Raw genomic sequence first — 72,089 nt, 5'->3', positions numbered from 1 at the left:
CATTGAGCGAATTCTGCCCCATCTGTCTTTACTATGTATCCATTGCGAGACTCATATCGTATTTGAGGTTGCAGTCCTCATGAAACAGGTGTCCACAATGCGTATGCCTGGCCCTTCAATCTTGTGATGTTTCTGAAATAAGTAGACACTAATGCTGAAAGACAGTAAATCCATAACGTTTCGCGAAAGTCGACAAATGGAACCTACATTTGTTTGGTGCGTAAATTATGAAACAGAGCTGATTGAGCAACTCGGCCGGGTTCTAAACATGCTTTGAACATGTCAAATCGGATAATGACAGAACTCCCGCTATTCTTTGCTGAAGGACAACCGGTAATGATGGTCAAGGGGCAGAGGCCCCATTCGTTTTTGATATCCCCACGTCTCCAATAGAGAGGAAGAAATAGGGCACTGTCCCTCATCGGTAAATTTAAGAAACTAAGCAAAAAAAATAACACTAGAGTTCAGTTTGTTTTCCTCTGCAAAATATTGACTGAATAGTGATTACCTAGAAACGATACAAGAGGCAGTCAGCGACAAGTGCTATAAATTCTGTGGCTGAGTAAAGTGGAGATAATGTTTCATAAATTTTGTGAAATGTCCGCTATAGTAGATACCATGCACTGCGGGATAAACCACCCGCACAGAACATGGCCTGTATTCCGAGTTTGCGTCGTTATCAAAAGTATCGTTATCTCCCTAACCTTGAGCCATCTGATTGGTTGAACGCCGGGACTGAATGTTTCCACTACGGAACAGGAAGTAGTGTCAACATCCTGTTCCGGTGTTTGCACCAATCAGATGACTAGAGTCAGGGAGATAGCGACACTCGCGAAAACGACGCAAACTCGGAATACGGGCCCATGTAACCACCTTGCGCACTCTGTCCCTTTCACTGCTTATAATATCCCAAGCATATAGTTTCTCATTTTTTTAACTTTGTTATGCACCACTACTCGGGTCTCTGTAGAATGCAACGGGCTATAAAGAAGAAATCGTTATCTGATACCTTAATCAGCGAAATGTTTGACATTTTGTTTCTCATAGACTTCGGGGTTTTCAGCGCATTTTTTACCACCGCCTCACTGCAGAGACACTATCGAACTGTGCTATTTCAAGCTATCGACGCGACTGCGCTAAAAAAAGCCGTATAAAAGGCCACAGCCGATCCAGCCGATCTTTCTGTGGACCTACAAGCAGCACCTGCCGCAGTGAAACTATGTACGCCTGTGAAATCAAGCACTATTTTCAACGATGCTCATGTTGTGAATGTCATTTTCGCTGTCAACAGGCATATGCTGCTCAATGATGTGAGATGAGCAGCCGCAAGAGCAAGACCACGTATCTCTGCGGTAGTGCGAGGTGTACGTGTGTGGTGATGGCAAAAGTGTCTGTTTCTGTTTTATAATGCAGAGTAACACAGCATCTAGCCTTTTGTATTCAAACCTCCATATGTTCAGCAGCAAACTGTGAATGCTGAATAAAAAACTACACAACTTTGAACCTCCGCCTCCGGAGCTCGGGTGCATTATGTTCACTGTAGTGGACATTCTCTATCTTATGGAATAAATAGTTTGAAAGCACAATTTTTTTGTTGCTGTTTACTGGATGTACAAAAATAGAAAACAAAAAATATCGCAGTTTGCACATGTAATTTTTTTATTATACAATACAGGGCTAAAATCACTGGAAGAACTTTAATTTCAAACATGTTTTTAGTTGCGTGCTACAAGAATTTGTGAACTTCGGTTGTTGTCCAACGATAATATAATATTGCTAAATGCTGCTTTGTCATTTTCTGTCAGTGCTGGTCTTCAAGTGGACTTAAGTGTAGTGGAAAATTTAAATTTTGTGTTATTTTTGGATTCCCGGCGAGAAAAAAAAAACATAACTCGGGGTAAAAAATTGCAACCATTAAACCAACCCTTTGTAAATAATATTTGTATCAAGTGCAGTAACAGAAAGGCAGCATATAGTCTGCGAAAAGCTCCGAATCGCTTATAAGTATGTGATCCAGAGCGGCCAAGTTTGCTTTTACTCTGGGAATGATAGTTCCAAGGAATAATTTTCAGTTAGAGTGGCTTGTTGGGTGCATTGACTGAACATTATGTTAACATAACGTTAACACAGACAGTTAGAATGTGTGTTTATCTCTTTCTATCTGTCCGTGTTCTAGCACTGTTTAAACGTAGTTTTCAGCCACTCGGTACTAAAAGAATGTTGGTGGCAAAGAATGAGACAGACATGAGACTCCTTCCATTCGTACATCACGCCGCCTGTTAATTTTCAATAGCGTCCAAAGACTTCGTGGTTCCACTAATACTCTTATTAAGTCTTTCTTCCCGACCGCAATTGAAGAATGAAACCTGCTGCCGGAACCAATCCCTAATGAGATTGACGCGACTAGGTTTAGAACAATGTTGTTAAATTACCTTCTGGACTGACATGTTTTTTTTTGCTTCAATTCATGTACATGTAAATTTTTTTTTCTTATACTGACCTTTTCTGTTACCCATTGTGTTATCACGCTGCTGCCCGGACCTCTCACCAACGAATGTGATGCTTTTGGTACTAAGGCGATGTTTATAGCCCTTGTTCATAACTAGCGCGTTCTTTGATTCTTTTTATGTTTTTTGTTCCTTGCTTGTTTTTATGCTTTGTGTTATCTTGTTGTATTTCTATTCACCTTTGCTCTGTACCTATTTTTGTTTGCTCTCCCCCCTTATGTAATACCCCAACAGGGGCCCTTAAGGGTTATTAAATGATGATGAATGATACATTCACGAGAGGATGGCTGTGTAGTTTAGGTTCCAATGAATGTACCTTACTCTGCTCCAAATAGGCCGAGTCCAGATGGCTACCAAGTTTTTTCCGTGCGTATCAGTGATCTGCTGTCTAGATTTGTGTAACGTATGTCCGGTTGCATAAGAATAGGAAATAAATAAATAAATATGCTCACCCAGCGTAAGACAATGTATTAAGCAAGCTATCATAATGTTCTCAGATGTCCACCCGGCAAGGCAATATTAACATTCGTGAAACAACCAGTGCAGGAAGGTGATTTTCTATTTACCTGAAAGAACTTAATGCAGGTTTCGTTTCGATTGATGGCCTACTAAGCAAATTATTTTCGTTTAACTTGCCCACGTCGAAAAACTAAACGAACAGCAGGTAGATTGAAGAGGCTGAACCCGAGCAAAGCCTGACTGGTACCCTAGTCTCTTATTTTGCGTTATATTGACAGCCTATTGTCACGTAGTGGTGACAAGGCCGATGACACAAATGATGTCTGGGAGTGCACTGAAAAAACTCTTTATTGGCCTTACTTGCGCCCGCAAAAGAACTAAGTGATTCGGCGGTGGTGATAGCCACAATAGTGCTTGGCGGTTGTTGAACGAAGAATGCAGTTTCACTCGTCAGCGCTCCATTTAAAGGCGTCGAAGAAAGTTCTTGATAAAACTGCGTACGGAGACTAGCATACCGTGGAACATTGTAGAAGCACACGTGTGTGGCTGGAATCTTTGTACAAACATCTAGAATGATCTGCCGCCACAAAGGAAATATAAAGCTGCGTGTTTCGACAGCGAACATGAACAAGCAAAGAATACAGAATTGGTGCGTTTCTTTCGAATCAGAATGATAAGGCCGCATGCCGGCGCCTGCCAAAATAGAACAAATAACATTAATCATCTGTTGCTAGTGGCAGTTCCTTCCGGTATTAATATTCTGCATTGAAGCAGTCAAAATGTATTAAAAAAAATGGCAGCATCTGTTATGCGAGGACTGTTCAAATATATGCAAGCTTGCAATATGAAGAGAAAAAATCTTAGTATGCGGCTCACACGCTCCAAACATTCAAAGCGCCTTTTTGCCGCAAATAAAAGTTGATAAAAATCAATTATTTAAAACGCCGAATGCGAAAAAAAAAAGACTCCTTTTTAAACTCGCTCTTGCTGCGTTATTGCCAAGGGCATCGTGACAGCTGTAACATGACAAGCTATCAGTGATATCCAAAAATTTAATTGTCGGACATCAATTGTCAAGAAACAGCAGGAGAATGTACGATTAAAGTATCTCAAAATAAATCTTTCATCACCAGTCAGCTAGTGCATGCAAAATAGAAGAGAATTGGCGTTCGTGTGGGAATAGCGCGCTTTGCATATATCGTCGACCTTAACAAACTGATGCTCTTTAAGTACTTGGCAATCCTTCAGTCTGCATATCTACCTCTACTGGAGCTCAGGCGCTGAAAGCTTTGCCCGATTTCTAGCACAAAATATTTGTGATGAATATGTGAGCTTCGCAAAGTCCTTATTCTAGTTGATAGCATAACACCTTGAGTAATTGGCACAGCTTAAATTTATGATCACAGAGATGTAAGCTTTGCAGGAAACGAGAAATATTTTGACATCGTTGAGGTGGTACTTGGTGCAACTCTGCTGGTAAAAGAGTACAGAAAACTGCGGACGGATGGATAGGTGGACGGAGAGCATTAGTGTACCGATAGTGGCTGAGTTTGGGCGAGTTGGTTAGACGTGTTAAAGCGCTCGTGTGTCCGTCTTTTGCTGTCGTTCATGTGTTTTTATGCGCTTTCCGTAGTTTAATGTATAGACACGGTTGCCGTTAAATATATTCATATATATTCAACTTTAGAAATTAGGCTTTAACTTCTGGTCGCTTTGAAAGGAGCTTCCCATTTCCGGTAGATCAGTACCCCTTGCTAGAGCAACTAGCGTCCGCGCATTTTTTTCAGTAGCAAAAAAACAGCCTCTTATATATCCCAATTGGCGCAGAGGCTAGATGATGGTAATTCATTGACCCTCCTCAGTAGATCGAAATAATCGCTTTTATCTTCGCATTTCATGTTCCCAAATATTGGATGTGTGTCGTATTATGAAGCAAATATGACCTAAAAGCAGCGCTGTCAGAAACATAAGAGCGACACGTAAACTCCGGACCGGGTGAAGATGTTAGTAGGCCACGTGGCACGACTCAGCAGTGTTGCCAAATCAACAGTACAAAACTTGCAACAAGAAGTCCCAAAACCCGCTGAAAGACCACTAAATTCACTACTTGCAACAAAACCACGTTGTATACACATTATATTCTTATTTCGTATCTACACTGTTTAACCAATCTTATGAATATATTGAAGTAGGATGGACAGTTGGGCGAGTTGGTACAATTGCGCCGGGAATATATTGGAAAAGATTGTACCTTTTTGGCTAGAAATATCGCACCATAAATAATTTCATTCTCAGTAATGCGCGCCAGCCTTCTGCAAGTTTAACTTAGAGATAGTAAAGCACTTCATACTTTCTTGAGTAGACGTTGCCGGCTGTAGGCGCATTCTTTCGCAAAAAGACGTCGTCTGCTTTGACTAACTTTGCATGTATCCCTGCGAGCGATTGGCTGCTCGCACTTCCATTTATAGGCATGGTTCCAGCACAGCTGCAAACACGCACCTTCATATTGTGCCGGTCGTCTGGATTAAAAGTGCAGGATGGTCAAAATTTAAAGCGCCCAAGCGTCGAATTTGCCAGCGTTTTCCCAAATGCAGAAATTACAATGCTTTTTTAGATTTTATATGTCAGATGTGAAATATGAAAATGCACTTTGCGAGTTTATCAGTAAACATGGCCCTCTTTTGTGTAAAGTTACCCACGTTTGTTTTGCTGTGCGATAAAAGCATAGTGCTATGGCATAAGGTTTCACTTAAATGAGGTTGGTGCGCCTCTCTGATGAGATCTACATTACGACGTCTTTCCTGATTACGTGTATGCAGACGATGCCCTAATCTTGTTTTACGTTAATTACTGAAGAAAACCTATCAGCAGGTGGCCTATTAAAGCAAACCAGCCAACTCACACGCTCCTTGAAGCTTCGCAGATCTGCTCCCCCCCCCCCCCCCCCAAAAAAAAAAAAAAAAAGAAATTGCCTGATCAGACTTTCTATACTTATGGCACCCTCGTAGCGTGCAGCTATCTTCCCTGCCATTCGCAACGCTCACAAAACCAAATCAAAACTATGCGAAAAAGCATGTCAAACATACCGACGGGCCAGCGTAGAATAAAGTCTATGATGATTCTATTTCCACACATCTTCTGCTCCATGCTGAGTAGTGGCAACCCGGAAGAGATTTTACATGAAAGAACAAATACGGGATCGAACGTCCTCTTTTCTCGGCCTACCCTGCCGCCAGTTTACAATAACGTTTCCTGGCTAAAATTATCTCTTTGCGAGCGCCGGGAATGGGCCGTGGTGTCACGAATAAATTATCAACTCGATAGGTCTTCTCTTGGTATTTCTTTTCTTCCCTTCCATGCGTTCGGCTGTGAACACGCCTATGTTATTGTTTGGCGTCGGCATCCTTTTGGTGCAAGGCGAGGCTCCGCTAGCGCACGCCTCTCCTTCTTCAGATTCGATTTGGACGAGCGGGTCGGCTCCCAACTGCTCCGTCGCTGCCACTCCAAACAACGAGCTTCTTTTCTCTATAGTGGCCGGGAATGGCGGCCTGCGTTTCGGAAAGAGCAGTAGTAGAGTGTGCGGCCTCGTTCATGCGTAGCTTTCCCTTGAAGGAAGCCGCCTAAGCTTGTGAAGCCCTTACCGCCAATCCCTCTCTGCCCCTCTTACTTTCCCCCGCCATCGGAGAACCGCACCATTGACTTCACGCCCGCCTTGGACGTCGCGCTCAGGCGTCTTATTTCCCCTGCCTCGGAACAAGCTGGCGGAGAAAATAATCCAGTTGACGTTCCAGTTTCCCGAGCACGTGAGTTTAGAACCGCCAGTTGTGAAAGCAAAGAACATATTTCGAGTGCATTACAACAATAACGCAATATTGCGATCTTGATCTCAACTGTTGTCATGAGTAAAAGAAGACTTAAGTGCTAAGCCTGAAGAAGGGATTTGCTGCGGTCTATGTTTTTATTCATATTGGTCCTGCCTAATTTCTTATCATTTCGGTCTTTCTATATTTTTCTGTCTTTTACTCCTTCCTTATCCTGGCTCCCTTCCTTCGTTCCAGCTTTTTGTTCTGTTCTCTTTATTGCTTCTTTCATCTATCATTTCTTTTTACTCGTCTCCTTGCATCATTGATTATTTCCGTCTTATATCATCCAGTTTTGTCTTGTCGATTCTGCTTCTTTTCCTTTCATTAAAAAAGCTATTACAAAGCAGTGGGTATAACTTTTAAATAAAAAATATACTTGCTACCATGACAAAGCACTGAATGCAAAAATTTCCTCAGTTCAGTTCAGTCGTTCAGTAGTGTCCGACTCTTCGTGACCCTATGGGCCTTATCACGCCACACTTTCCGGTCTCTCACTATATTCCTAACATCACATAACTTCATCTGCAGCGCCTCGAGGATGCCATCAAACCATCGAATTCGCGGCCTACCCCTTCTCCGGTGACCCTCAACCTTTCCCAACATCAAATCTTTCTCCAGCGACTCCTCTCTTCTCATCCGATGACCAAAATAGCTGAACTTTAACTTTACAATTAGACCCTTCAATGAGCAGTCAGGGTTTATGGTCGACAATATCGACTGATATGATCTTCTGGCCGTCCAAGGAGCTCTCAAGAGTCTCCGCCAGCACCACAATTCAAACGCGTCAATTCTTCGGCGGTCAGCCTTTTTCACAGTCCAACTCTCGCATCCATACATCACAACTGGAAAGACCATAGCACTAGTTATACGGATCTTGGTTGGCAGACTAGTGTCTCTGCTCTTTACTAGGCGGTCAAGGCTAACCATTGCTCTCTTTCCCACAAGCAGGCGTCTCCTAATTTCATGGCTGCAGTCTCCTTCCGAGGTAATCTTGGAGCCCAAGACGAGAAAATCTGTCACAGCTTCCACTTCTTGTCCCTTGATGCTCCAAGACTTGATAGGGCAAGCTGCCATGATCTTTGTCTTTTTAACGTTCAGTTTAAGTCCAAACTTCTCACTCTCTTCTTGTACACGCATCACAAGTCTCTTGAGTTCCACTTCACTTTCTGCCATTAAAGTGGTATCGTCCGCATATCTGAGGTTGTTGATACGTTTTCCAGCAATCTTCACTCCAGCTGAAGACTCGTCCAGACCGGCCTTCCTCATGATGCACTCAGCATATAGGTTAAATAGGCAGGGCGACAGTATGCAGCCTTGTCTCACTCCTTTCTCAATCGGAAACCAATCAGTAAGACCATGCCCAGTTCTGACTGTGGCCTCTTGCCCTTCATACAGGTTCCTGAGGAGACAGATTAGGTGAATTGGAACTCCCATCTCTTGGAGAGTTTGCCGCAATCTGCTGTGATCTGCGCAGTCAAACGCTTTTGCATACTCAATAAAGCAGATGTAGATGGGTTTCTGGAACTCTCTTACATTTTCCATGATCCAGCGAAGGTTTGCAATCTGGTCTCTAGTTCCTCTGCCCTTGCGAAGCCCAGCTTGCACGTCCGGAAGCTCCCGATCCACATACTGCTGCAGCCTGCCTTAGAGGATTTTCAACATCTCCTTGCTAGCATGCGAAATAAGCGCGATCGTGCGGTAATTGGAACAATCTTTGGCACTGCCTTTCTTTGGAATGGGGATGTAAACTGACCTCCTCCAATTCTGTGGCCACTGCAGGGTTGTCGAAATCTGCTGACATAAGTTAATCAGAACGATAAGAGAGTCATCGTTAAGGTTTTGAAGCAACGCAGCTGGAATGCCATCAGTTCTGCTAGCTTTGTTCTTAGCAAAGCTGGCTAAGGCCCATACAACTTCACTCTTCAGGATGCCCGGCTCGAGATCAGTACTCACAACCATCTCATGTTGGGTTTGCACATCCGGGTCCTCCATGTACAGTTCTTCTGTGTATTCCTGCCACCTCTTCTTTATTTCTGAGACTTCAGTGAGGTCCCTGCCTCATTTGTCCTTTATCACGCCCATCTTAGCGCAGAAGCGTCCTTTGATATCTTTGATTGTCTTATACAGAGCTCTTGTGTTCCTCAATTGGCTGTTGTCCTCAACTGTTTGGCACTGTATGTTCAGGAAGTCATTCTTATCTCATCTTGCTATTTTCTGAAAATCCGCACTGAGAACCTTGTATCTTTCTCTTTCCCCCATAACTTTTACCATCCTCCTTTCATCAGCTATTTGCACAGCCTCTTCAGATAACCAGTTTGCTTTCTTGCATTTCGTTTGCTTTGGAACTACCTTAGTAGCAACTTCTTGTATTATATCACGAACATATATCAGTCCACATCTCTTCAGGCTCTCTGGCTCCTAGATCCAATTCCTGAAATCGATTCCTCACTTCCACTGCATAATCTGACGGAATTTGATCCAGATCGTACCTGAAAGGCCTTCTAGTTTTCTGCATTTTCCTCAATCGAAGCCTAAATTTGGCAACAAGAAGCTGATGATCGGTGCCACAATCGGCCCCAGGCCTTGTTTTTACTGCTTGTATAGCGCTTCTCTATCTCTGCCGGCAAAAAATATAATCAATCTGATTCCTCTGCAGACCGTCCGTGAAGTCCATATGTACAGGCGTCTCTTGTGCTGTTGAAAATGAGTATTCACTATGGTCAGGTTGTTTTCTTGACAAAACTCTACTAGCCCCTCCCAGATTCATTTGGCTCACGAAGACCGAATTTGCCTGTAATTCCAGATATTTCTTCACTCCCCACCTTAGCATTCCAATCTCCTATGAGAAAAAGGACGTCTGATGATGGAGTGCGGTCTAAAAGGCATTGCAGGTCAGCATAAAATCTCTCAACGTCAGCTTCTTCAGAAGTAGTGGTTGGTGCTTAGACTTCGATAACTGTTATGTTGAAAGGGTGACCTTGGATCTGAAGTGAAATCATTCGGTCGTTTTCGGGGTTGTACCCTAGCACTGATTTTCCCATTCTTCTGTTTACTATGAGAGCGACCCCGTTCCTTCCCCTGGATTCCTGCCCACAATAAAAGACATAATGGTCGCCGGAAATAAATTCTCCCATTCCGGTCCACTTGAGCTCGCTGATACCCAAGATATCGATGTTCAATGTGCCCATTTCTCGCTTGACGACATCCAGTTTACCTTGAGTCATAGATCTTGCATTCCATGTTCCTATGTGATATATCTCCTTGCAACATCGGACTTTCCGGTCGCTTCCCGACACATCCACTACCGAGCGTCCTTTTGGCTTTAGCTCAGCCGCTTCATTCGTCCTGGAGCTACTAGGAATCGCCCTTTGTTCATCCCCAGTAACATGTGGGACGCCTTTCAACCTGGGGGGCTCATCTTCCGGCGCCATATCATTAATGCTATTGTGACTGATTATAGGGTTTTCTTGGTAAAAAAATACTGGAGCGGGTTGTCCTACACAGCAGAGCTCACGACTTCATCGAGCTTCGCAAGCCCCTCCTCCACGACAAGGCAGTGATCCATGAAGGGGACAATCTCCTACATTTTTGCAAATTTTGGGGGAAAACATGCAAGAAACAATGCATTGTTTCTTCGCAAAAAGATCAGTTCAAGACCCATGTGGATCATGCAGTCCAAATATTCGTGCATGACGCATCGTCAGTTGAACTCAGCTGAAAAGCCTGAAACTATCTTCCTCATCTCGCGTGTAATCCAGCGTAATTCACATGGCTTGATGTGTGGCCACAGCGGGAATATTGGAATGCAGTTGTCGCAGTTGTTAGGGAAACTGGAAGATTTTATATTTCGCTAAGCAAATTTTCCAGAGTAAATGTAATAACTAGATATTCGCTGCACTTAAGTAACGTTTTCTACCACAGCATCAGATGCCTTTGAAAATCTGGCTCGTAATGATGACAAATAGTTTAAAATTTTTATGATGCAACGCCTTCCGAGAATATATTGTACATATGGTAGCGCCAAGTCATGAACAGCAATCGAGGAGACTTGTGGTTCACTGAAATTACCTTTTTATCGGGCTGACTATGCGCCCAATAAGAACTGAGAAGGAAGCCTCATGAGGTTGGCAACCTCCTGTGCAGAGTGCGAAATTTTTACCTGGGAGCATTACAGATTCTTTCGGAGCTTGGTGGTACTTTTTCATTGCCTCTCAGGCATTTCTCTGAGTTTATTCTCCTAGGAATTAAAAACAACCACACGTAATATGTATTTGCTACCGCCACGAAAATGGCTGAAAATGCACTTAGAAGATAGGTCAAAAGAGGATATCTTTTCAAGAGTGGCCAACGAAGGGGCTAATGAAGTAGCCGCGTCGTGCAATACAGAAGCCTCGCGGGCACGACCAACATAAACCGCTAGTCTTTTATGCGCGCATAAACACGTCGCTGCCGTGCGCTTGCTTCTATTGGTATCCGGGAATGTTGTGAGTCATAGTACAACATCACTGGGCAACTGTTGCAGTGCTTGCTGCCTGGGCTAACTAGCCAGACAGCACAGCCGCGTAGTACCTGCACCCTGCATAGGTCTTGTGACTATAGGAAGAGCCAGCGCGGGCACTCTGTAAAAGGAAAGTAATATTTTTGTTTGCTTTCCTAGTTGGGACACGCGGGAACAACCGTCAGCTGGTCGCATCCTTCGTTACTAGCTTTATTAATTTCTATTTATTTGCGTTGAAAAACGTTTCATGCACACACTCTGATCTAAAATGTTTTTATATTTGTTTTGATGTCAGGAAGGTCTAAAAGAAGTTGCGTACTCCTTGGAAAGAAAGCTTCAATTTTTACCCTCACTTTTAAATTCGATATTTCTCTTTGTAGCCGCTCATCTTGAAAGTGTCAAGACAACTTTGAATATGCTCGAAGCAACTTCCCTGCGTCTTCTAGTTTGTGTACGACACCATGCTGCGCACGATGGAACCCCGCAGGAGCGCCAGAAGGAGCGTGTTCCCGTAGAGTGATGGATGAGGGCTGCGGGCCGCTGCAGCGCATATCACAGGCGTGGCCAAGAAGGCAAGCCAGATGAGCTCGCTAGCCGAGCCCGGCTGTAAGTGAAACTCCGTCATTTCCAGGGGTGCGCGGCTGTCCAGGAGGATGGCTCTAGCCATGAGACCATCAAACATGTGATCGAGCGATGCACGCGGTGCGATAGGCTTTGAGCAGAAGCTAGGAAAGAAGCGACAGAGAAAACGATCGACTGAGACTGAGTGACATAGTCAGCGCCCAAGTGACAAGGCCGCTGCTTGATCTGCTGCTGCAGCTCCTTCGACGAGAAGAGCCAAAAATATCATCAATTTTTCTTGTTGAGCATAAAATGGACCACAGACGGCTCGATGCGGCACGAAATGATGCGATGGTGGTGCCAGTCCCCTCGAATGGGATCCGCTTTTTTTAGGGTGCATGGGTATGGCATATTTTTAATGTCGGCTACTTTCGTCACGTGTTTAGTTGTTTTGAAGGCATCTCTCTTTCATGCAACACCAAAAAGAAGCAATCGTCAGTAATAAAGTTTCACAAGCGATCACCGCTATCGAAACTTGGCTCTCAAGCTGATGTGCCGTGTTATCGCGTTTTCTAAGCATGATTAACAGCTATCTGGAGTGTTTGGCAACTTGCAATCTGTTTGTACACAAAAAGTGTTCCCTTTAAATATTTTGTGGCTGAAAACTACTAACAGCTCTAGCCAGTGGTGACACAAAGCATAAATATATTTTTGTTTTATTGTTCCTGTAATACAAAGAGCTAAGCAAACACTATTTTATTCAACTTGAGCGCATATTGTCTCATTTCCCAAAAGAGTTGCGCGGAGGAAGCGTGCACCTACTCTCGGTTATCTTGATTTTTAGCACAAAATATTAAGAAATTTTTTGCTAATCTGATTTGTTGTAAACAGAAACTTCCGTTTTTAATACAGGAATCGTTGAATGCTCGTCCGTCCAAAGGCATCGCCGTCGCCGTAATTTAGAATTGACAAAAAATTAGTCGGAAAAAATACGCACGTGATTTTTGGATCGAAACTGCGACGCAACCGTTTGCTTTGTAGCCTGCAGGATAGTGTCATACCATTTTAGTCGCCACTTAAGATTCATTCATATTTGTGGGGCAGCCCAACGAAAGCTTGGATTCCTACGGCGAAAGTTAAGAGATGCGCCACCGGCTGTCAAACTAAAAGCTTATAAATCATTGGTAAGGCCAAGTCTGGAATACGCGAGCATATTTTGGGATCCAAACCAGAAATATCTCATAGATAAGCTTGAACGGATTCAGAGATTAGCAGTGAGGTTCGTGTTTTCTCGCTATCGAAGAACACAGTCCGCAACCGAACTTATTTCACTTGCTGAGCTACAAACCTTGGCGATTCGTAGAAAAATTGCTAGGCTCAAGTTCCTTTATCAACTTTATAACAATAAACTCAATTTGGATTCCGGCTTGTGCTTGCGGTCGCCCGGGAGACTGTCATCTCGCACTAATCATTCCTTTGCAGTATGTCGCATGTGCCAAGAGTTGATGTATTTAAATTTTCGTTTCTGCCTAAAACAATCATTGAATGGAACAACATTGACCGAAGCGTATTTGAAAAAACTTGTTCTTTAGAAACTTTTGAGAAAGAGTTGGAAATTTGTTGTGCCGCTTGAATGTACATTGCCCACCCTGTAACAGCGCGGAAGGGCTAACAGTACTTGCAAATAAATAAAATAAATAAATAAAATCGGCAACTCAACCTGTAGGCTGCTTTGCGATAGTTAATCTAATCGACCACATATGTACGTATCTCCAATCGCATGCTGCTTAGTGTGTGTGGATGACCACCGCGAAGGAAGGTAGTTCGTGCACCTCCACTTCTTTTAAAAAGAACACGAAGTAAAGACAAGTCTTCGCTAAACTTTGTGCCGCGGTCTGAATGCCCAAAATTGGGGGATTGAAAAAACAGTTTTAATGCGCTATCGCATCTACTAATAAAGCGACATTTAACCCCTTCCTAAATGTTTCCCTTGTTTTGTGCCATGGGTTCCTCTAGAAGGTACTGGGACATTATTTCGTGGGATTTGTAGGGCCATTTCGAGAAAAATATACGTAAACACGTATGACATATAATTTAGCTGAGAAACACTATGCGCGGCGGGCTGCCGTAAATAGGCTTGTATGAAATTATCTTAAAGTGGCGACCACGGCCCGTGGTGGGGACATATTCCTCCGGGAAACTTTCAGCAAAAAAAGACAAGTTCTCATTAGAAAATAGAGATGTAGTACCTGTGATACTAAATGACCGACGTTTGCATATTAATGCAATATATTTCGTATAATAAATAAATTGCTGCGGTCGGTCAACGTAAAAGAGATAAGTAGGACAAAAAAGAAACCTGAACCTGGCTCAGGGTAGGGTTATTATTGGAGATCAGGGGCAATGTCATATCAAGGCAAAGAACGTGCTAGGAAGAAGCATACTGACGGTTGCAGTCCCACGTGTTGCCTAAATTCATTCCCTTATTATTCACTGTTGTTTCTTTTTCAACATGTTTAAATCGTATTATGCACAATGTGCATTTATACAATGGCGGCGATTGGTTGGCTGGTTAGCGGGGTTTAACGTGCCAAAGCGATTCAGGCTATGAGAGGCGCCGTTGTCGAGGACTCCGGAAATCTTGACCACCTAGGGTTCTTTAACTTTCATTGACATCGCACAGCATGCGGGCGCCTTGCTTTTCGCCTCCATCGAAAAGCGGCCGCCGAGGCCGGGATTCAATACCGCTTCCTTGGGAACCGTCACCACTGCCGTAACCACTGCGCCACTCCGGCGGGGATTGTTTCGGGCACTGGGATGCTGTAAAGGCTCACACGCCTCTTAATGTTAAAACATATTACAGTCTGATCTTCATTATAAGCACTTGTCTCTTCGCTAGAAGCTATGCGGGCGTAATAATTTAGTAAACCATCGCAAACAACACATGTCCGTAGAGTACCCACGGTACCTGTAGCTGCGCGAAAACTCGGCAGGGTTCCACTTTGTGCGAGCCCCTGCATTTCTTTCTCGTTTGTTTTCGAAAAGTGTAAATAGAGCGTAGGGTCACTAACACTAGTTTTCTTTCGGTGCCTCTGTTCGCAAATTGTGCCTTCTTGATCGACACTGCAGCCCTTTAGCATTTATAGTCACGGTACGATGATAGCGTTCGAGCACACGAATGTGTTCACGCTGTAGACACTCCCGCGGACGTAAACCAGCAAAGCACTGATCTCGAGAATTCACCACATTCCTTCGCCCCCTAATCATTAAGAGGACGCATTTTTTCGTAATCCTCCCGCTGAATTCGCGCTCCTTGTCGAGAGCGTTGCTAAGATTATTCCAACCACGCGAATAATCCGCACTTTCTTCAGCGCTACGTATCATGTCAAGATAATGATACCTTGTGCCCACTGGAGCCAATAAGTGACTGCGAGAAGTAAAAATAATATTCGCTGAATGTTGATACATTAGCAAATAATAAAAAACGGGGCAAAGCAAAAATGCTTTGCATTTGATTCGCTTTCTATAAGCCCAATTTTTATATCATCCTTAGTACGAAACCTGTGCACGAAGAGAAGCGCGGTCTATCAACCATTCCTAATTTCTGGATAATCAAGTAAGTCTTTACTTCAGGCTTACGAGGACCTGTCCATCACGAAAGGCATGTTTTCAGATGGGCACTCAAGTATTTGAGGCCACCATAATTAAATGCCTACATTTGACACTCATAGCTCTGGGCTCCTTTTCTAACAAAAAAAAAAGGCATGTTCGCCCTAAAAATAAATGATATATTTAAATTATTGTTAGCTGACTATTTTATACTTGTATTTAATGTAATATTGTGACGAAGAAGAATTGAGCGATCGGACTGAACGACGACGACGTTGAAGTGTGTGTGCGTTTAACTGGGCGCTACTGTGCTAACTATGCTGTGCTGCATTAACTGGCCATACCAATGCCCTTGCAACAACTTGGTGGAGGCTGAAGTTCGATTCCCGTGCCACACGCTGGACCTCCGCAGCCGCCTCACACGGCACCCAACAACATGTCCACTGCCGCCAAACCAACAGCTACCACCTCCTCATTAAAGGCCCCGCAAGCCGTAATCATGGTCCAGCCCCGCCACCCTGGCCCATTTTGTGGCACTGACGACAACGTCGACATAGACAACTGGCTCGACCTGTATGAGCACGTAGCGCGAATAGTATGCCACTCTAATGTTAGCCAACTTTGTGTTCTATTTTACCGGTACAGCGCGCAAGTGGTACGTCACACATGAGCCAGAAGTAACTTCATGGCAAGTTTGCAAGCAAAAGATGCATGATCTGTTTAGAAGTTCTATTGGGAATCTGCTCACCTCCAAGAAAGGCCAAGCGTCACGCGTACAAACGGTCACGGAACCGTACGTTGCGTACGTACAAGACGTTCTCGCTGTGTGCCGAAACATTGAAAAGAACATCACTTGAGAGGACAATGTCGGCCATATCCTCAAAGGTATTGGCGACTATGTCTTCAGTCGTTTAGTTTGCAAAGGCTGTGCAACCGTTGATGCCGTTTTACAGACCTGTCGCAGATTTGAACAAGCTAAACTTCGTCGGATATCGCGTCGTTTTCGCGCCTGCCAAACACCGCTGCTAGTTCCACCTGCACTGATTGAGCGACTTTAAGGCAGCCATCTCTACACAAGAAAACTGTACCCGGATCGTGCGCCGAGAGTAAGAGGCCCTGGCACCTGTGGTTCCCAGTGGTCCTAGGTAACCTTCTAACTACTCTGCTAGAGTTTTCTTCATATAAGAATTCGTCCGCCGGGAGGTTTCGAACGGGGATCTCCACAGGCCGCACCATGGGCGAACATCACTCTCTTCCAGAACCCCCTGTTATTGCCGCTACAACTCCTCGGACTGGTTTCCGCCCCCGGTACGGCTATCGAAATGACGCGGAATGGTGCACTCCTGACGATCGTCCCATATGCTTTGCATGTCATCGTGTGGAACATATCGCCCGCCGCTGCCGTACCGCAAGCCGTTGGTACACAACACCCCGCTTCTTCAATTATCGGTACAACTATTACCCACCGCCCCATATCCATCGCATTTTACGCCTCAAGCACCCTACCAAGTTCCTCCCGCACTGACCCGAAGCCGCTCACCGTCCCCGACATCCCGTCGCTCCTACTCTGCTGTTCCCCGCCGCAGCTCATCGCCTTCCTACACCGGACACTTCGCGGAAAACTAGGAAATGCAGCTCCCGTAGGTAACGCTGCATTCTCGACCCGGACTGCAAATACTCTGCTGATCTCTGCTCTACCAAGAAACTTGATATTATTTCTGTGGATGGTGTTTCAGTTCCTGCCCTTATTGATACTGGTGCCCAAATATCTGTTATGAGCTCCTCTTTTCGCCGTTGCCTAAAGAAAGGGGATGTCCCGGCTGCAGCCGGGACATCCACAGCCGCGTAGCCGGCGGCAGTTGTGCTGCTGTAGCCGGCATGTGTACTGCTCGCGTCAGTGTTGGCAATCACCATACTTCTGTTCTTTTCACTGTTCTGCATGGCTGTCCCCACGACGTTATTCTTGGGCTCGGCTTTTTATCTGCTCATTCCGCCCTCATTGACTGTTTGCTAGTCTTCTGCGCCTCGACATGCCTATCTACTCTGAAGACCTATCAAGCACACCTCGCCTGCGCTCCGCCATTTACGGTCACCCACCACCGGAAGCTGCCGTCTATGTCCCTTTAGTACCATATCCATTCGTTCCTAACGGGGGCTATATTTCCTGCCCAGTTACTGATGTTCTGCAGTGTAATGTTGCACTCCCTCATCTTATCGTCCATATCCGTAAAAATCAAGCCACTCTGCAGGTCCTCGAGTTCAGTTTATGATCACAGTTTCTTCCCGAAGGCATTGCACTTGCTGAACTGTCCTCGCTAAGCGAACGCATCCCGTCTCTGTTCTCACGCACGAGTCTCCGTCGGAAGCTCCTAGTGCCCCCGCCCGGCTCAAGTTCTGGTATTTCTGAGATGATTGCGGCACATCTACCACACGATCTCTCACAAGATCGGCACAAGCTTCTGCCAACGTACTACGACATATTCGATATTGGTCGCTGTCCACTGAGTCGGACAACAGCCGTTACTCATCTCATAGATATCGGTTACGCTAGTCCTGCCCACCAGCGCCCATACCGTGTGTCGCATTCAGAACGTCGGGTAATACAAAGATAGGTTGATAAGATGCTGGCCAATGACATCATCGAGCCTTCGACTAGACCATGGGCATCTCCTGTGGTTCTCGTCAAAAAGAAAGACAACACATAGCGTTTTTGTGTTAATTACCGCTGTCTCAACAAGATAACAAAGAAATATGCCTATCCTCTTCCTCAAATAAACGACGACCTTGAGTGCTTACACAGAGCTAAATACTTTTCATCGATTGACCTACGTTCAGACTACTGGTAGATTACCGTCGACGAACGCGACCAAGAGAAAACAGCGTTCATCTCACCTGATAGTCTCTACCATTTCAAGATGATGCCGTTCGGCCTTTGTAATGCTGCCGCGACCTTCGAGCGGATGATGGACTCGTTGCTCCGGTGTTTTACATGGACAATCTCTCTTTGTTACATGAGGTTATTGTTTTTTCGTCAACTTTCGAAGGTCATCTGAACCGTCTTTCTACAATTCTTGCAATTTTCCGCCAAGCCGGCCTTCAGCTCAACGTCAAGAAATGCCTCTTCGGCCACCGCAAAATTAGGATTCCTGGCCACCTGGTTAATGCTGACGGCGGCCAGCCCGATCCGAACACACACCGCGCCGTCAGTTCCTTCCCAGCTCCTATTTCGGCGCTTGACGTCCGAAGTTTCATCGGATTATGCTCATATTTCAGTTGGTTTGTGCACAACTCAGCCATCATCGCCCGTCCTCTCACGAACCTGTTGAAGAAGGACATGTCCTTCTGCAGGGACCCGGACCAGGCGGACGCTTTTTTAGCACTTATTGCCGCACTCACCACACCAGCAGTCTTAGCCCATTTCTGCCCGTCAGCTCCGACAGAACTTCGCATCGACTTGAGTGGCCGTGGCATTGGAGCAATCATTGCTCAGCGACAGAGTAGTCACTACCAAGTTATCGCTAATGCAAGTCGTCTTCTATCCGATCCGGAACGAAATTATTCAATAACTGAGCGTGAATGTCTTGCTCTCGTGTGGGCCGTTGCCAAATTTCTTCCTTACTTATATGGCCGACACTTCACCGTTGTTACAGACTACCATTCTCTTTGCTGGCTTTCTTCTCCTAAAGACCCTGCTGGCCGTCTTGGACGCTGAGCTTTACGAATTCAGGAGTACAGCTTCTCGATAAATTATTTATCCGGTCGACATCATCGTGATGCAGACTGTTTGTCCTGCTACCCAGTTGATTACCCTCTTTCATCTGAGTGCGGATTTGACAACTGTGTCCTCTTTATTTCCGGTTTTTCTAATATCGCCAATAAACAGCACTCAAATGTCTCCCTTGGCAGAATAATCCATCTTATCACCAACAACCCCATGCATCCTTCTGTCGCCCAGTTTGTGCTTCAACGGGATATTCTGTACCGCCGCAATCTGTGCTCGGACGGCTCAGAGTTCTTGTTTGTTGTACCTCACCACCTTTTTACTGCCGTTCTCCAACAGCTGCATGATCCACCCACAGCTGGCCACCTGGGTGTTACCCGTACCTACGACAACATACGTTGACGTTCCTTCTCGCCTGGGCTGTACCGAGCTGTGAGCCGCTATATGGCAGCTTGCGAGCTGTGTCAACGTAGGAAGAAGCCTTCCGTGCTTCCCTCCGGAACTTTTCAACAAATTCCCATCCCGTCCACTCAAATTTACGTGCGTTAAAGTTGACCTGCTCAGACCGTTTCCAATTTCCGTATCAGGAAACAAATGAATTGCAGTTGCGGTGGAATATACGACGCGTTACGCCATCACCCGAATCATACCAACAAGCTGTGCCACAGCCGTTGCTGACTTCCTGCTGAATAATGTAATCCAGCACAACAGCGATCCCCGACAAAAGATAACCGACCGCAGTGCTCGTTTCCTGGCACGAGTGGTGAACGAAATTCTTCATTTATGCTCTGGTCGCCTAAATTTAGTGCAGTTTACTACCCCCAGATTTATTGTATCACAAAATGCTTCAACCGCACGCTCACGGAAATGCTTTCTCTGTACGTCTCAAATGATCACCTGGATTGGGCTGAGAGCCTACCTTTTGTGAACTTCGCATATAACTCCTACTGTCATGACAAGGCTGAATACACTCCTTTCTGTTTTCTTTTTGGAGGAGATTCTGTGCTTCCCTTCGACACGGTCTTTCCTGTTTCCGGTGCCGTCAGCAGTTACATCCAAGACACGATTGTCCGAGCTGACGCCGCCCGTCAAATTGCCCGCAGCCGACTTTCTGCCTCTCAGGAAGCTCAGAAAAGCCGTATGACAACCACCATCTTGACATCCAATATTCAACTGGCTGTCTTGTTTTACTGTGGCTCCTGTCCCGTCGTGTCGACCTAAGTGCCAAGCTCTTACCGCGGTACAAAGAACCTTACCGCGTTGTTCCCCTAGCGACAGATGTTGCTTACGAGATCTAGCCCATGGTAACCAATTCTTTGCCACCCGCACCACTGTCTGAGATCGTCCATTTGTCTCGTATTAACCCTTATCAGCCGCCTTTTTCGTTCCCACCGTAGCAAGCACCGGGACTGTGCTCGCAAGGAAGGGGGGGGGGGGGGGGGGGGCTTCATGTGACGAAGAAGAATTGAGCGATTCTGCTGGAGGACGACGAAGATTAATGTGTGTGCGGGCAAGCTCACCGGTGTCTTGCCTGTGCTTCTCCGCTCTGAGATTCTGCGACTGTTTTCCTCTTGCACATAAATTAGTATTGTAATCTGTTTAGGGAAAAGGTAAACACTCTCAAGGTTCATAAACAGGCAACATAATACCCAAGAAAGTAGCAAGTGGGACAGCGGCCGATGTAGCTATGTTGGAAGAGCACCGGACGCGATATTCGGAGGTCGTGGGTTTGGTTCCCACCATCGGCACGTTCTTTTTCCTTCTACTTTGTGTTTATCTTTCCTCTAAACAGATTACATTACTAATGTATGTGATTACCGATGTAAAAATAAAAAGAAAAAGACAAAGTACAATCCCCAATGCTTTCCTCGGCCTCGCCGACTGTTGGCTTCTTTTCTTTATCTATTGTAACGAGCACCCTCCTTTCCCCTTCATTTATCTGTTTGTAGCTTACGGGGGTCTCTGTTCTGGCAGTCTTAAAGGTCCACGGAAACGGCCCCCAAGAAGACACTGATAAACGCGTTCAATGTGTAGAACGAATTATTTTGAGCATTAAACCAAAGTATAACTCCTTAGAACAAACCCAGTGATTTATTATTAATTTTTAAAAACAGCGTTTTTTGAACTTCGCGGGCACAGAGGATGTCGTTTGGCGTTGTCGCATGGAACTATTTCCCAGGACCGTGACGTCACGGGCATGTTGACTGGCAAGCAAGCCAGAAGCTGCCATTCGCTGCGGCCACTGCAGCCATAACGTCACGGACACACTTCCGGTAGCTGCGAAAGTCGTCTGCTCATGCGCTGCTCGAACTCTGTGCGGGCTGTTACAGCTCGCCGCCCTTATCGGTTTGGTGGCCATTGCCCATTAAGTGCAACCGAAGCGACGCAGGGATCGGCAGAACGAAGCTTCATTTACAAATATCTTATTTATATAACGTGGTTTCAGGAGTATCGGAGTGTCGTCCGACGAGGCGTCAACAGCACGGTCAAGCACCGCACGATGGCAGCACCTCCTTGACCGCCGTAAACGCCGCCGCTGTGGCCCCTCCTCCCGCATACCGTTCGCGACCGACACGGCGGATCGTTAGCACCGATGTCCGAAATAAAGCGTGCTAAAATTTGTTGGCGTCTGGAATATTGAGCCGAATATCAAGTATGAAGCCCTCGTGAGGATCGCTGACCAGCAGCAAATTGCTAGTAAGAGCGATAGCCGTGATACAAGCTAGTTTCTGCTCAAGCCAGCTGCCGCTGGTGCATTTCGGCTGATCCGATCTGCTCGTACTAGCTCTGCAATTAATGTGTCGGCAGAGTTAATCCTATAATTATTTTACTATGGCAGGATAGGAATCACTATAAGGCAGTTTCATAAGTAGAAGATTTACGACAGCGTTGATCATGTTCCAAAGCGTCGACCGCCGCGGCTTCGAAGCGAAACAATAGGCCTAGCGACGACTAGGGACGGTCACGCACGGCGCCGGCGTTCGCCGCGCTCGCACGTTCCACCCCCGCGGTAATTGTGTAACGTACCTCAGCCTGCTCGCGGCATCCCGTGCTGCAAGCGTTGCAAACTCGTGTACTTTCATAGCTAAGGCCGCGTATTTTTTGGCGTTCTGCTCAGCAACAAGCCGTTCAAACGAGGCACGCAAGGCTTCAGTACGCAGTCGCTGCGCTGTCGGCCGTAATCGAAGACGTCGGGCGGCACCATAATCTATACATCGATCTTTAAACGTGATACAGTGGGCAAATGAATAACTTTGTGAAGCAGACCCGCTCGTACGTTTCGCGCACTCGGGCGCCGACGAGTAGCTTCCGTCAACAGACGCCGTCATAACCTCAGTTAACGACGCAAACCGAGGTCGTCAAGCTCGGTTTGCGGTAACCGCGGTTAGTGGTGCAACCATGGTTTGGTCCGCCGTGTAACATAGGATAACCACGGGTTCGCGGTTACACTAACCGTCGCTGCGCGAACTGGCGAACTCCTCAGGCGTGTGCAAGCGAGGACGGGTTGGCGCGAGTACGCCACCAGCGAGCGGGCGCGCGGCAACCGGAAGTTCGTCGAAGTGACGTATGTCTGGGCGGAGCTTTGAACTTGCTTGTATTCTTTGTTTTTTTATGGCTCCCTTCGGCGTACGAGTTGAGAGGGAAAATTGGAAGGGTCATTTTTAATCGCCGATATCTCTGGTGTTGCAGAAGCTAGATCGAAAATTTTTGCGGGAGAATGATGGGTGGTTCAATAACTATCAGTGTTATGGCGTTGTTTATCCTTCTTTGTGACCCCTTTCAGTGGACCTTTAAGCCATAGGTAGCGTAAGAGGGTTCTAGCACGGCTTTCGCCCTCGCTCTTGATCACGTTCTACGTGACGCTGGCGGTAACACAGGACGTTCCACATCCACCGCTATGGTTAAGAGTGGCGCTGGTGAACACTCTCAAGGTTCGTATACAGGCAAAATTAATACCCAAGACAGTAGCGGGTGGGACAGCAGCCGATGTAGCTCAGTTAGAAGAGCACCGGACGCGATATTCGGAGGTCGTGGGTTCGGTTCCCACCATCGGCACGTTGTTTTTCCTTCTACTTTGTTTATCTTTCCCTTAAACGTATTACATTACTAATTTATGTGATTACCGATGTAAAAATTAAAAAAAGACAAAGTACAATCCCTAATGCATTCCTTGGCCTCGCCGACTGTTTGCTTCTTTCCTTTATGTATTATAAGGAGCACCCTCAGATCCCCTTCATTTATCTGTTTATTTTAAACATGTGTTACACCAAGATAGGCATACGGGCTTTTATACTGCAATCTTTGCTGAAACTGTAAGTCGAGAAGTTCTTTCCTTGCTTACTCCGTGCACACCGTTTACTCTCTCATTCTTTTGCGTCTTGCACCCCGTTTGCTCTTTCACCCTTTTGCGTCCTTTGCATCTCTCACTTGTTTGCGTCAATGTTTCAAGCTTCGTTTCGCTGACGCCGTGTGGGCGCGTCCGTAAATTGGGGATTTACAACGGGCGTTATTTAAAGACCGTGCGCCCAGACTTCCATGATGGCGCTGTGCACACCGTTACTAGGAAAGACTTGGCATCATAAAAAATGAAATTAATAAAAGTAAGCACAGGGAAGACGAAATGCAGGAAAAATGGGAAGTGTATAGGAATTAGTTGACTTTTTTTATTATGCGAACAGTAAAGAAAGAATTGACTGCGGCCTTCAGGATTGAATGAGTAAAGCCAGCTGGACTGTAATGCCGATTCGGCGTTCATGTCGTAATTGTTTTTAGCTCAAATTCGACGTCTAGCCTTCGTGCGCACCCCCTATAATTGGAGCACTACTGTGGAATGTTGTAAAGTGTTGCTGTAAACTTATTGCAAGAATGATCTCATTCAGTCACGTATGAAGATTACCAAGATACTTTGTTGGGCGAGTTGGTATTTATTCATTATTAATATAAACAGCGCGAACACGAAGACAAGGGACAAGAAACAAGAAAGCCACAGTACAAGCGCTGACTCACAACTAAGCCTAAGCCCTTTACTCCAAGGCCCAGAAAAACAAACATTCGGGACATTCAAAATTAGTGAAGAATGGGATGATAAACACATGCTTATTAAATGCGTTGAAGAAATCTTGTTACCACGGCATGGGCAAGAGTTTTGAAAGACAAGTGACGAGAATGGCAAAGGCCGGTTATCAGGAGTCAGTTATTATTGAGGCCAGTTGCCGGGTACTGAAGAGCCTTAAAAGAACGCACAGACTGAAATCCCTGCCCAGCATGGGTGAGAGGAAGAGGAAGGTTGCAGTGGTACCATATGTGCACAGAATTTCGCATGGCCTCAAAAATGTAGGCAAGAGGTATAATGTGGACGTCGCACTGACCGCCCCGCTCAAGATGAAGAGGATCTGCCCGGCTATTCAAAGGGAAAGAGAAGCGAAGAAGCAAGAATGTTGGTGAAACATAGAAACCCATATGTTGGATGCAACACAGGTGTTGTGTATAGGCTTCCACTCTCTTGTGGAGCCAGTTATATAGGACAAACAGGACGGTGTATTAATAAGAGACTACAGGAACACTGGAACAACTTGGAAAGTGGAAAGGACAAAACGTTTCTGGTATCACATTGCCAGTCGTGTGAAATAATGAAGAAGGAGAAGAAGAAGTGCACTCCTAAGCTTGACAAGGTTAGGATTTTATATCGCCACAAAGAGAAGATAACGACAGAGATAGTGGAATCGTATTTTATTTCAACGGACAATAAGTGTGTCAGCAAGACTTCTCTTGCTCTTTCTAGCAAAGAGGTGTCTTTTTTAAGTGATTTTTTAAAGTAATTTTTATGCAGCAGGTGAACCCAGGGGTTGTTTCACGTGACTGTTTCGTTTTCTTCATGTTTGTTTTTCTGGGCCTTGAAGTAAAGGGCTTAGGCTTAGTTGTGAGTCAGCGCCTGTACTGTGGCTTTCTTGTTTCTTGTCCCTTGTCTTCGTGTTCGCGCTGTTTATATTAATAACGTATGAAGATGTTAGTTTTAAACATTGTCCTCTCATTCTGCCTTTTAGGCAGAACTGCCACAAGATACGTTTGGTGCTAAAAACTGAAAGTTGCGATCGGAAACTGGATTGCTTCCTGTGGTGCAGTACTGAGATATGCGAAAGAAATTACATTCATAAACAACTTGCCCTTTAAAATTCCCATTGCTCACAGTCTCTGGGCATTCAGACAGCTGCTGTATTGAAAAGATTAGTAAATAAATGCGCAGTGTACGTTTTACTCTCATTGAATTGGTTCTACAGGGCGGCTTATATTCGATACTCGACAAGAGCTCGGCGGTTGAAACAAATGTCTGTTTCTTGCTGTTTTAATTGCCTAATGGAAGTAGTGTCTCGAAGCAATTTTCTTTTCGGCAAAGTTCAACGATCAGCTGCCTAAAGAATGCACTGTTTGGGCTGCTAATCAGAGTCCGAAACAAAAATAAATAAACATCACTCAATAAATATAAGAAAAATCAATAAACAAAAGCAATACCATATATCTACACATTGGCCTCATTTTCGCAACAAAACACAAGAAATATAAACCTATGCTTACACTGGGCATCTATATGCTTCTTTCTGCGAGATTTTTTTTTATTCTGGCGCAAAAAGACAAGGAAAGTAGCCTTATTCCGCCATTCGTTAGAGCTATAGCTGCGCCACCTTTGGCGCTTGCAGTTTCACGAGCTCGTCTGTTAGAGACTACGCTGACAGGTTATGGCGAACACCTGATTCCTTGTGAATAGTGTACACTCACTAGCTCGATATTTCGACACCAAGACAGTGAAACAGCATTTACTTGACACCATCGATAGGGCCCCATGAATACATGTAAAATATATCGATTTTTTTTTCATGTATAATACAGAAACCAAGAGCATCAGGAACCCGAGAAAAGAGTCCTTTCATTTTTGAACGCTCATCTAAATACCCCTGATATTTTTTATAGGTTTTAAATCCTACGATGTGGCTTGCTCAACTTCACCATGTTTGTCAGTTACTGCATGCGGTCGAGTTTCTTTATTCGTTACTTTGATATGAGGCTGCTTAACTAGTTTTCGGCTTGAGAGCAGCTGTCCTCTCATTACAGTTCACACTGAAAAGGACACTTGTGCGAATAAATCATAGGCAAAGTTGCTGTTGCGCCATAAAACCTCATATAACTACCAAAGCATTATATGGTATAATAATATCTATATTTTCATATCAGCTACACATACGAAGTTGCAGAAGCATGGCACAGCGGTAAGGCAGTTAAGATTTGGCGCACGCTCCAGCAACGCATTTCTGGACATGCAAAGCTCTTCCATCAACTGATAAAAAATTCACTAAAGTGCTTCAAGGCGAAAGCCTTCCCCGCCGGGCTGCTTAGGCATTGACTACGAGATGCCCGCCGGGGTGGTGCAGTGGTAAGACGCCCAACTACTGTGCCGGAGTACCCGGGTTCGAACCCGACCTCGGTGGCTGCGTTTCGATGTAGGCGAAACGAAGAGGCGTCCATATGCTGCGCGATGTCAGCGCACGTTAAAGATCCCCAGGTGGTCAAAATTACTCCGTAGTCATCCACTACGGCTCCTCTTTCTCTCTTTCAGCTTTCACTCCCTCCTTCCTTCCTTCCTTCCCTAACGACGCGGTTGAGGTGTCCGCCGAAAACAAGTGAGACAGTTACCGCGCCTTTCCCTTCCTATAAATAAAATCAATCAATCAGACCGTTTGTAATTGACTAGAATTGTGGCAGCTACTGCGCCTTTTCTTTGCTGTCAACCAATTTTAAACGCCACTGATGTCTGCTGTACTGCGTCTATTTTTATATATGCTCTCGTGTGCGGCGTTCGAGGAAGCTCCAAATGAAAAGGCGCTGCACGGACGCCTGGATCATACTCCCTGCCGGTTCAGCTTCGTACATGCGGGATGGGATGCGATGGGATATCAACTTTATTTTTCCACCAGATAAGGAGGTCCCCAATCCCCGCCCCCGGCAAGCAAGCCTAAGGGATGGGAGCCGAGACCTCCGCGATCAGAGGCAGGCAGCTCCCAAAGTATGACGGAGCTCCCAACGAGAAGCTGGACGCGCCCATCACGGAGGCTGAGGTCAGGGCACAAATATTGGGACTAAAAACGAAATCGACGCACGCCCGGTTCGTGGACGCTGCGGAATACAAGCGAGGAGGATTCGTGGCAGTGGCCGTTGCGGCGGCTACCGGCATCAAAACAACGGCAGCGAGCGTGCGGTGCACGGACGCCACAGACGCCGAGGAGGTTGCCATCGCTGTGGCGATCTCGGAGGCCGAGTGTCGCACCGTGCTCAGCGACTCGAGGAACGCTGTGCGCAACTTTGCCAAGGGGCGAGTGTGCTTGCCGGCGGCCGCCATCATCAGTAAGCTCCAGCTTCAAGACCGCGGCAACACCATCCGCATCAAGTGGTTCCCGGCGCACGCGGGAGATTGTGCATCCTCACCGGATCACAACGAGAAGGCCCATTCGGCGGCGCGAGCGCTTACCTTCCGCGCCCCCGAGAAGGACCGTTCCGAATGGTGGCTCGAAACAAAACACCGAATGGCCAGTTACGAGGAAGTGACAAAATTTTACCGCCTAGCTCGACGGACAATGCCGCCGCCTCACCCGGCACTTAGACGGGAGGAGGCGGTCATCCTAAGGCGAATGCAAACCGGGTCACTCCTAGCCCCGGCAGTGCTACACGTCCTCCACCCAGACATATACACGAGTGATATGTGCAGTGTATGTCAAGTGGGTCCGGCGGACCAATGGCACATCATGTGGGACTGTGCTAGGTTTCCGACCGAAGCTGCATCCAGGACATACCCGCCGGAACTTCAAAGTGCTGTGCAGAATACAGACAAGGACATGCAACTATGGACCGTCCAGCAGGCCCGGGGTGCGGTCGAAAAGCACAAGCCTCACAACCCACCACAAACGGGCCAAATGAGGTAGTGCAGAGCAGGGCTTAACCCCGGGTAGACGCTTGGCCAGCGTCACGACGCTTTAACCCGTCGCTTGCCGGCTCCCTAATAAAGTCATACATACATACATACATACATACATACATACATACATACATACATACATACATACATACATGCATACATACATACATACATACATACATACATACATACATACATACATACATACATACATACATACATACATACATACATACATACATACATACATACATACATACATACATACATACATACATACATACATACATACATACATACATACATACATACATACATACATACATACATACATACATACATACATACATACATACATACATACATACATACATACATACATACATACATACATACATACATACATACATACATACATACATACGCCGGGCCCTGACGGGATAACTAATAAATCTTTAAGAAACCTTGATGATGACTCCATCAGCGGTCTTACTGAGCATACGCAAGAAATTTGGACTAAAGGCCACCTGCCTCGGCAGTCATCATCATCATCAGCCTGATTATACCCACTGCAGGGCGAAGGCCTCTACCATATTTCTCCACTTAACCCGGTTCTGTGCTAGCTGCATCCACTTGACCCCTGCGTACTTCTTAATCTCATCCGCCCACCTAACTTTCTGCCGCCCCCTGCTACGCTTTCCTTCCCTTGGAATCCTGTTTGTTACCCTCAGCGACCATCGGTTATCCTCTCTTCGCACTACATGTCCTGCCCATGTCCATTTCTTCTTCTCAATTTCTACTGGAATGTCGGTAACTTGAGTTATTTCTCTGACCCACTCTGCACGCTTTCTATCTCTTAATGTTACCCCTACCATTTTTCGTTCCATAGCCCTCTGGGTTGTCCTCAACTTAAGTAGAACTCTTTTGGTTAGCCTCCACGTTTCAGCCCCATAGGTGAGTACAGGCAAGATGCAACTGTTGTATACTTTCCTCTTGAGCGATACCGGTAAGCTGCTAGTCATAATCTGCGAGTGCTTGCCAAATGCACTCCATCCCAATCTTATTCCTCTTGTTATTTCCTTTTCATGGTCCGGATCTGCGGTTACTACCTGTCCTAAGTAGACATATTCACCTACTAATTCCAGTGTTTCGCTACCTAATGTAAACTGCTGTTCCTTCCCGAGGCTGTTGAACATTGCCTTAGTCTTCTGCATATTTATTTTCAAGCCTACCTTTCTACTTTTCCTGTCTAAGTAGAACTCTTTTGGTTAGCCTCCACGTTTCAGCCCCATAGGTGAGTACAGGCAAGATGCAACTGTTGTATACTTTCCTCTTGAGCGATACCGGTAAGCTGCTAGTCATAATCTGCGAGTGCTTGCCAAATGCACTCCATCCCAATCTTATTCCTCTTGTTATTTCCTTTTCATGGTCCGGATCTGCGGTTACTACCTGTCCTAAGTAGACATATTCACCTACTAATTCCAGTGTTTCGCTACCTAATGTAAACTGCTGTTCCTTCCCGAGGCTGTTGAACATTGCCTTAGTCTTCTGCATATTTATTTTCAAGCCTACCTTTCTACTTTTCCTGTCTAGGTCATCAATCATTATTTGCAGTTCATCCCCCGAGTTGCTTAGCAAGGCAATGTCATTGCCTCGGCAGTGGAAGTCGGCAAACGTAATTCTAATCCCAAAGCCGGGCAAGCCCCCAAACTAGAAAATATAAGGCCTATTTCGCTAACTTCATGCATGGGGAAATTGAGGGAGCATGTAGTCCAGACATGACTGACGCGCATTATAGAGTAAAACGACCTGTGACCACACGAGATGGCCGGCTTCCGACCGGGTTTGAGCACGCAGGACGTGATGCTCCGACGCAAATACGACATAATCGACTCGCGTTCTAGAGACGCCAAAGTGATTCTGGTCTAGACTTGACAAGGCTTCTGAAAAAGTTAAACACGAAGCGATCCTCCATGGTCTCCAAGAAATCGGAGTAGGTGCACGAGCATACGAGTACATCAAGGACTTTTTGTCCAACAGATGATGATGATGATGATGATAACAACTTTATTTTCCACCAGATTAGGAGGCCCCCAATTCCCGCCCCCGGCACGCAGGCCTAAGGGACGGGAGCAGAGACCTCCGCGATCAGAAGCAGGCAAAGAGGTCTTGGCTCTTCGCGGCTTCTTCCGCCAGGCGGATGGCTTGTAGCTGTGGAGCAGGGACCTCGCTCCGCAGCAGGGCTTTCCAGGCTTCTCTACAATTTATATTTGTTTTGGCCCCTGGGGAGCTAGTACATTCCCAGATTATATGGTCGAGGGTCCCTCTCTCCCCACAGTGCTTGCATTTATCGTTTCTCCTATCTTCCATTTGGATATAATATGCCCAGACCGGGCTTACAAAGTTCTCAGCTTGCAGGCGCCGCCATGCGACTGCCTCCCTATTGTTTAGACTTGTATCCGGTGGTGGCACCAGTCTCCTGCTTAACCTGTAATTTTGAAGAATCTCCGCATAATTTTGCAGACGCTCGTCCATGTTCCGGCAATCGGGCGGCTCCACTAACTCGTGGGCCGCTTCGTTGCCAGGAACGGACGTGTGTGCAGGGGTCCAAATTAGGCGAATTTTTCTGTTTAGTCGTCTACTGGCCAGAATCCTTGCCGCTTCTGGCGAGATCCTACCCTTTCCAAAATTCCAAATAGCCGTTTTGCTATCGCTGATTATGAAATTGGCTTGTGTTCCGACGCAAGCGAGCGCTATTGCAACTTCTTCAGCCGTTTCGGCGTTGCGGCTTCTAATGATGGCGGCTGATACCGGGGCACCTCGGCCGTCGACCACCGAGGCGACCGCCGCCCCCGTTCTGTTCACTTGCCGCATCCACGTACGCAACCGACTTGCTGTCCATCGAATCGAAGCGTCTGATTAGTGCTTCTGCTCTCTTCTCCCTCCTCTCTGTGTTGAATATGGGATGCATGTTACGAGGCAGGGGGGGAATGACTACATTTTCTCGGCAGTCCTGTGGGATACTTGATTGTTCTCGTAGTCCCCTATCTGTCTGCAGGCCTACCATTTCGAGTATAGTTCTGCCCGTGGTCGTTCGACTTAATCTTTCCAGCTGCGAAACTCTGAAAGCCTCAGCTATTTCGTCCAAGCTATTGTGCACACCCATAGAAAGGGGCTTTTCTGTGGATGTGGTAATTGGTAAGCCCAGGGCCCTATTTATGCACCGTTGAATGAGAGAGTCTAACCTCTTCTCCTCCGACCTGATATTTAAGAACGGCGTGGCATAGCTCACGCGACTTATTACGTAGGCTTGGAACTGTCTGCATGATGTCCCTGGTGACGTCATCACCATTCACGACTTCATGACCTGATGTGATGTCATTATCACTTCCGGTTACTGGACATGACCGGATGTGACGTCATGGTGACGTCATATCTGGTCGTGACGTCACGGCCGATGACATCACTATGTAATAGCTATAGACGTCTCTAAACGTCTAACCATTACTATTTGTTAGTGATAGTTAACCATGACTTGCACTTCTGGAGTACTAGTTAATGTCTGGTTAGTGTTAAACCCCCCTTAACTAGTAAACGATGGTTAGTGATAGTTAAGATGACTTCTAAATGCATAGGTTCCTATGTGCATCTGCTTAAGTATTATATTATTAGTCGTAAATTATCACGAATTTATCTTGAAAATGCCTTATAGTTCCGGTATCATCCAATTGCTACTAATTAAGTATCGATTGAATGGTGATTGGCATATGCCATATAAGGCATGCACCCAAAACGCCGACTTATTTGCTAACGACAGTATGAGGCATATAAAGGCTTTCGCCTTAAAATCCCATAAAAGCCGAATGTATTCTTTGTTTTGACCCTTAGACCATGAGGTTAGAAGTCGACCGACGTGTACTCCGATGAAAATCTTCGCGCGACAAACTGTCTCTGCACTTTAAACCGGCGCTTCTGGCTGTAATGTAACGCTTCGAATTGACTTGGCACTCAGACCTGCGTCGAGTGAAGCTTTGAGTTGGGCTTCATATGATGTCCAGACATTTTTTTCTTGTCCGAACATTTCCTACTACTGCAGAATGCGTTGCGTGGCAGGTCGCTTTACACGTAGGTAAAGAGGAAGCTAAAGCTCAATTTGTACCGGAGCTCCGATAAAGGCAGGAAGACAAGAACTCATCCATCGACTTTACTTCATTTTGTTTTGCTCGTTGCTCAAGCATCGCGGATGTCGCAAATTCAACTTGACATGCAAAGACAGGACAGGCATTATTCTACTTTTCCGATTCGTGGCATGTTTGCCAGACTGCATTGGTCGATGGAACGACTTCCAACGTCAATGCGCCTATATGCCTCTTCCTTATCTTAGTAGAGCCTGTTGCTCATATAGCATGCGCTGGACCGTAGAAGAGATGGGGTGCTGTTAGAGTGTGCCGAATTCTTCAACTACGTCTTGAGGGCTGCGTGAATAAAAAAATAGAAATAAAGCAAGTGAGATGTTAGGTAGCGAAATATTGATACTGGAAATTTGATGCTGATTTAGTGAAGGATAAAGGTGAGCAAGAAAGATAATGCAAGGCTAGCATGAGTAAACATTCGAACAAATCTAGTTTTGGGTTTTTTATTAGTCGTGGAGGAATATGTTTTCCTTTCAGTAAAGAGATCTCAGTGCTATTGACCTGTTTCGGCCGCCGAACTTTCTCTGCTTGTAATTACTATTTATGTCGTTTTGGGAGTGCAATGGGTTTGTTTGCACATTACTTGCAAAAATATAGGCAGCTGGAAAGAGCCACCATTGTAGTTCACTGCGCTTTTTTTTTTTTTCTGGGGTAGCGGAAATTAGGACTCTTACTTTGCGTTGCTTGTGTTTCATATGTTTTCGGGGATAGATTCGTCTGCAATTTGATTGCAACTGAAATACAGCGTCTTCTTTTCCGATCACACTTTTCGCGCTTTGTAAATTTCTTGTGTGAAGACAATTTGAACCATTCTTTGTGAGAACGCCCAGAAACGAAAAAACTACAACCTCGCACACATATGCCGTGAAGTACGGCTAAAGTACAGGGCCCAGCATTTCTTGGTAGAGAAAAAAATCTGCGAAATATAAGTGAGGTTGCCAACTGAGGTAAATCGATTTGTGAAACTGTCAGTTGTGTGCTCTCATTTATCCTTTTTTGTAACGTCTGAGAACTAAGAGAGCGTTTTCCGAAAAGAAAGCCTCAAACAAAATCAAATCACAAATGAGTTATCTGAGAGCAAGCAAATATCTCAACAGCCGCCGCCGAAGGTGCACTAATTCCTGCTTTTTCCCAAAGGCGTTGCAGATGTTTTGTGGTTTCAACGTGGATGAGCTTGAACAAAGCCATCTCACCACTAGCAGAAGGGATTATCCTAGTCCAGTGAAGATGAGAAACAGCGCCACCTCACGGAAGCTCAGGAGACAGCATTTAAATCCTTTTTCTTTCCGTTCGGATATCTGGAAGGTTTTGAAAGGTTTAACTACAACTCGGAAGCTCCGGTTGGTATCCAGAGTAAAGAAGGTTTTCGAAAGCCTTTCGACTTCTTTTTTTGCACCCCTCCTTCTTCCCCTTCGTTTTTCTTTGTTTTACGTTTCCTTTGCAAGGATTTTAAAACCGCTAACATCTTTATTTTCGAAGAAAACTTCCGCTAGCGTGCGTTTACTGCCGTCAGCGTAAAAATCAGCGATTAAAAAATAAATCAAAGAGAAGTAAATACAAAAAAGAGAAATTCTTTTGCTTGGTAAGAGCGCACATTTCAAGCTGGGAGGTCTTTGGTATCCCGTTTCACTAGCGCATTTCTATTTTTCTCATGCAACTTGTATTTAGCGGAAGACATAACTTGCGGAAAACGCGGCAGGCAATATTTCACTGCTGCAGCTTACAACCGCCGGCTCTGAGGAGCGTGTGTCAGCCAAACCATCTAGCTCCCACGCATTGGCATTTCGGCAACACTCCCGTGTTTCGTGATATCCATTCCGCCGACGCAGCTCAGTTTCCGAACGCCGGCCTGAATTACAGCGACTCGTTCGAAATGGCCATCGAGCTTCCTATGGTCTGCACTTTTATTTATTGTCTGTCCAACTGGAAACGGGGAGGCCATCGATATTTTGACCGAAAATTTGAGACCATTGAAGCGTCGCGGAGGAAGCGACGATCTCGCTAGCTTTTTTTAACTCTATTTAGGATTACTTCCATTTCACGATAAAATACCGTACTGTATCCATGGCACGTGTAGCTAGCTCTTGATGGCTTCCAGCGTGTATGACCGAGCACGCTTGCTTTCCTCCATGTCTCCAAGCTGCGTCATCTATACAATTTTTTTTTTTCGCGAAAAACAACTAACAAATATAAAATTTAGCTCACGAAATACAGGAAAAACTCATTACGAAAGTCAAATAATAAAGTCGCTTCACGTTTTTCTGAGCTAAGTGTTATCTGCGTAAAATGCTACACCTAAAAGTACGCTTCTAGCGTAACGTGTATACGGGAAAAATCGACATGTGCCCCCTACAACTCCAAAGGCCAATTGTGTTTACTGAGTAGCGCCCGAGGGCGCTCCAAATCAACATAACGCGACGTCGAGGATGTCACCAGTGCAGTCGGCGTGCTGTACCTCGGCAGCTGTGACAAGTACAACGAGTAATCAGTACTCCCCGGCGGCAGACTAAACGGCAGTAAATGTCAAGCACTGTGTATAGGACATAGCGCTGATGTGTTCCCCAGGCGCCTCGCGCTCGCTGAGAACGTGACCATCCTTGGCGTGACGTTTTTGTAGTCGGTGTGTCTCCGCGTGCGAGGCAGCGGATTGTCACTAGTACAGCAAAAAGTTGATGCCGCTTCTGCTTCTCCGTTTCCGCTAAGGGAAAGGGCTTATCTTGTTAAAAATACGCTATGTGATAAACTGTGGTCTGTGGCGCGAATAGCAATCCCACCAACCACTATGCTCGCCTCAAGAATAACTGAGTCTTTGTGTTTGACTTTATTCCGCTTGACGTCCGCCGAAAATAACATCCTCACCGCACATCGAGAGAGGTTCATTGCTCCGATCTGCAGGATGAAGTGATGGAGTTTTATGTGCGGGCGGAGGGGGCGGGAAGGGGGGGAGGGGGGGGTCGAGTTCCATTAATTAGGATCGGCTGCACCGATGGGGCATCGTCCCGGAGGACCTCTGCGTAAATCACGGTCCAGCTGAGATGCAAACTCAGACGATTTGAGAGTGTGTTGTGGAGCGCATATTCCGCCATTTAGCTTCACGCGCATTCTTTTTTCGAGTGTCACTCAGGAGGGGAAAAATTGATCTGTTTTAGCGACTTTCATTAAGGACTTGCCTGGTTCTGTAGCAAAAAAGGAACGCGGCCATGTGCAGAAGGCAGCCCCGTCGAAATATGTTTTCACTGATAACAATAATAAATAATAATTGTTTCACAAGAAGGGAAAGGCGCAGGATCTGCCACTTTTCTGCAGACACTGAACCGCATCTTAAGGGAAGGAAGGAATGTGGGAGTGAAAGTGGAAATTTAGATAGAGAAGCCGTAGTGGAGGACTGCGGTGTAGTTTCCACCACATGGGGAATGTACTGTGCGCTGACACCGCAGAGCACATGGATGCCTCTTCGTTTCGCTTTCATCTCGAGTTCGAGTACTTCGGCACAGCGGCCGAGAGTCCTAACCACTGCACCATTGCGGCACTAATAACATGCATCTGTGTGCTTTTGTGGGGTTTTCTCTATGTTCTCATGTGCTCCTATATGTTCTCATTGTGACTACTTCACTGTACGTCTCCAAACCTTCCACCATGTCACACCTACGGACCACTGACCGACAAGCTATGCTGGGTGGCCGGAGATCCCGGAGGACATTGTGAAGTGTGCACTAGCATGCCTTCAAGCAGCTGGTGACCTTCTGTGATCCTCGGGCTCTTCGTTTCGCGTGGGTTCATTCATCTATTGTGCATATCATTAACGCAGTACTGCTTTAGAAGTCAGGTACCGTGAACAGCACATAGCGTTGTTCCTTTTTATGTCACTGGAGAGTACCTCCTAACTATCGTTTCATTGGTATTTGTTATGAATGAATTTTCTTTAAACACAGAGCTGATTATTTATCGCTTGATGGGCAATAATAGCAAGGATGAAGATCGGCTTCATCTAGTGTAAACCTTTCAAAGCTCGATAGCAGGGGGCATGAATACGGAGAAAATTGTGGCTCATTAGGACATTAGTGAATAATAGCCTTTTTTGTTACTGGTTAGCTACCTTTGAGAATGATTTGTGCTTTTTTTTTAGGATAAGCATATTTCTGCTGCATTTCCTGCATATTTCTTTTTCGGTTCGAAAAGTGACTCCCATTTCAGGTGCTTTTTGAGCGTTTTCGAAGCAGGCTAGAAATGCATGCTAGAAAGTAGACAGGACCGTAATGAGATTGGTGGTAGGGAAAAACAGTCAGACGTTCCACCAGTGATGATGGACGAGGTCAAGAAAGCATTAGAAACTATGAAAAGGGGGAAATCAGCTGGAGAGGATCAGATAACTACAGATTTGTTGAAGGACGGGGGGGGGGCGGGGGGGGGGGGAATCGTGCTAGAAAACTGGCCACTCTGTATACGCAGTGCTTGGCGTCATCGACGGTACGGGAACCGTGGAAGAATGCAAACATTATCCTCATTCATAAGATAGGGGACTCTAAGGACCTTAAAAATTCCAGACCGATCAACTTACTGTCTGTTACGTGTAAGGAATTTACTAAGGTAATCGCTAATAGAATCAGGACAACCTTAGACTGCCATCAAGCAACGGATCAAGCAGGTTTTCGGAAACGGTACTCTACTATCGATCATATCCATACCATCAACCAGGTGATAGAAAAATGCTCGGAATATAACCAGCCCTTATATATAGCATTCATTGATTACGAAAAAAGCATTTGACTCAGTTGAAACCTCGGCGGTGATGCAGGCATTGCGAAACGAGGGGCTAAACGAGCCGTACGTAAAAGTGCTGAAATATATATACAGTGGCTGCACAGCAACCATAGTTCTGCATAAAGAAAGAAACAGAATTTCCATAAAGAAATCTGTTAGGCAAGAAGACACGATCTCCCCAGCACTATTCACAGCTTTGCTTAGAGGAAGCATTCAGAGACTTGGAATGCAGCAGTTCGGGATAAGGGTAGATGGAGAATGCCTCAGTAATCTGCGATTTGCTGATGGCATTGCCTCGCTAAATAACTTGGGGGATGAACTGCAAATAATGATTGACGACCTAGACAAGAAAAGTAGAAAGGCAGGCTTGAAGATCAATATGCAGAAGACTAAGGTAATGTTCAACAGCCTCGGGAAGGAACAGCAGTTGACGTTAGGTAGCGAAGCACTGGAAGTAGTAGGCGAATATGTCTACTTAGGGCAGGTAGTACACGCAGATCCGGACCATGAAAAGGAAATAACAGGAAGAATAATATTGGGATGGAGCGCATTTGGCAAGCGCTCGCAGATTATGACTAGCAGCTTACCGGTATCGCTCAAGAGGAAAGTATACAACACTTGCATCTTACCTGCACTCCCCTATGGGGCTGAAACGTGGAGGCTAACTAAGAGGGTTCTACTTAAGGTCAGGACTACGCAGAGGGCTATGGAACGAAACATGGTAGGGATAACATTAGGAGATAGGAAGCGTGCAGATTGGGTCAGAGAAATAACTCAAGTTACTGACATTCTAGTGGAAATCAAGAAGAAATGGGCATGGGCAGGACATGTAGTGTGAAGAGAGGATAAGCGATGGTCGCTTAGGGTAACAAACTGGATTCCAAGGGAAGAAAGCGTAGTAGGGGGCGGCAGAAAGTTAGGTGGGCTGAGGAGGTTAAGAAGTTCGCAGGGGTCAAGTGGATGCAGCTAGCACAGAACCGAGTAATTGGATAAAAATGGGAGAGGCCTTCGCTCTGCAGTGGGTATAGTCAGGCTGATGATGATGATGATGTAATGAGAAATGCATAATTTCCTCGCAATTTATGTATACCATCTTCTAGCATGAAAAAAAAAAACGTCATGAGTACATCATTATTGCTTTAAAATAACGCTGTCGGTCTATATGTGGAACATTTTTCATCCCTGCATAACAAACCGATCTTTATAAAGTGCGTTTTTAATACAGGGTGTGTCCGGAAAGTAATGCAATCAACTTTGCAAGGCGCTGCTGTTGGCTCTACCGGGCTCAGGTTGGTTGGGTGTGACGGAGAGGACTTTCAATTCTTCATCAGTTCTTAGCACAGTCTTCTCTGAGCTCTGGGAGCGTCAGAAGGGCTGTTTCCGTGTGACCACTGATAGTGCCTTTGTAATGACGTGCGATGGCATCCGCACGCGAACAACGGTACGCGATTAAGTTCTGTGATAAACTCAATAAACTCTTGCCGACCTCTACGAAATGATTCCGCAAGGCTCTGAGAATTGTGCTTGGTCATAAAGTCAGGGTTCATGATGGGCGAAGGCGCTTAAGGCGATAGCAAGGCATCGATGATGAATCCTGCTATCGGTCATTCGATCGACAGTCGAATGAGTGTGCGGATGACAGCAAATACTCAATATTCCAAAACGTCACTTGCGCCCCATCGTTAGCGACAATTTGAACATGCCGCGAGTGTGCGCCAAGTAGGGGCCCGAATCGCTGAGTGATGGCCACATGAACGACCGAGTGGGAATCGTGAGCGAACTTATGGGCATTCTTTGAACCTAAAAATTTAACATTATTTAAAAAAAAAGTATCGTTACCGTTTGCGAAATATGGCTCGTTAAGTATTGCCCTTACACGAAGTGTGAAAGCTCCGAATGGCGCACCTCAATGTCCCCTCGCCCCAAGAAGACAAAAATAAGCGTTTCGAAATTAAAAACAACGCACATTGTCTTTTTTGACGCCAAGGGTGTGGTTCACAAAACGTTCGTGTCCCAAGCACAGGCAATCGATGCCGTCTGCTGCATGGATGTGCTCGAGGGAGTGAGAAAAAGGGTCCTCCGTGTGAAACAGGAGATTGCCGATACCTGGCAGTTGCACCACGACAACGCTTCAAGCCGCACTCTGTGCGCGTATTGGAATTTCCGGCCAAGCACAACTTGCTGATGCAGCCCCGGCCCAAATGCAGTCCTACCCTGGCTCCGGAGACTTCTTGCTGTTCCCGAGAATCAACAGCGCCCTGAAAGAAGTCAGTTTCGGCAAAATCGAAGCGATTCAAAGCGCTGTGACAAAAGCTCTAAATGATTTCCATGGGATGCCTTCCTTGGATGCCTATAGTGGATGGTAGAGCCGCTGGCAAACATGTGTAGATGCCAAAGGGGACTACTTATAAGGATTTTAAACCTATATAACGATATCTTGAGTAAATGTTTTTCTGCCAATAAAACTGCCCTACTCTATGGATACACGCTGTGTTAGAAATATAATATGCGTGAAAAAAATATATTTTAACATAATTGAAGAAGTAGGCAGTGTTCTACTCCTAGCATATTTACAATGTATTGATCGTAAATTTTGTATAGGGAGAAAATAAAAGGAAATTAACATTAAATAAATGCAACATATTTGAAACACATTCTTAGCGCGTCCTTTTTACTCTAAATTAAGGGCTGGAGGCGGCTCATTTGGAACAAGAAAGTGTGCCCTTGAGCGGCTGAAATGGTTTTGGACATTATGTGTGCGAATTCGCACTTCATACTCAAGACGTTGCTGTTAAAGTGATAAGAGTAATGGCTCTTCTCAAATGATGTCAGCTATTCTTATAGCACCAATAAATGATATATTTATTTATGCGCAGTTTGGGATAGCAGAATAAATCGGTACGCACTATGAGATTGGGTGAAAATTTAAAGCAAGAATTCAATAGATGAAAGAAATCCAGAAAGCATGGCCTTGAAAAATGTAATTGCGTCGATTTTCTGCTAGTAGCCAGAATTTTTCAGTGGCTTCAAAAAAAAAGATGTAATGGTGATATGCCAATTAATACAGCTTTTGTACTTCAAGGCAATAATGACAGTGTCTTTAGTATAGACCACTAAAGCTACAATACGAAGATGCCTCTATGTCCCTATTGTGTTTAATTTCTTGACATCTGTACTTGAAAGCTTTTAAAGAAAAAATTCATGAAACAAGCAGTTTCTATTTTACTGGCGCATATTTTCGCGTTTAGAAAAATTTCAAAAGGGACTTTCGGACTGATAATGCGCGATAAAGTTGAAAACATGAATGTCTGATCGTCTTCTAATTTGTCTCTTAGTTTCTATTTTTATACTTCGCCATAAGTGAACTCATGGCGGATTTCCTGGGACTAACAATAATTTCGACCAACCAGTCTTCGTGGCCTGTGGATAGCAAACCCTTCCCTCAAGCCGTAGGCCCTCATTCGATTCCAACTGCATTTAAATATATCGCATTCTCTTTTCAGTTCACTTATTTTAACTTCATCTCAGGCAGCTTCCAGAATGATTCTTTCTCACTTTCATCTTTGAAACTACGTGGACCAAAAGCCGTTTTTGAAATTATCGCCCGTTGCTGACTGGCCTCCGGTAGGACGACGTCCAATTGATGCTTCAACTAGCCTGAGTTTTACGGCGTCGTGATTTCTTTTACAATCGTGATTTCTTTGACAAGGCCGGGTTTCCCTACTGTTGAACTGTACAGAGTTTCTGATTTAAAAGGGATGCTCAGCGATGCACCCATGAAGGCACAACTGATGTTTAGATATGCAGTAATGAATGCACATTGGTATAACAAAAGTGTTTCGTGGGTGGTGCGGGCAGAGTCTGTCTTTCGACTCCATCTTACATTCTGTCCCTAAACCAAGTTAAGCCATCGGTCGGCGCCGCATTCGCTGCTGCTGCTTTGGTCATGGCTAGATTCCGCGCTTGGTAAGCTTCTCGGTAACGGGATTGTCTGGGTTCTCGTTGTTGGGTGCTCTCAGCAGCTTGGCTGGTACGGCTGCGGTCTCTGTCTCTCTAGCAAGACTAGCTTCCTCTGCGCCACGCTGCCTCTTTTTGTAACGCCGCCTGCTGGGTTCCGCCGACACCAAGCTCGCGATTTTGACGGACTCACCCAGATGGCATGCGTGTTAGCATTTAAGATAAATGAAGGAGTTGCACAGATGAAGACGACAATGTTTTCTGCACAGCGCGAGACAGTGTCGCAGTTTCATGGGTGGCGCGAGCAGCTGCTGCGACAGCATGAAACAGGATAGCAAAATAATTATCAGTGTTTGCTCGCGCAGCCACAGTTTTATTGTCAGCAACTTATGGTATTGGATGCAGATTTCGCACTTTTTGAAGACAAATATACAACAGCTACACCAGGTATGCGCAGTGCCTATCTGGGCTTCAAGTGGCGGCAAAAAACAAAGGCGGACAAACCTTTCTCGTCGCTTAGGCTATGGAGGATTTTCTTCGGTCAGACGTATTTTGGCGCCAAGGTGATAAAAGCTTTATACTTTTAGGACATGTTGGTGATCAGTTTCTAATTACCGTTTGTCAAATACGCTTGGAAAGAGCTTTGCTTATGTTCGTTGTGTCAACTACTTGTCACCTCACTGGGGGAATGCATGGTTGTTTTAGTGAAATTGTCCAAACAGGATGGTTGTTCAAACCCTATGTTCATGTAATATTTAATTAATGTAACCAGAAAATGCCTCTACAAAGATGTTATTGCAATAGTTATGCCTGTACCTGTGCACCTGTCAAAGATGTTGGAATTCTGCCCATGAAGACGTGAATGGCAGAAAAGTAAATCTTTGAGCCTTGGGGTGTCAACTGTATTTTATGTAGAAATCCGGATAATTCTGAACATGTGTTTTTAGTAGAGGCCAAAGAGCTCAGTGAACTGCAAATGAACTATGCTAAAACGGCTAATTGGGCTAGTTAACGGGGCAGCGCTCACATACTACCTTGCGCGCACAGAGGCCTTGGTCCTTTTCTCGTCCGTCGTCTGTGCGCGCTGCTCCGTTGATATAGATTGGTGGGATGTGGTTTTCTTCTAGAATGTTCTAAAGCGTACTTTTCGCAATGATTTTTCTTGAAATTTCTACGTAATTCGGTTCTGAGATGTAGAAAATTATGACCGAGTTTCTTATTACATGATTATGTCATTACATTTCTACAGCATGTGGAAACGCAGAATGGCTGTTCGCCTTGCCGATCTTCACGTCAGAGCTATCCGAGGGTTTTACGACAGATAATTGATGTTTTGAAACCGCAGTAACGTATAATTTAGTAATTCAATTTATTTGAAAAATAAATCAAATTGAAGTTTTTTTAATTGCATGTATTGCATGCAAACCACACCACTTTCAGCAAGTAGGCCAGTACGTGTAGCTTGTGGAAATAAAGGCAATAATAATAAAAAAGCGGCGATGCTATGGTGCTTTCGTGCCTAAGCGCAATCCGCCAGATTGAAGAAATCTGGCGGGTTCGCAATCCAGCGGCTGCAATGTTTTCCACAAAATGTTTCCTTTTTCACAACGTTTTTATACAACTCAGGGAACGGGGTATGCGCTATTGCTATGCATTAAATTATCATCGTTGCTGTGGCGACCGCCGATGTTTAAACATTGCTAAATAACGCGACCTTGACTCTCACGACCAGTAGACCTAACGATCTAAACTAACCAAGGAGTAAAGTCATTCAACGGGGTTACGCTCACTGCAAATTAGGAGAGCTAAAACCTCATTACTGCATTTCAGTTCTGGCTTGACACTCTGCTTTCAAGGTAAAGAACATGGATCGAAGTTATTCAGTGCGATGACAACCGAATCACAGCACGATGAAATGCACTGGCAGGTAAATGCGGGTGTAATTGAGTGAGTGTTGACGCTGCGAAGTGTCCAAAGCATATTTGCAGTCATTTAGCGATTCATTGTCGTTAACTTCGCATCAGATAAATCAGGGCTTCGAGTCAGTCATGGTAGAAATATGTCAGTGGGGCTGTCAATGCTAGCTCTGTAAACAACTGAAGGGTGCCGCTTCACTCCTTACTGCTAGGGCACATCAATGGTACCTTCTCTTGATGCACTTAAAACAGAGAAAACAGAGAAAACTTATCTGAAATCTACCGGCAACATATGACAAGCAATGATACCCAGCTAATGCATACATGTATTTTCGCAATCTTAGCTGGTGCCCAACAATAAACATAAAACACGATCGTTGAATGCTAAATTCACTGCGGTCATTCAGTGGGTGTTGTGAAAAAATAATCTCCAGGCAAAAATGCTCAAAGGTCGTTTTAGGCAGTAGCACGGAAATTTATTTTCGCTCTTTTTATCACGTGGTAAAGGGTTTTTAAATTGTGCTTACAGGAATGCGGTAAACAAAAAAATGACACGCAATGTCAACATAAAGTAATGTGCGCTATAAGCAACAATAATTTCAAGCACATTATGTGCAAAACAAAGCAATGTGCGAGGGAACATCAAAACTCTTAGGGTAAATTTTCAATATCTAGGCGGGGTGCTTTTCGTTTGGCTGATGGATGGATGGATGGATGGATGGATGGATGGATGGATGGATGGATGGATGGATGGATGGATGGATGGATGGATGGATGGATGGATGGATGGACGGACGGACGGACGGACGGACGGACGGACGCATGGATGGATGGATGGATGGATGGATGGATGGATGGATGGATGGATGGATGGATGGATGGATGGATGGATGGATGGATGGATGGATGGACGGACGGACGGACGGACGGACGGACGGACGGACGGACGGAGGATGGATGGATGGATGGATGGATGTATGGATGGATGGATGGATGGATGGATGGATGGATGGATGGATGGATGGATGGATGGATGGATGGATGGATGGATGGATGGATGGATCATCCATCCATCCAATCATCGTTTTAGATTGGTTAACTATACCATCATTCTATTTATTGAATTTTTGTTTCTACATTGCTAACATTATGTCACTTCTCTGCTTTTAAGCCACCAATCATCCAGTCGTTTTTTGATAGCTTCCACCGTCGGTTTATTCAGCCGGCCACTGGCATCTCTAAGTTCCAGAGCTTCAGGAACAGTGAGTGCGCCTGCATCAACTTCCGGATGGGTACCATTACATTCGAGTATAATATGGACAATTGTTTCACTGGACTTACCACATGCAGCACATGCGTCATCTTCATTGTTAAATTTCTTTTGTAGCTGCGTGTTCTAAGGCACCCTGATCTAGCTTCAAAAAGTAGGGTACTCTGCCTCTTGCGTTATCAAAGAAAGCTTCCTTCCTGATCTGCCTTTTCCACTTTCGGTATAATTCCACACTCTGTTTCTTTTCAATAGAATTTATCCAATTTTTACCTTTTGTGTTTTTCACCTGTTGCTTTACGCTCTTTATTCGTCCTTGTGATCGGCATACTGACTGGATAGTTCACTAGTTTTTTTCCTCCATTGTTAGTCAACGCTGTTTAGGTATAAGTATTTAAATACTTTAGCTGCCCATCTGCTGCTGTCCAATTTCTTCAGGCGTTTCTCATATATCATTTAACTCTGAGCTTCCCGTACTTCGTTAGATGCCCAGCCCCTATCTCCCTGTACCGCCTCATTTGTGGTTGTGACATGGGCCCCTAGTGCAAATCGTCCGGTGGATCTCTGATTTATTTCTAATGTCGACGGTACCTCTCATTTTAGGCACAAAACCGCATTTCCGAAAGTAAGCCCGGGCACCATAATTCCTTTCCAAATACCCCTCAAAACCTCATACCTGTTGTATCCCCACAATGCTCTATGCTTCATTCCCCCAGTATTTCTTCGCCCTTTGGCCTTAAGTGATTGCTCATGCTTTCCAATGTATGCCAAACCTTCGTTTACCCATACCCCGAGATATTTATATTCTGCTACTATGGGTATTTCATAGCCTTGTATTTGAAGACCCTGATCAGTTGTGCCGTTGAAAATCATCAGCCCCGACTTAACTGCGCTAAAACTGAAGCCTAGTAGGCTTCCGCCTACTAGAAGCCTAGTAGGCTTCCGCCATTCGTCTCCGCAATACTTACCTAGAGTTTCAATTCTTCCAGACTGTCAGCTAGCAGCACAATATCGTCTGCATACATCAAACCGAGGAGGCGCTGCTCTACCACCTTCCCACCTAATCTATATGGCAGGTTAAAACCTAGGTTGCTTTCCTGTATATTCCGTTCCAGACTTATCCTATAAAGCATGAACAGCAGCGGTGGTAGCGGACAACCTTGTCTTATTCCTTTGCATACCTTGACAGCTTTCGTATTCCTTATCCCTTCCCATGTAATTTCAACTTTGTTATCCCGGTATATTTCCTGTAGGCACTCTGTTATCTCATAACCGATGCTTTCTTCTTTTAATATGTTCCACAGGAGTTCCCTGTTTACGTTGTCGTACACCCCGTTTATGACCGGTTTATGCCACGGATGGACGGATGGAATATAGGAGCGTGCCCTTTGAAACGGGGTGGTAGCCACGTTCCGGTCTCTCGGCACCGTCTGTTGGCTGCGGCTAGAACTACTGTTCAGCCGTTCGCGTATTATATGGTATGAACGGTGATACGTGCCAGCTCCATGGGATATGTCGGGGAATTTTCTGGAGCCAGTCGAGTAAAATAAAACCGCTAGCGAACCACAGCACACTGGGGCGCCAAATGGCGCGTGCTGAATTGAGGTAACCGTCGCCAAATGTATTCCCCCCCGTCCTTCAACAATCTGTAGTTATCTGATCATCTCCAGCTGATTTCTCCCTTTTCATAGTTTCTAATGCTTTCTTGACCTCGTTCTTGGTCACTGGTGAAACGTCTGACTGTTTTTCCCTACCACAAATGTCATTATGGTCCTGTCTACTTTGGCTACTGTAGAGATCTGTATAGAACTCCTCGGCTTCTTTGACTATCTCATCCCTAATCGTGATGACGTTGCCCGCCTTGTCCCTTATCGCATACATCTGGCTTTTGCCTATGCGCAATCTCTTTTTTACCTCTTTAAGGCTTCCCCCATAATTTACAGCATGCTCAATTTTCTCCATGTTATACTTCCTTATATCGGCCACCTTGCGCTTATTGATTAGCTTTGATTCGCGGCCAATTCTATCTGGTCTGTTGAATTGTAAGCTTTCATATTGGGGCGTTTCTTAATCAAATCATTCATCTCCTTAGACAGCTTACCGGTATCCTCTTTACCTATCCTTCCGCCTACTTATACAGCGCACTAAGTTATGATATCTCTGAAATTATTGTTCATAGCTTCTAGAGTAATGTCGCCATCCTCGGTTAGGGCTGAATATCTATTTTGTAGCGAGATCCTGAACTCTTTTGCCCTTCCCTTCACCGCTAATTCGTTGATGGGTTTCTTTCTTACTTATCTGTTGCGTTCCTTCTTCAGATTTAGGCTAATTCGGGACTTCACCATTCTGTGGTCACTGCATCGCAAGTTCCCGATTACCTACACATCTTGCATAATGGCGGGGGTTGAACACAGTGTGAAGTCAATTTCATTTTCAGTGTCCCCGTTAGGACTTTTCCATGTCCATTTCCGTATCTTCCGTTTGCTGAAGAAGGTATTCATGATTCTTAGATTATTGCGCTCTGCAAACTCAACCCTCTGCTATTCCTAAAGCCAATGCCATAGTCACCTACTGCCTGGTCTCCTGCTTGCTTTTTCCCTACCTTGGCATCGAAGTCGCCCATTAGTACAGTGTACTGCGTCTTTACTTTCCGCATTAGCGATTCTACATCTTCGTAGAAGCTTTCAACTGGCTGGTCATCATAACTACATGTGGGTGCATAGGCCTGTACAACCTTCAGTTTATACCGCTTATTAAGCCTAATTACGATGCCTGCTACGCTCTCATTATTACTATAGAAATTATCTTTATTACCCGCGATTTACTTACTGACAAGGAAATCTACTCCTATTTCTCGCCTCTCCGGTAAACCTCGATAACACAGTGCATGCCCATCCTTCAGTACAGTATATGCCTCATTCGGGCTCCTAACCTCACTTAGCCCTATGACATCCCATTTCATATCCTCTAATTCCTCTAACAGCACTGCTAAACTAGCTTCACTAGGTAGGGTTCTAGCGTTAAGCGTTGCCACGGTCAGTTTCCAATGGCGGCCTGTCCAGCTTAGCCAGAAATTCTTAGCACCTCCTGTGCGTCACAGGTCTGCCCGCCGCCGTGGTCAGTTTTTCCACAGCTGCTGATGAGTGAGGGCCGGGGTTTTATGGAGCTATTCATGAAAGGTTGCAGCCAATTACTGCACCAGGGTGGCCAACTCCTGTTCTGGTGAGGAAATGCGTTGCCGGAGGTGTTCACCGGCATCAGATCGCACCCCAACCTGTTTGTGCAATTCCATCGACACGCGAATTTTTACTTTTTTTTTTATCCGGTGTAGAATTGCGCGGCTCCGGAATTTGCACCCCGGTTCTCTTGCATGCGAGGCAGATGTTCTACCGCTACGCCACCGCTGCGGGTGCAGCGGTGTCGTACTCGCAGAAAGGCAAACAAGGCTTGCTGAATTTAACGTTTTTGCGCTTATTGTAGAGGGACTAAAAAAGTTGTTATCATCAACAAAGCAAGACCTGGAGGTATGAAGAGTGCCAAATTTTTGTGGCGGGCAGTCAACCTGTGATACCTTGCATTTGTTACAAATATCTGAAAAACGAATTGGTAATTGCATTGTTTTGTTCTTTCAAGCTTAGCGGTAAATAGTTCCATAGAAATCTCAAGCTCCATCATCAGCATCGTCATCATCATCAGCCTGACTATACCACTGCATGGCGAATTCCTCTCCCATATTTCTCCAGTTAACCCGGTCCTGTGCTAGCTGCATCCCCTTGACCACTGCGAACTTCTTAACCTCATCCGCCTACCTATCTTTCTGCTGCCCCCTGCTACCCTTTCCTTCCCTTAAAATAGAAATGTCAAGCTTAAATTGTTCAATGGTGCGCGCTGTATGTGCCGTGTTAAACGTTTACATGTTGTCAGCTATTCCACCCAAAACGAGGTTATGTTTCTTTCGGGGAACTTGGCCTTATAGCTATAGGACTGAATGGGGTGAGGGCCTAACAGACCCTTAAGGCCCCAGTCAAATTTGCGAGTCAAAGAAGGGCGCGCGACCAGCTATGCGAGCAACTGAGCTCTACCGATGTCCGCACTTGCAAAGGCGACCAGCTAGTAGCGTTCCTGAATTAGTCCCTAGCGATACGAGTCTTGTCGATTTTGACTGTTCACCAGCATGAGCAGGCAGATGTAAAACAAACTTCTTCAGCTGCGCCGCTGTCTTGCTACCGCCTTGCATCGCAAAGCTGGAAAATTTAATTCTGCTCGAATGGCTTGCGACTGTCACAGTTAAAGTTGTGCGATCGTTTGAAACGGTCGCTTTACGATCAAAATGGTATCAAAATTTTACAAGTTGCGAGTGTGAACGGGCTTTAAACTGTGCGCTCTGTCAGCATGAGTCAGCCTATAGGAGACTAACCTCAGTGCAAAGTACTGACAAACAAAGATGTCCAAGGCAGGTCACTTGTAAAGTGGTATGCCTCGGTGGCCAGAACGCAGCTTTGGAGCTTTAAGCCTTTTAGCAGAGAAACAATTCAGTACAGGCACGCGGTGACTGCTTTTGTAATAATCCTGCCAGCACTGAGTGAGCTAGCGCATCCTTCGGAAATTAACTACTTAATGGCTTACTGGTGGAGCTTTTGTAATGCTTCGCCAAGATTTTACTTCTGCCCGAAGAATTTACCGCAATTGTCATTTGCAAAATAGAGTTGTTTTCATAATTTTCAGAATTCTTTCCTGATTGCTTCCTGCCCCTCTTACTTTACTGTAGTTTTTTGCGGTCCGCACATAAATGTAACAGCGCTAAGGAAAGGAAGGCGGAGTGCTTTATTTTGGCGTCTCCTAATTACCCCTCAGCAGCTAATTATTTCATTTGGGTTGGAGCTTCACGTTTTATTCTTACGCTGAAAAAGTGGTACGAGATTCACGTACCACTGCAAGGTAATTATTGAGTAGCAATTAAAGTTTTAAACGCACATTGTAGGCCCTGAGCCCACAGCCACTACTAATTAATGGGTTATTCAAGAAAGCTTAACAGCCCCGCTCCTGATTTTAGGATCCCTGATGTTGGGGGTCCGCAGAAGTGAAGCTAATTGAGGACTGATGCGTGCATGAAAAGTTGGTTGTACCCTTCGTTCTTAGCGCTACTGCGATAAAATTATTATTGCGGCGGACATTGTAATTCTTTCATTATAGTGAGATTCAGGAAGCGGAGCTAACATATTTTAAAATATCGTCAACTGTTTAGAACAAAAAGAGCTAATTTGCATGGTGAAGCAAATTGAAATGCTTCGTGAGCGATAATTATGTTTTGCATAATTTCTACGATCAATATTGAATTTACGCCATCAATCGATATCTATCCTATGTAGTCGTAGACCGTTTCGAATGGTTATTCGGTAGACTCAATATATTATATAGTCTTCGATTTCTGCTCCTGCTTCCCTGCTACACCGGCAACCACAGTGGCACCGTATAGTACCATGATATTTGTGTCCTGTAGGTTTTCTGGGCAGCCTTAATTATTAATCTTTTCTTGCTAACATTGGCTAGGGTATTATCGACTCAAATTTCATTCCCTTCCGTGCGCATGTTCTAGTTTTCTTAAAGTTCTAAATTTGGAGTGCTCCCGGCAATTTCAGTTTCTTTTTAGTTAAAAATTTTTGGTCACCGCTAAATTTGAAGCCACCAAATATGCAGGCGAAATTCGTTTTGCTTATTTTCTTCATGAAGCATATATGAAAGGGAGAACGGCAGACTTCTCAAGTTACAGACTTGAAATTTATTGCGTGGCCCTACAACTCTCATTTTGAGCGTGTGGGATACATCCAGTCTGAAGCAGCACTGACGCTTGTGACGATTCTGAAAAGGCTCCTTCCGAGATTTTGCGAGCCTATCTCTGAAGTCGATTTACACCCGAAAAACGTAAGAACAAAACCCCATTAGCAGACACGCTGAAAGCTCTTTAAATGCGATAATGCTGAGGCTTTACATCACATTGCTTGACGTTGTTTGTATAGTGTTTTGTGATGCTACGGCCGACAAGTCACTTCTCGACCATTTCACCTTCCAACTACCATTTGCCAGGGGCTTGCCCGTGGTTTTCGTGCCTTGCACTGGACGCCGATTTATCTCTAGTTGGGCTAATTAGGCTGTCTCCTTGATACAAAACTTCCCCGTGAATGGTTTCCGAATGGAGTTCAAAGGAATCAGATCAGCTTTGATGGCCGCTCCGTTAGACCTCTGGCTGGTCTCGGCAGTCTCGGTGCGCTTTTTCTTTTTTCCTTTTTTTTTACGTGCTAAAGTGCCCAACCTTTTGGCTGGCTTCGGATGTTGTCATTTATTTATTTATTTCGTCATACTGCAAGCCAGAATTGGCCTAAGAAGGAGGGGCATAGAAAACAAATTACAACACTACGTGAAAAGCAATTTCATGTGACACACAGTAAAAATGAATCTGAAAATATGACACAGCAAAAACAAATAGAAATACGCGCAGTCATCTTCGTTCCCTTAGCCTCCTTTCACGATTTTGATGTCAAGACCAAAATGGGTGGCGTTTCGTTTTAAATAGCGGTTGTATTTTTCATCTGGCCCTAAGGTGGCGTGCGAAGAGGAGGAAGACGGTTTCTTACGCCCGAGGACTTAATAGTTTCCCTGTCTTATTGATAAAGACACCTTCCTAATAATAATATATGTCTCGTTACATTACCATTCATTGCAAAATTTACAGTAATTTAGCTTACCCGTGCACACTCCTTCGACCAGCATTTCATTAGTAGCTAGAACCCGTTTACTCCACAATAAACTACAGCGCCAATTTTCATCTAAAAAGTTGTGCTGTACTGTATCGCACCTTAAAAGGAGTAATCAAAGAGAAGCGCATGTTTCTTTCACCCTGGTCGCTCACTGTTAACGGTTCTCTGATGTTCTGCCCAAAGACGCAAGTTTAATCCTGGCAGCGGTAACCTCCTCTTGATGAAGCCGAAACGGAAGATGCCTGCTCGATCGTGCTCGATCGTGTGAGATCGCGCGAGATCTGCGATATCGTGCGTGTGCGCACGATGAATAAGACGAGTCATAAGTTAATTTGTAGCCTTCCGCTAAGCGATCCGTCATAGCACAAATGGCTTTGTGAATTTCAACACCATAGTCCATTCCATGCCATAGTACCGGAGCCACACTTACGTAAATACGCCGGGGTGGCGCAGTGGTTACGGCGCTCGCCTACTGTTCCCAAGGATGCGGCATCGAATCCCGGCCTCGGCGGCCGCTTTTCGATGGAGGCGAAAAGCAAGGCGCCCGTGTGCTGGGCGATGTCAGTGCACGTTAAAGAACCCCAGGTGGTCGAAATTTCCGGAGTCCTCCACTACGGCGTCTCTCATAGCCTGAGTCGCTTTGAGACGTTAAACCCCACAAACCAACCAACCAGCATGAAATAACGCTCATGTTCACACAGGGGTCTAGTATGAGCGAAGCATTTTCGTCCTTCTCTACCGCGTATGGTCTGAAAAAAAAAAATTATTTCTCATTGTAATATTCCAGCGTTTGTGCGGTACTTTTTTCTTTACCTTATCACCTCACGCTCTCAAAAAACTGTCCTATGACAGTACAAACAGACTGCAAGCACAGACGTTTCTTCAGCAGAATGAAACTGTTGAGGCGAGAGTACAGAAATTTACCATATGTTATTTGGCTCTCCAAGAAAGCGAAGCTATGCCCAGTTAAGAAAACCCAACGTGGTGGATTGGGCGGTGGTCCAGTCCAGCTCCGACCTCGCGGCGCAAAGGTTCTTGGCTGCCAGACCTCGGGCAGCGGCTTCAAGCAACGGAGTGCTGGGCTGAAGTCTCGAACCCCTCTCCCTCCCCCTGAGCCTTAGACCATTGAGCTTAAATAAATATTTTATTCCACTACTACTATTTACATCATCCTAACACCTAGAGAGAACATTTATTTTCACAACAGTCATCGCCGTCTCAAGGATAAATAAAAACAGAAAGTCAGAAGTAGTCTTTCGAGAATGAAAGGCTATTTGAGGTGCATCATATGACTCGGAATAAAGCAGACTGTCTATCGCGCGTTGCTGAAAAAGAAGGGAGATAAAAACAAGCGTAGGCGATAACAGAAATTGACCCGTACAAACCTAGAAAGTACGTGAAATGAAGGACGACGTCGTTTCTCATTTTTGTGACGTAAGTTAAATATTATTTCATAAAAATTAGAAGGAACCCGAAACAACAAAACTTGATTCTGTATATGGACTCAGCAGCTTATGAACAGGATTCTTTAAAACGTGACGCTGGCTGCTTTTTGAACAATTATTCCACTCATAAATGAACCAGTGGTCTGCAGTACACATGGGGCTTTCCGTAGAAATAGACATTTAGCCTGATATCGCAAGCAATCAGCATGCGGTAACACGATCGGGTATTTTGAACTCTGTGACCGTCATCTTCTTCATCGTAGAGAAGTAGGCTGAACTCCAGATATATTTGTTTTTTTACGGTACCTACAGCACCCCGTTAGGAATTACTGTTCTCTCAAATAATAGACTGATATACAGTTGTCCGGTGCCATTATGCGCGACATATGGGAATTTAGCTTTATCTTTCCAAAGTGGTATAAGCAGGGGAGTACGGCGCCTAGGAGGTCTCCAGATAAATTTCTATAATCTGTGTTTTTTTAACGCTCGCTGAAATCGCACAGTACAAGGGCTCTGTGCTTGTAGCATCCAGCGTAACGACACTGCTGCCTCTGAACACTGTCATAGCAGCGGGATCATATTTCGATCATATTTTTGGTGATTAAAATTACAACAAAATAATGCTGAAAAAATATTACTCATTCAATGAAGGTGCTTTGCGCTTAAAGGAGGCGTCTATAACCGAAAATAATTGCTTGCAGAAAAAAAAACTTTTATTTTCTCTCATAACATATTTTGCACTCTATCATCGCCAACCGCTACCGTGAGTGAAATCGCAACCACTGATAACAAGGTCAGATACGTAAACTGCTTACATTCAAATTACGCGTATTTTGCGGCCTCCATTTTTAAAGTAATTCACCGACAATAATACCAATTTTGAGCATGACACAAACTACATTCACAAAACAGTAGTGGTGCGTGCATCAATCTTTGCTTTAGTAGAGAAAAGTGTGGTTGCTCTTCTCATAGCCTTTTTAAAATGGCACGGCTATTGGCGCATCGATATCAATCTTAAAAAGAACTAAAACAAGAAGCACTCGGGGAAGCTGCTATGTTTGGCACGGAATACAGGTTCAGGTTTCCGAGGACTATTTTCAGTGTGTTCGTCTTTTCTGTGAAGTGCTCTCGGTAAGCCGAGTATGTTGTGACGTCGCAAAGACAGCATTTTTCACGACTCACGTTTTAAGCATCGATGCGCCGACCTCCTAGCCGGATCCCCGGACATGAACCTATCAGCGTAGAGAAGCGCCAAAGTGCTTGTGGTCTTCCTTCGTGCATGGTAACTCGGTTGGTGCAGAGGGCGATCGAATAAGTAGACCCGTCGCAGCGGCTTTGGTGTTGATCGATCCAGCAAGAGACTGATTGCCACAAAGGCGACAAAAATAAAACGTGTGTCATCTTATCCTGAAAGCGCCAGCGTGTTGCACTATTTTCTTAATATAGCAAACAAGAATTGCAGCGAGTACGCTTTTGCAGGCTAGTTGGTGCCTAAGCATTCTTTTTTTTGCCCAAAAAATACGACACAAAAGAAACGAGGTAGACAGGACAAGCGCTTACTAACAACTCAGGTTTTTATTGACGGAACATTTGCTTAAATACAACAGCTGCTCTTATCAACAAGGAGAAGAAAAGAAGGGACTTCGCATACATACATATCAGATCAGCACAGATCCCACCATCGCACGAGTTATTTATGCATGCTTCGAGTTTTTAATTCTGCGCAAGATAACTGAATTCTTTTTTTAAGAGCAAAATTGAAGGATTGCTGACACACGAGTTACCCGTTTTTTCTATCTCATTAGCCTCAATTATCTCTCTTCCAAGTTGAGTCTTGCACCGGCGCAGTACTGACGTTTTTTCGAGCGCGGGAGGGCAGTTGCGGCAATTCCGAATATGTTCAATCATTTTGCTACCTGAATTGTTCCTGCCATCTCTAGCGTGCTCCCTCAGCCTATCATTAAGGCACCTCCCAGACTGGCCAATATACTCGAAACATCCATTCAGTCGTGCGATGATGGGATCTGTGCTGATCTGATATGTATGTATGCGAAGTCCCTTCTTTTCTTCTCCTTGTTGATAAGAGCAGCTGCTGTATTTAAGCAAATGTTCCGTCAATAAAAACCTGAGTTGTTAGCAAACGCTTGTCCTGTCTTCCTCGTTTCTTTTGCGACGTGTTTTTTGCGCAAAAAAACAGAATGAAAGAATTGCTGCTGTGCATCCAATGCCCTGAAAATCAAAAGCAAAACCCCGTCATTGACAGCAAATATTGCAAAGGAAAACGCAGCGTTTCTTAGCCAATTCTGTGTCGATGCTCCCACCTAAGGTGTTTAATAACTTGAATATTTGGTGAGTTGACCTTGTTAAAGTAATGCCAGGGTCAGCCAACTAGACTCCAGCATATTCTATACCTATAATATAAAGGATATAGATTTTATAGAATTAAGATATTTATAAACGTTTGGCTTATGATTTCATTATGATCATCCTCATCAGCCTGACTATTCCTACTGCAGGGCAAAGGCCTCTCCCATATTTCTCCAATTAACCCGGGGCTGTGCTAGCTGCATCCACTTGACCCCTGCGAATTTCTTAACCTCATCCGCCCACCTAATGTTCTGCCGCCCCCTGCTAGGCTTTCCTTCCCTTGGAATCCAGTTTGTTACCCTCAGCGACCATCGGTTATCCCCTCTTCGCACTACATGTCCTGCCCATGTCCATTCCTTCTTCTTAATTTCCACTAGAATGTCGGTAACTTGAGTTATTTCTCTCATCCACTCTGCACGCTTCCTATCTCTTAATGTTACCCCTACCATTTTTCGTTCCATAGCCCTCTGAGTTGTCCCCAACTTAGGTAGAACCCTCATTTCATTTTTATTTTCATTTTATTTCCCTAAAGGCCCCAGGAAGGGGTACTACATAAGGGGTGGGAAACATTATAAAAACATAGTTATTGTACATATTTTTTGACATTTTCAAGGAACTTGGATGAGCAGGTGATAACAGCGATGTCACCTGGAAGGCCGTTCCAGTCTGCAGCTGCGCGGGGAAAAAAGGAATTAGAAAAGGTAACGGTGCGTGACAATGGACGGGCGACGTGCAGGCGATGACTGGTGCGGGGTGATATGCGTGCTGGGGGAAGAATATAAGGGGCGGCCCGCATGGGACTGTTGAATATTTTATGGAATAAAGAAAGGCTTGAAGTGCGACTACGGAGAGATAGTGATGATAAACCTGAGGCTGTTTTTAGGGCACAGACACTAACATCATAAGAATACAGGGCATGGATGAACCTGGCAGCGCGATTTTGAACGGACTCAGGAGAATTAATGAGGTAAGCTTGATGGGGGTTCCAAATGGGTGACGCGAATTCCAGTTTAGACCTGACGAGTGATTTATAGGCTAAGAGTTTAACATGTTGAGGCGCGCAATGTAAATGACGTTTTAAGAATCCTAATGTTTTATTGGCCGATGATATTGTGTTAGTTACATGCAAATTCCAAGAAAGATCACTAGAAACTGTTACGCCTAAATATTTATATGACTGAACAGGTTGTACGGGTACTCCAGAGATTACTTAGGAAAAAATAAGAGGATTACGACGACGGTGGAAGGATAAAAATTTACATTTATGTGGGTTAAGTTCCATTAGCCAGTGGTCACACCAGTTATGTACAGCATTAAGGTCATTTTGTAGTGTTGATTGATCATTGGGACCAGTGATAGTACGATAAACTACACAGTCGTCAGCAAACATGCGTATGTTAGAGGTTACATGTGTTGGTAGGTCATTAATGTATATAAGAAAAAGTAGGGGGCCAAGTACTGATCCCTGGGGAACACCTGACGTCACCGGAAGGAAGTTGGAGAACTTATTGTTAATAGTAACAAACTGGGAGCGATTAGTTAGAAACTCTTCAATCCATTTTAAAATGTTGGGGTGCAGATTTAATAGGGAAGTGGCATTAGGGTGCTTGATTCTGATTTCATTCAATGCATTGTTAAATTTACGAGGGAAATCTGAACTGTTATTAGGGGGGTTGTAGCAAACGCCAATGAGAACTGAGTGTGGTAAAGAGTGAAGTAAGATCCACAATATTTCGATATCTGATGACAAGTTAATGTATGTGCATGATAGCTCCTGCCTAGTTGCAATGAGTACTCCCCCTCCCCTCTTGTTTTTACGGTCTTTGCGGAAAAGACGACAATTTGGCAAGTCAGCTATGAACTCCCTGTCAGAGATGTCAGAGTGCGAGCCACGTTTCTGTCAAGATTAGTAAGTTGCTGGATGATGATAAGACCAGATTAGAAACAATGTCGCGCATTGCAATAAAAACTGCGGATATTCGTGAAAATCGCTGATAAAGAAAGAGTAGGTTGCGTGCATGTTTAGGACGGTTTGCCGAATGTTGACGGAATGACTGCTATTTAATCTCTTTTATGGTTTGTGAAGCTTCGTCGTAGGTGTAACGCTTAGGACCGATGTGCAGGGTTTTAAAACGCAAGGCGAATTTATCTGTTATTGTTCGTGCGTAGGTAACTAGCTGTTTTCGAATGTTACGGACCGCAGGGGAAAGTGCTATAATCTGTGCCTTTAAGCTTTTTGCCGTAAGAGAGGATGGTTTCTTTGGTTTTGGATGATGAGAACTTTACAATGATTGGCCTTATGCGATCTGTGGAATAACGGCCGAGACGGTGAGCGCGCTCGATTTGATTCGGGTCAATTTCATAATCTAGATGCGTGGAGCAGTGGCGAATGATTGTTTGTTCTGAGGCCTGATAGTTTTCGGAAGCATTAGTGTCAGGGATATTATAAAATATCAGATTGTTGCGCCGGGAACGATTTTCTGCGTCATCAACGCGTTCTTCTAGTTTGATGATCTGCTGGCTCAGTTCAGTTGTTAATGTTTTCAGGCTGTCTATTTCAGAGTTAAGGGCAGAAAGAGTGGCGTAGTGCGATTCCAGCAGGTAATCATGCGTTTGTTTAAATCGGCTAAGGTTATGTCAGTTGTTTTGAGCTGTGCTTTGATGTCCTGCAAGTCGGAAATTAGCGTTGCTTGTCCAGTTGTCAATTTCTGCAATTCGAACAGTATAGTCTCAGAGTTCTCGGGCCCTGGGTTGGTCTCCACATCTCCCGACAAGAGTAGTAGTAAACGAATGGCACGTGAACAATCAACAACAACACTAGCGCAGCACTGCAGGCTCGGCAGCTGTATTAGGAAGTAATTACTAGTTTTTTTAGCGAAAAGAGAGAACTTGTTACCAACCTGCATTATGAATACAAACGGATTAGTAGTCTGCGCTTTTGCACAGCTACCGAGCCCACAGAGCGGCGGCGACAGGTGCGACACATTTATAGATGCTTCAGTCGATGATGGTTGTCTCGCTGGGGATGGCCATGCACGATCCAGGATGAGGTAATCCGGCGGCGGCGGCGCATGCAGGTCTGGGGCCGGTGACGTAGCAGGCAGGAAAGCTGCATTTTCATGGTGGCGAGTGGCCACGCGGAGCGGGAGACCAGGTGAAGCATGCAGCAGGGTAACGAGCAGCAGGTGAACGGTGACTGTAAGAGCCTCCATTATGAAGACAAACGGATTAGTAGTCTGCGCTTTTGCACAGCTACCGAGCCCACCCTCTTGGTTAGCCTCCACGTTTCAACCCCATAGGTGAGTAAAGGTAAGATGCAACTGTTGTATACTTTCCTCTTGAGCGATACCGGTAAGCTGCTAGTCATAATCTGCGAATGCTTGCTGAATGCGCTCCATCCCAATCTTATGCTTATTTCCTTTTTATGGTCCGGTTCTGCGGTTTCTACCTGTCCTAAGTAGACATATTCGCCTACTACTTGCAGTGCTTCGTTACCTAACGTAAACTGCTGTTCCTTCCCGAGGCTGTTGAACATTACCTTAGTCTTCTGCATATTCATTTTTGAGCCTATCTTTCTACTTTTCCTGTCTAGGTCATCACTCATTATTTGCAGTTCATCCCCCGAGTTACTTAGCAAAGCAATGTCATCAGCAAATCGCAAATTACTGAGGTATTCTCCATCTACCCTTATCCCTAACTGCTCCCATTCCAAGTCTCTGAATAGTTCCTCTAAGCAAGCTGTGAATAGTACTGGAGAGATCGTGTCTCCTTGCCTAACAGATTTCTTTATGGAAATTCTGTTACTTTCTTTATGCAGAACTATGGTTGCTGTGCAGCCACTATATATATATTTCAGCACTTTTACGTACGGCTCGTTTAGCCCCTCGTTTCGCAATGCCTGCATCACCGCCGAGGTTTCAACTGAGTCAAATGCTTTTCCGTAATCAATGAATGCTATATATAAGGGCTGGTTATATTCCAAGCATTTTTCTATCACCTGGTTGATGGTATGGATATGATCGATAGTAGAGTACCGTTTCCGAAAACCTGCTTGATCCGTTGCTTGATTGCAGTCTAAGGTTGTCCTGATTCTATTAGCGATTACCTTAGTAAATTCCTTACACGTAACAGACAGTAAGCTGATCGGTCTGCAATTTTTAAGGTCCTTAGAGTCCCCTTTCTTATGAATGAGGATAATGTTTGCATTCTTCCATAGTCCTGGCACCGTCGATGACACCAGGCACTGCGTATCCAGGGTGGCCAGTTTTTCTAGCACGATATCCCCCCCCCCCCCCCCCCCGTCCTTCAACAACTCTGTAGTCATCTGATCCTCTCCAGCTGATTTCTCCCTTTTCATAGTTTCTAATGCTTTCTTGACCTCGTCCTTCGCCACTGGTGGAATGTCTGACTGTTTTTCCCTACCACCAATCTCATTATGGTCCTGACTACTTTGGCTACTGTAGAGATCTGTATAGACCTCCTCGGTTACTTTGCTATCTCATCCCTATTCGTGATGACGTTGCCCGCCTTGTCCCTTATCGCATACATCTAGCTTTTGCCTATACCCAGTTTCTTTTTTACCGCTTTAAGGCTTCCCCCCTTAATTACAGCATGCTCAGTTTTCTCCATGTTATACTTCCTTATATCGACCACCTTGCGCTTATTGATTGGCTTTGATTCTCGGCCAATTCTATCTGGTCTGTTGAATTGGAAGCTTTCATATTGGGGCGTTTCTTAATCAAATCTTTCATCTCCTTAGACAGCTTACCGGTACCCTCTCTAACTATCCTTCCGCCTACTTATACAGCGCACTAAGTTATGATATCTCTGAAATTATTGTTCATTGCTTCTAGAGTAATGTCTCCATCCTCGGTTAGAGCTGATTATCTATTTTGTAGCGAGATCCTGAACTCTTCTGCCCTCCCCTCACCGCTAATTCATTGATGGGTTTCTTTCTTACTAATCTGTTGCGTTCCTTCTTCAGATTTAGGCTAATTTGGGACCTCACCATCCTGTGGTCACTGCATCGCACTTTCCCGATTACCTCTACATCTTGAATAATGGCGGGGGTTGAACACAGTATGAAGTCAATTTCATTTTTAGTCTCCCCGTTAGGACTTTTTCATGTCCATTTCCGGTTCTTCCGTTTGCTGAAGAAGGCATTCATGATTCTTAAGTTCTCTGCAAACCTAACTAGTAACTCCCCACTGCTATTCCTAGATCCAATGGCATAGTCGCCTACTGCCTGGTCTCCTGCCTGCTTTTTCTCTACCTTGGCATTGAAGTCGCCCATTAGTACAGTGTACTGTGTCCTTACTTTTCGCATTGCCGATTCTACATCTTCGTAGAAGCTTTCAACTGCCTGGTTATCATAACTACATGTGGGTGCATAGGCCTGTACAACCTTGAGTTTATACCGCTTATTAAGCCTAATTACGATGCCTGCTACGCTCTCATTATTACTATAGAAATTATCTTTATTACCCGCGATTTACTTACTGACAAGGAAACCTACTCCTATTTCTCGCCTCTCCGGTAAACCTCGATAACACAGTGCATGCCCATCCTTGCAACGCGGCTTGCACTGAAAGTTCAACTAGACAGCTGTTTGCTGAAAATTAAGCATGAAATTTTTCTTCCTTTTTGGACGTCTTGAAGAGGCCATAGAAGTGACAGTACTACATCGTTAGACGTTTCACGAGGAACCAGTATTCAACGGCGCCAAAAACAGCACTACCACAGCCTTTGCAAAAGTATTAACCTTTCGCATGATATTCTAGCAATGCAATATTCACACAACCAAAGCAAGAGTTCCTATCAGCCTTTAAATATTAAAAATGACTCAACATTCATTTATACATTTACTTTTAGGAACTTTCCTCTTTATCTGTAGGACTAGATGAAGAAAGTATCGCCAGAGGTGATGTTAACTAGTGCAGGTAGGTAAGTGAATGCAGGGGAGTGAAAGCAGCTACCTATGCACATGAAGTGGTAAGGTGTTGACACACTGTTATACGAAATTGCACTCAAGAAGGGACAACAGCAGGCAAACCAAGCACTTTGGTCTGTCCGTGTCTTTGTCCTTTCATGAGCAATATTTTACATTATATATATGTTTATATGTTTACAAAATATTCAGCCGTAAATTGCACTCGGTAACGCGGCAAGGTATCAGTTGTAACTCTTGTGGGTACACTGAATGAGAACATATTGAGTAGTTGGCAACACACAACTAATTCGGGCTAGTTTGTTCTTTGTGTTCAGTGTATTTTAAAAGATAGTTGAAGGTTTTTTGAGGCCCATAGGAATGTATGTACTGAAACTGTGCAACAGCTGCGGCGGGATCCGAAGAAATCTGCATCATTATGAGTTCAGAGACAAGCCTAAAAATTCTGATCCAACGCTTCTAACGGTAGCCATCATGTGTCGCAAGCCGCTGAAAAATGAAAATAACAGCGGCAATTTTGAGTGTAAGAGGAATTCCCCTGATTTTATTGGCCTTCGAAATGGTGTCAGCGTAGAATTTGTTTTAAAGGTTATGCTTCGGAGCGAGAAGAGTGGGCTCTTGAGTTTACCACAGAGAACTCAATAGCTTTCTCAAAACTTTACGCTTAAATTGCCTGCATTCAGTCACGTAGTATTAGCAAACAGGCGCCACAATTGTTTTTATTTACTATACTGCCAGTCTCTTGTTGAGATCATAGCAGGCGTGCATTACATTCATAATATCGAAAAAATGATGATGGAAAGAATCAAAGCAGCTGTACAGAAATAAAGTATTAGGCAATTCTTAAAGCACAAAAAAAAAACTCAAAAAGTGCTATTAAATTCGCTCAAATAGCTCACAAATAAAGAAAACATACAGGTTAAAAAAGAAAACAATAGGATAAAAGGCTGCCGACTGCGTTAAACAAGGGAACGAAATAAAGAACGCGAAATTCGTAACCGAATGATTTCAGCTCAAACCATGGCCTGTAGTTTGAAACAAAAACTTTAAAATAAATCAACGTTAGTAATAGATGAGTGCAGGCAATTCCATTCGCTTGTTACTGTGACATGAAAATTCGGTTAGCGTGAACGCGTGGCAGTTCCTTAAGTCTCGCTTATGTGATAATGAAACATAGTGTGATAAGTTGATATTAAAAACATTATGTAGTAGCTGATATAGGATTTTTAATTGCGCGAACTTTGCTCTTGCTCATAGCGATTCGAGCCCGGTTATTATAGCTAGTTCGGTTGGTGAATCTGTTCGGATGTACTTGTTAGGAATGAATCTTAGTGCTTTGCGCTGTAATCTTCCAAGACTTGAAATGTTAGTAAGAGACTGTAGAAACTGTATCAGACATCGCGACTGACAGAGTGACGTACACCAGTACGTTTCGAGGGAACGAATGCCCGAAGGCGTTTATTGCATCGTATATAAAGCCACGTTGGGCGAGAGGGTAGAGTGAAAGGAAAGGTTATCACGAAGGGAAAGGTCGGCTCGTGTGTGCTTGGAAGCAAAGATAAATGCGCGCACAAGCAGATATGATAGATCCCCCTCCTCAATCAATAGTTCACTTTACAAAATTTATTTCGCTGTCACTTGCTGACTTGTTCAAAGTTCCTCGTGTAGCCCAAGCGTTCCGGCGGTCTAACTTGCCTCTGTGACCTTCTGACGATTGGCGATGATGGCCTCGATGCTATCGCAGGCGGTGGCACGTTTGTAGACGACAGGTGAGGATCAGCCGATGTGTTTGCATCATCATCATCATCATCATCATCATCATCAGTCGTCGCTCGAGTCAACATCCGATGATTCGCGGTGGATATCCTCTTTCGTTCTGAGCAAGAGCTGGCGGTTTCGCCGCAGCAGTTTATCGTCTGCTGTCTTAACGTAATAGGACCTCGGCCCAGCTGGTGCTAGCACTCTGACCTTGCGTGACCATGAGCCCTTTTTTATGCGTACCACGTCCTCCTTGTTCAGGCGCGGGAGGGATGCGCGATTGACGCTTGTCTGTGCTTTTTCACCAACACGATTGGCTCTTCCCGAAGGTTAGGCAGTGGGGTCCGCAGGCGGCGTCCTTGAAGAAGCTCTCCCGGAGACCGACCGTCCTCCAAGGGGCTTGCCCTGTAAGCCAGTACACCAAGCCCGAAGTCCTCGTTAGCCTCACATCATCATCACCATCATCATCAGCCTGATTATACCCACTGCAGGGCGAAGGCCTCTCCCATATTTCTCCACTTAACCCGGTTCTGTGCTAGCTGCATCCACTTGACCCCTGCGAGCTTCTTAATCTCATCCGCCCACCTAACTTTCTGCCGCCCCCTGCTAGGCTCTCCTTCCCTTGGAATCCAGTTTGTTACCCTCAGCGACCATCGGTTATCCTCTCTTCGCACTACATGTCCTGCCCATGTCCATTCCTTCTTCTTAATTTCCACTAGAATGTCGGTAACTTGAGTTATTTCTCTGACCCACTCTGCACGCTTTCTATCTCTTAATGTTACCCCTACCATTTTTCGTTCCATAGCCCTCTGGGTTGTCCTCAACTTAAGTAGAACTCTTTTGGTTAGCCTCCACGTTTCAGCCCCATAGGTGAGTACAGGCAAGATGCAACTGTTGTATACTTTCCTCTTGAGCGATACCGGTAAGCTGCTAGTCATAATCTGCGAGTGCTTGCCAAATGCACTCCATCCCAATCTTATTCCTCTCGTTATTTCCTTTTCATGGTCCGGATCTGCGGTTACTACCTGTCCTAAGTAGACATATTCACCTACTAATTCCAGTGTTTCGCTACCTAATGTAAACTGCTGTTCCTTCCCGAGGCTGTTGAACATTGCCTTAGTCTTCTGCATATTTATTTTCAAGCCTACCTTTCTACTTTTTCTGTCTAGATCATCAATCATTATTTGCAGTTCATCCCCCGAGTTGCTTAGCAAGGCAATGTCATCAGCAAATCGCAGATTACTGAGGTATTCTCCATCTACCCTTATCCCTAACTGCTCCCATTCCAAGTCTCTGAATACTTCCTCTAAACAAGCTGTGAATAGTACTGGGGAGATTGTGTCTCCTTGCATAACACCTTTCTTTATGGGAATTTTGTTGCTTTCTTTATGCAGAACTATGGTTGCTGTGCAGCCACTATATATATCTTCCAGCACTTTCACGTACGGCTCGTCTACCCCCTGATTTCGCAATGCCTGCATCACCGCTGAGGTTTCAACTGAGTCAAATGCTTTTTCGTAATCAATGAATGCTATGTATAAGGGCTGGTTATATTCCGAGCATTTTTCTATTACCTGATTGATGGTATGGATATGATCGATAGTAGAGTACCGTTTCCGAAACCCTGCTTGATCCTTTGCTTGATTGCAGTCTAAGGTTGTCCTGATTCTATTACCGATTACCTTAGTAAATACCTTATACGTAACAGACAGTAAGCTGATTGGTATGTAATTTTAAGGTCCTTGGAGTTCCCTTTCTTGTGATTGAGCATAATGTTTGCATTCTTCCATGGTTCCGGCACCGTCGATGACACCAGGCACTGCGTATACATGGTGGCCACTTTTTCTAGCACGATATCCCCTCCGTCCTTCAGCAAATCTGTAGTTATCTGATCCTCTCCAGCTGATTTCCCCCTTTTCATAGTTTCTAGTGCTTTCTTGACCTCCTCCTTCGTCACTGGTGGAACGTCTGACTGTTTTTCCCAACCGCCAATCTCATTACGGTCCTGACTACTTTGGCTACTGTAGAGATCTGTATAGAACTCCTCGGCTACTTTGACTATCTTGTCCATATTAGTGATGACGTTGCCCGCCTTGTCCCTTATCGCATACATCTGGCTTTTGCCTATGCCCAATTTCTTCTTTACCGCTTTAAGGCTTCCCCCGTTCTTTACAGCATGCTCAATTTTCTCCATGTTATACTTCCTTATATCGGCCACCTTGCGCTTATTGATTAGCTTTGATATATCGGCCAATTCGATCTGGTCTGTTGGATTGGAAGCTTTCATACTCTGGCGTTTCTTAATCAAATCTTTCGTTTCCTTAGACAGCTTACCGGTATCCTCCCTAACCATCCTACCGCCTACTTCTACCGCGCACTCAGTAATGATATCTCTGAAATTATTGTTCCTTGCCTCTAGGGTAATGTCGCCATCCTCAGCTAGAGCTGAATACCTATTCTGTAGCGAGATCCTGAACTCTTCTGCCCTCCCTCTCACCGCTAATTCGTTTATGGGTTTCTTTCTTACTAATCTGTTGCGTTCCTTCTTCAGATTTAGGCTAATTTGGGACCTCAGCATCCTGTGGTCACTGCATCGCACTTTCCCGATTTCCTGTAGATCCTGCACAATGGCGGGGGTTGGACACATTATGAAGTCGATTTCATTTTTAGTCTCTCCGTTAGGACTTTTCCATGTCCATTTCCGGTTCTTCCGTTTGCTGAAGAAGGTATTCATGATTCGTAAGCTATTGCGCTCTGCAAACTCAACTAGTAACTCCCCCCTGCTATTCCTAGAACCAATGCCATAGTCACCTACTGCCTTGTCTCCTGGCTGTTTTTTCCCTACATTGGCATTGAAGTCGCCCATTAGTACAGTATACTGCGTCTTTATTTTTCGCATTGCCGATTCTACATCTTCATAGAAGCTTTCAACTGCTTGGTCATCATAACTACATGTAGGTGCATAGGCCTGTACAACCTTCAGTTTATACCGCTTATTAAGCCTAATTACGATGCCTGCAACCCTCTCAATAATACTATAAAATTCATCTATATTACCTGCTATATACTTATTGACAAGGAAACCTACTCCTAGTTGTCGCCTCTCTGGTAAACCTCGATAACACAGTACATGCCCATCCTTAAGTACAGTATTGCCTCATTCGGCCTCCTAACCTCACTAAGCCCTATGACATCCCATTTAATGCCCTCTAGTTCCTCTAACAGCACTGCTAAACTAGCTTCACTAGCTAGGGTTCTAGCATTAAACGTTGCCAGGGTCAGTTTCCAATGGCGGCCTGTCCAGCGGAGCCAGGCTTTCTTAGCACCCCCTGCTGCGTCACAGGTCTGACCGCCGCCGTGGTCAGTTGTTCCGCAGCCGCTGGTGACTGAGGGCCGGGGTTTTATGGAGCTTATCATAAGAGGTTGTGGCCAATTACTGCACCAGGGTGGCCAACTTCTTTTCTGGTGAGGGAGTGCGTTGCCGGAGGTGTTCACCGGCATCAGGTCGCACCCCTCACAAGTTTTCTTTAAAATTCGTTTGACAATCGGAACTCCTTTTTCTGCCAGACCATTTGGCCGTGGAAACTGTGGGCTCGACGTGACGTGACGGAAGTCGTACGCTTTCGCGAACTGTGCGAATTCACGACTGGAAAACTGAGGCCCATTGTCCGTGCATACCTCAACGGGAATGCTGTATCTTGCAAAGATTGCACCGAGATTTTCGACTACCGCAGCAGCCGTGGTCCCGTGCAGCAACTCTACTCCTGGAAAGTTTGACGTTGTGTCGTACGCACACAAGTAGTATTTCCCTGCTTACTGGAATATATCAACTCCAATGCGGAACCATGCGCGAGTCGGGGTGGGACGCATCAGTAGTGTTTCTGACGGCTGGCTGTAAGCATGGTGTCTGCAAACGGCGCATTTTTGGATCAGGGTTTCGATATCACAGTCGAGGCCTGGCCAGTATACCAGTTGTCTCGCTGTTGCTTTGCATTTAGTTGTTCCGAGATGACCCTCATGTACACGTTTTAGAATTTCAGGCCGCATGCTTGCCGGAACCACAACCTTTGTCCCTTTCAGTAGCATACCGTTAATTACCGAAAGCTCAGAAGCCACGGGTTTAAGCTGGCCTGCGATAGGTTTTCCTTCCGTAATCTGCTGCAGGACATCCTTAAGGTGTGGATAGGAAGCGGTCTCCTGTGCTAACCTAGCTGACGTACTTTCACTTACGAGTGCTGCCACGACGCTGATGGCATGAACTTCGACGTCGTCAGTGCCCACCGCAGTGACGTCTCCAGTGCCCGGTGCTCTCGATAGCATGTCCGCCAGCTTCATCTGTTTTCCGGGAACAGCAGTGTGTAATCATACATCAGAAGTCTTAAAATAAAACGTTGCACCCTGGGCGGCATATCGGCAATAGCTTTCTTGGAAACATCAATGAGAGGCCTGTGGTCGCTTTCAAGTAGCAGCGACCGCCCATAAATGAAATGGGAGAACTTCTCACAGCCAAATACAAGAGCAAGAGCCTCTTTTTCTATCTGAGAATACCGTTGCTCTGTATCTGTCAGAGCTCTAGACGCGTAAGCCACTGGCCTCCAGCCGTCTTCGCAACTCTGCAGGAGGGCGGATCCAATACCGCTCTGGGAGGCATGTGACGTCACTTTTGTTTGCCTGCATGGATCAAAAACTGTAAGTAGTGGTTTGTTGATCGATTCACTGGTCACTGACCATGGTCAATTTTAAAACAAATGACGTTTCGGGATCGCTACGGCTCCCTTGTTCACAATGAACAACCGGCCTGACGTCCCGGGCTTTTTGTAGCAGTTAGTACTGTTCTTAGAGATTTCGCGTAGATAGGATGCAGTGTGCCATCATTCTTGTTTATTGTGTTATATGTTGTCTGGATGATTAGTGACTCGAGATTTCGGCGGGCTGATACGTCCTTTTCCGTTGTCATTATTTCTGCTTCATCCCAGTTAATTTCATGGCCAGTCTCTTGCGCATGCTCTGCGATTGCGTTCGTTGTCAATTTTCCTTTACGTACATTGCAGTGATCTGCATATGGCTCTCCATTTTTTGTCAGAATTATGTGTCCAGTCAAACACTGCGTCCTGCTTGATAAGAGATCCCAGAGCAGCCGTTTTCTGGGCTACAGATGACAAGTATTTACTGAAGTAATTAACCACGCCCAGCTGCCTCTGAACTGCAAGCTTGTTATCGGGCCTTGGCATCTGCACTAGACTGGCGACTAAGGCTGGATTCGGGCCGATTCCTTTGTCTGATGATATCACCAATGAATTCTATCTCTTGTACACCGAACTGGCATTTTCGTGCATTGGACGTCAAACCTGCTGATTGCGCTGCTTTCAGCGCGCTACGAAGCCGTTGGTCATGCTCCTCTTTATCAGTTCCTTAAATAAGCATGTCGTCCACGTACACGCGTACGCCTGGTATGCCTTCAAAAAGCTCGTTTAACGCCTTCTGAAATACTTCGCTAGCCGATGCAAGGCCTAACGGCAGTCGGAGGAAACGGTAGCGACCGAAGGGTGTTGCAAACGTGCATATTTTTGATGAAGGCTGATCTAGCGGAATCTGATGGAAGCCGGCGTTGGCGTCGAGGCGAGAGAAAAACTTCGCGCCTGTTAGTTCAGCTTCAATGTCTTCTTGGCGGGGCATTTGATAATGCTCTCTCTTTAGAGATACATTTATCCTTCTTGTGTCCATGCAAACACGTAGTTTGCCATTTTTCTTCCGAACAATAACGAGAGGGCTTACCCAGTCCGTTGGCTCGCTGACTTTCTGAATGATGTGCTCTCGCTCTATACGCGTCAGCTCCTCCTGAAGTGGTTGCTGCAGGGCCAACGGAACCCTTCGCGCCGGCTGTACAGCTGGGACAGAGTCTTCTTGTAGCACTATTTTGTACTCGCGGTTGATGCAGCCAGTTCCTTGAAAGAGCTGAGGAAATTCTTCCAAGATGTCACAGCTTGCCGCCACGGTGTCGACCTCACGATGAAGTAGCCCAAGGCGTTCGCTCGCATCAAGTCCCAGGATAGCCTGGTAATCCTTCCTTACCACGAAGAAGTCAGTGCAGATCTTTCTGTCGCCGATGATGACAGGTACCGAAACTAAGCCGCAATGCTTAATTATGCCACCGTTGTATGAGCGTAAAGTTGCCGTGCTGGATTTCGGGGGACCGACGTTCAGCTTTCGGTACACTGAAAGGGGAATTAGGTTCGCTTGAGATCCTGTGTCTACCATCATCGATACCTCTCTCTTGCCGATCGTTGCTTTGACGAGCCAATCGCGGTCTGTGCCGACGGTGCCGATCGAGACGTTTAGAACGTCGAAGTTGACCTCGTGCTGTATTTCAGCAACTCGAGTCCCTGATCTGCAACATATGACGAAGTGGTTCGGACCATTACAAATACGACAAACTTTGCCGAACGCTGGGCACTGCCGAGGTGCATGTGACCTACCACACCGGGAACACACGAGTCGTCGCTGAGGTGGGCGTAGTGTTGCTCGGCTTGAAGTGACAGCCTCAACTTGGTCATCATTTCCTTTTGTCCACAAGACGCTCTGGCGCGCAGAAGTCTCGGCTGCTTTGCAAGTTGCAATCGCTATTTCGAGGGTTAACTTCTTCTCCCTCAGCAGCTTTTCCCTCAGCTTTCTCGAGTTCGTGCCAAACACTATCTGGTCTCGAACCATGTCTTCTGTGAGACTGCCAAAGTTACAATACTGAGCTTGCTTTTTTAGGTCCCGCAAGAAACTCTCGAAGGGCTCTGCTTCTGCCTGTACTCGGGTGCGGAACATACCTCTCATGCACCTCATTCTGTTGGTCGACGCAATATTCTTCAAACTTGCTGACCACGGTGCTGAAGTCCTCCTTGTTCTCTCCTTCAGCGAATACGATGTTGTTGCAAACTTCGATGGCGTCCTGGCCTGCAATGCTCAGTAACAACGCTGTCTTTGCCGCCTCTGTCCGTGGCTTTTCATAAAAAGCTTCCAGTTTTTTCCATCATCTCCGGTTATGCGTAGCGACTCTGGTGGCTTGGCGCTGTTCATGGCCTATCCGTACTTCTCACTGCGGTGCGGTGCTTCAATCCCAATCCTGACACCATGTATCAGACATCGCGACTGACAGAGTTAAAGTGAGCTAGAATTGGGTAGTGGGCTCCCTCCTCAGCCGGCTCCATGCACTGCGATGACTCCGCCTATGTCAGCAAATTGTAGTTCTGTGCGCCTCCGCAGGGGGCCGCCACCGCCGCCTTCAATGTAGCAGCGCGCCGCACCGCGCGCTGCGCGCCTTTTGCCTTTGCCTGCCTTCCCCTTCGCTGCTGTATTCTCGCCATTGCGGAGGTTTTGTTTTGCGGTGGGCGATGTGACCCAACGAACTGTGACTTCTGATACAAAGATGCCCCCCCCCCCCCCCGACGACAAAACCATTTTGCTAGGCTGCCGGACACGCTTACGGGAAAGGCGCCACGAATCGAAAGAAATATGGCTCTTGGAAAATAATGGGAGCGAATATAAATCCTCCCTAATGGATATAAATACACGATGACCTGACCACATCAGTGACACGTACACCAGCCTAGTTTTTTAATTGTATTTCATTCTATGGCCTTGTGGAAACAATAAGCCAGGGAAGTGCAAGCAGGGCGGATTGTCGACATGCTGCATCAAGGAAGCACGAAGCCAGACACGAATGTGAACAAAAAGGAGGACCAGTAGTTAGGAAATAACTTTATTCAACGCATTACTAAGCGTCAAGAATGCGCTGGTATATCTGTTGACCACAGCCACCAGCATATTATAGCTGAAGTGATTATAGGCTAATATTTCACAGTACTATGTTGCTAAATAGAGTCTAATGAAATTGAATTGCGAATCTTGTAAAGCCTGCTAACCGCGGCGTCGCCGGGAGCAAACAGCTTACTCGGCACAAACTTCCGCGACAATGGGGACTCAGCTATTGTCAGTTCAGCTTTACTGCTTCTTGAGCAAGCTCGAAAATATGACGGCCTGTGGGGCGATCATTCATGACTTGAAAACCACTGTACACGGCGCAAAGATGACAACACAAGAAAAAAAAGGGACACGATACATGTTGCGTCCTTTTCTCTTTTGTGTTCGTAATGCAGTTCCCCCCCCCCCCCATGGCACGAAAGAAAAACACACTCCGTGAACACATTTTCGAGAAACACAGTATACGGCGCAAAGAAGACAACACAAGAAATAACAAGACACCATGTGAACATGTGCTGTCCTTATCTTTATTGTGTCGTCTTCTTAAATTTGCGCCGTATACAGTGGTTCTCGAAAATATATGTTCACGGAGTTTTTTTTTTTTTTCATGCCATGAACTGCATTCTGGCAGCAAATTAATTAATGCACTCGGAGTAGTAAAAGACACGCTCCAGCGAGAAATCGGATGCTTGCAACATATACGTCTCGCCTCGCTCAGTTAAGATTAACACGGGTGCGTACGTTTTGTCAAGGAAGCAGTGGAGCCGCCGTTCATCAAGCCGAGATGCCTACTAAATGCTTGTTTTCACACTCCTAGAGTTCCTATCGGGTCCTTCCCTATCGATCAGAGCACTGTCTAAGCGAATACAGCTAATTCGCAATTGTGCAGTTATCTGAAGATTTTCAGATTAAACTGTTGATAAAGGACGGAGGATGCGCAACTGCAAGCTTTTAAGATGTGTTCAATAATGACTTGTGGCATTGTGGCAATTTTTATACACCTTTCTTTTATAAACAGCATCGACAGTAAATTCACGATCCAGAAGGCAGGCGCGACAAAAAGGTACGTGCTGACAGCTGCAGCCTATTAGGAATACGGATACAGCTTTACACGTTACCCGCGCAAACCTACGGGTCTCCGTACTCTTTATCATCGCGGCCGTGAATCACAAACCTCAGGAAATGGGGCTATCGACGCCGCAGTCATTTTCATACAATTAAGCGCCTTAATTCACTTTTCGCCAAGGACACGCCGGAGAGAAATCGGACACGCCTTTGCAGTTAGAGACTTCTTAGCTCATCGTATAGCACCAGTGGTAGCACAACTTGCTAATATATCCAACCTCTGCATAGCTGCCACATGCAATCTAAAAACTGTGGATGAAAACGGTGCATTTTTCTAAAGCGAGAAGGCCACGGTCGCACGAACGCAACCCCTCAACCAGCAGAGCGCTACACTGAAGTCTCCGGTGGCGCTACCTAGTGCATGTAACATACACTGCGTCAGGGAAGGAGCCCCCGTGAGCCCACTACCCCATTCTTGCTCACTTTAACAGAGTGACGAACACCAGTACGTGTCGAGGGAACGAATGCCCGAAGGCGTTTATTGCATCGTATATAAAGCCAGGTTGGGCGAGAGGGTAGAGTGAAAGGAAAGGTTATCACGAAGGGAAGGGTCGGCACGTGTGTGCTTGGAAGCAAAGATAAATGCGCGCAGAAGCAGATATGATACAGAAACCAAATGTTGTTCTAATAAAACTGGTCTAATAAAAGTCTTATAAGCTAATTTTTTAG

The 72,089-nt window shown here is 45.3% G+C and overlaps 1 protein-coding gene and 1 pseudogene across 1 annotated transcript; both read right to left on the bottom strand.

Moving 5' to 3' along the window:
• Positions 1-56,898: 56,898 nt before the first annotated feature.
• LOC146190204 (uncharacterized) lies at positions 56,899-58,053 on the bottom strand (annotated as a pseudogene).
• Positions 58,054-62,876: 4,823 nt separating this feature from the next.
• Positions 62,877-69,318, bottom strand: LOC146190203 (uncharacterized). Its single transcript, XM_084599742.1, has 3 exons — positions 68,322-69,318; positions 66,777-66,881; positions 62,877-62,951 (listed from the first exon to the last, which is right to left on the bottom strand). Exons 1-3 carry the CDS (start codon positions 69,252-69,254, stop codon positions 62,877-62,879), a joined length of 1,113 nt encoding a protein of 370 aa, XP_084455868.1. The 5' UTR covers positions 69,255-69,318.
• Between the last annotated feature and the right edge of the window lie 2,771 nt (positions 69,319-72,089).

The sequence above is a fragment of the Amblyomma maculatum genome, chromosome 4 (genome assembly GCF_055883805.1).
Source record: "Amblyomma maculatum isolate TAMU_Amacu chromosome 4, ASM5588380v1, whole genome shotgun sequence".
Lineage (NCBI taxonomy): Eukaryota > Metazoa > Arthropoda > Arachnida > Ixodida > Ixodidae > Amblyomma > Amblyomma maculatum.
This window is presented reverse-complemented; position numbering and strand designations above follow the sequence as displayed.

What these genes read in the sequence shown, in the direction of transcription:
- LOC146190203 (XM_084599742.1), bottom strand. Translation starts at nt 69,254, where the DNA reads ATGGTTCGAGACCAGATAGTGTTTGGCACGAACTCGAGAAAGCTGAGG. An exon ending in TCAGCGAGCCAACGGACTGG is followed by an intron (nt 66,882 to 68,321) that starts GTAAGCCCTCTC and finishes CCCGGAAAACAG; the next exon opens with ATGAAGCTGGCGGACATGCT. An exon ending in TCAGCGTCGTGGCAGCACTC is followed by an intron (nt 62,952 to 66,776) that starts GTAAGTGAAAGT and finishes ACTGGCTTACAG; the next exon opens with GGCAAGCCCCTTGGAGGACG.